A 59,138-nucleotide genomic window follows, 5' to 3' on the forward strand; every position below is an offset into this window, starting at 1 on the left:
AGCTGCTTGAGAGTGAGTGCCAGTCAGCACTCAGCAGGGCGGCGTTGACTGATTTTCTTTTAGAAAATCTCTTGGCCTACCATACAACGAAAAATGCCAAATAAATTGTTTCAACTCGATTATATTAGTTTGGAGATCGTTTGACCCAAAAATCAAGATCACTATTGAAATTCAAATAATTGCACAGCCCTAACATGAATATGGAATTAGAAATAAGAGTCCCCACTAAAAGTCAAGGGTTGTTAGCTTATATCTTTTTAATTAAGAAAAGCATGAAGTTCCTTTTTTCTCATGTGACTAAATCAACACGAAAAGGTTCATTAATATCTGTGACGGTGCTAAAGACAGGTGACACAGAATGACTCAGTAACATAAAATACATTTTGAGCTGCTGACATAAATCCTACAACTTTTTCCAGACAGAGAAAAGTCCATCAGAGCAGCAGGGAGGGCAAAATGTGAAAACTAAAGTGCATGAAGTGCTTGACACCTTAACTCAGACATGGGCAAAGTACGGACCGCGGGCCGTATACGGTCCGTTGGGCTTTAAAATCCGGCCTGCCGAACTTGTCCAAATTAAAAAAAAAATTGGAAACTAACAATTAAGTAGCACTTAAATGGCACCTACTTATAGCACTTTATAGTTTTGCTTTATTTTTGAAGAAATCGTACTTTCTTGATTCTTGTTGTTCTGGGTTTGAACCCTCGGGGTTGAATGCACTTATTGTAAGTCGCTTTGGATAAAAGCGTCAGCTACATTAAATTTGCCCGGGAGTGTGGTGTATAGGGCTCAAAAGGGCACATGATCTCCCTTCACTTTTTCCCTTTGCCCTGTGAGCCCTTCTGTAAAATGAGAGGATCAAGGAAACGAAAAGTGGACAAGGCTTGCCGAGTGTTTAACACGGAGTCGACAACAAAATACTTTTTCACTGAAGTCCAATCGAAGGCTGTATGCCTGAAATGCCGAAAAACTGTTGCAGTTTTCATGGAGTACAACATCAGCCGTCACTTTGCTACGAAGCATGCTAACTACGCTAGCAAGCAGTCAACGCAAGAACGGGTGGCTGCAGCTCAGAGGTTGGCGACTAATTTACAGACTCTACAACATTTTTTTTCACAGACAACAGACAAACTGCGATTAAAGAGTCCTCTACCAAGGCATGTTTTTTGGAGGGCATTCTAAATAGCAAAGGCTAGCAAGCCTTTCTCTGAAGGCAAGTTTTTGTTAAATGGCCTTGCAAATAAGTGCTTTGCTACTTGGTAAAGGCAAAATCCTTTCATGTAATGATTTTTCCATGTCACTTATATTAGTTCACAAAAACACTACATCCATCTGTTCCTGGCCCGGCCCCTCTGTCAAATTTAGAACCCATTGTGGCCCGCGAGTCAAAAAGTTTGCCCACCCCTGCCTTAACTGGTGTCTCTGGCTCTACTGGAGGTGCTTGCACTGGCTGAGCTGGCTTAACACGCTCGCACCCTGAGACTCAACTCAGTAAGTAAATGGCTCTAAATCGTTGTCTTGCTGCCTTAAGGCCGGCGCATGCTTCTGCAACGGCGTCTGCGGCTTTTCACGCAGCTGTGTCGACGGACTCGTTTTAATTTATGGTTCCCCAAGGGTTGCGCTTGATGCAAAGCAATTCACGCCAGACCACTAGACGTAAGGAGTAAGGAGACCACTAGGAGTAATGTTTTTTGTCGGAGTCGGCCCTTCTTTGTGTGTGGCAGTCGTCGTCGACCCTTATTTACATCGCCACTGCGGCTCCTCATAGCCTTTTTCTGGCGGACAAATCCGCCAGTCAGTGACGGGTTATAGTAGTGGTCATAGTTTCGGATCTCTTCTGCCAAACGCTCTTCTATTTGGTCCATATTCGTTATTCTAAATCTTCCGTGGTTTCTGTCGGTATTATGGGGCATTAAACCAGAAATAAGACTCCGGAAAGGATGTAGTTGGCAGACCAATCACAGCTTTGCGGGCTGCGTTAGGCTTGCGGAGCTTTTCCGTATAGGGCTCTTGCGCTTGCGGGCCACTGAAAACGCAGAAGCATGCGCCGGCCTTTACATGTGAGGTTGGACTCAAGGTGCAACTCTACCGGCAACTGCTCGCATTTACTACTCTTGTCCCTTATAGCACTGACTTTTCACTTGACACTGCTGCTCAGATGCAAACTATGCACGCTGAACCCCAGCTTGTATTACAACAAGCGCTGTTTCGTCGATGGGTGATGAAGATATCGAGGTAAGGCAGATAAATACAAAGCTCCTGGCCGGTAGCCACATTGTTGCAGAGGTATTATGCAGTCTTTCTTGGCAAATATTAGGCAGGGGGGACAGACTGACTGATGAGGCTGCAATCTAATGGTAACGATCAAAGTTCAAGCTACAAATACTGAGCTGACACCCTGTCTTAAAGTGTCTGACGGCTCAGGCTTTATTTAATGTCTAACGCTGTTGGTGTTTCAAGTTTATTATCGATTGGAAAGAGCATCATTGAGTCTCATGGGCAATAATTAATCATCTTATGTTCTATTCCTAGGTTTAAATTCAAGGCTCTGGAGCTAAACAGGAAAGTACTGGAAGGTGCAGAGCATTTGAAGAAGCCAGCCGTGAAGGAACCCACAGTACCTGAAGGCTTCGAGCTGCAGATTGATAAAAGGCTCCAGGAGAGACAGATTTCTAAGAATTCTGAGAAAGAAGAGAGGCCACACACCTTTAAATGCCAGCCTCTGCCCAAAAGGATCCTGGAAGGAGTCGTGGTGAGTTTGAAACCTGCTGCTGACACTTCAATGTCGGCTACTGGCTTCACATTAAACTAGCTGGGGTTTTGTACTGACAACATGGAGCTTTTAAGGTTCTTTCCATAAATAAACGTAGTAAAATCGATTTCCTCCTGTCAACAGGGAGTGCCAGAAAGGAAAGTTCTGCATCCAACTGTTCCAGAGTCTCCAGCTTTTTCTCTGAAGAAGAGGGTTCGTGTGGATCGCAAGGTCGAGGAAGTAAGGACACATTTCTTTGTCTTGTATGGAAAGCAACTTTAACATTTATTGGCTTTACTGGATATTCACAAAGAATATTTCACATATCCACAACAAATAACCAGGACAAATATCGTGCATGTGTGTTGGTCATGACATTATTCAGCATGCATGTGTCTACTATTCCAGGGCTATCCACAATGATATAAGTGCAGTTGGGAGAAGTGGTCTGAGGGATGGTAATTCTAGTTCAGATGTCTATAAAATGTAGTTTAGCTCAAGTAACCAGACAGAGTTTCTGCAGGTCATGAAAAAGTCTCAAATTAAAATGACGGACAATATTAAATAACATTTTATTGATAGTCCCAAATCATCATGTACATTATCTCAATGCACTTTACATAGTAAGGTTGATGCCTAGAAAAAGTATACAGAAACCCAAAAGTTCCCACAATGAGCAGCATCTTGGCAACAGGAAAGAAAAAAACCTCATTAACTGGAAGAAATCTCTAGAACCAGACTCTATGTGGACGGCCATCTGCCTCGACTGGTTGGGGTGAGCAGAGAAAAGGGACAGGTGTAAGAGGGAGAGGGGTACAGAGGTGGATGGTTGAGGCTCCAATGTTTCGGTCACAGACTCCACCTGGCCATAGGTGAGTAGCAATTATTCTAATGTGAAAAATGCCATGAGGGTTAGATTAGTGATGATACCCAGCTCAGTGAACCAGATAACGCTGGGTTTACACCGGGCGCTGAAGCGCAGCGCCATTTGTAAAGCATGCACCCGTCTGGCTGTTCACACCGGACCCGCATTTCTACGCGCCGTCAGCCCGCGGTTCTCTACTTGTTTTTGACATTTTTTAAGGGGAAATGTATCAGTTACAAAGTGTTTTTTTGGAGAGAAATACTGCATAATCGTGATTTCAATATACTCCAACATAATCGTGATTATGATCCAATATTTCTCTGTAGGTATTTAATTTGAAGATGAAGTGTTTCAACACCCGTTGGGAAAGAATCATGGCAAATCATTTTTATTAAGTGTCACTTAAGTGTGACTTGATGTGATGCGTCAGATAATGAGGTCATATATTGCATTCACTCTTGCAATCAATACTATTTAGGGATTGAATCTACACCTGATTTGGATTAACCAATCATTCATCATGACCTCTTTGGTCGCTGACACAATAAGGAGCACTTACCCTAAAGCATGGCATCAAACTGTAATCTTCAGGTCTGCAGATAATATGCTGCATATAGTAGTTCCCAGCACTTGGCAAGTACCTTGGAGATGTTTGAATCTGTTTAGGTTCAGAAATGTCAAAGTATGAATTTAAAGTGGTTAAACAAAAGGCCATCACCTTTTGCTCTCAGTAATTTAAAACATATTTTCAGTGTTTTCTGTTCTTAAAAGATACAAATTAAAATCGAAAACTGAACAGAGTAATTGATATTAACCAATGCTTGCAGCACCAACTGTAACAAACTCCTCTGCCTGCGCAGAACCTAAACCTGCTTTTGTCCCTTGTAGGTAAAACAGCCGTCACCAATCAAGCCCCCCCCAGTGCCACACTTTGGCCTCCCCTTCCAGCCGCGGCTCCCAGAGCACCACCATGTGGAGGTCTGTCCTTTCTCCTTTGACGAGAGGGAGCGAGAGAGGATGGCAATGAAAGAAAAGAGGCTGGAAGAGAAGAGGAATGAAGAGGTGAGTCTCACTTCCTCAGCCGCTGTGTCTTTATGCTGGATGTCTTGGAGCAAGTTTTCAATCACTGTCCTCTGAATGTTTCAGGTCCCCCAGTTCAAGGCCCAGCCGCTGCCAGACTTTGAGTCTGTGCATCTCCCTGAAAAGAAGAAGCTGGAGGCCACAAAGCCGGAGCCCTTCAGACTTCTCCTGGATGAACGTGGTTCTGTGAAGAACAGTCGCTGGGAGCTGATGGTATGATGGATCTGCCTCTGAACGCACACAAGCACCTTTTATTCTTCACAACATTCACACACAATCTCTGTGCCTTGCAGGTGAAAGAAGAGCAGAAGCAACAGGAGGAAGCGGCAATATTCAAAGCCAGACCCAACACCGTCACTCATAAAGAAGCTTTCCAGCCCAAGAAGACAGAGCGAGCTGCAGCAGGTAGGACTAACATTTCATTTTCTCCTCTTCACCAAGAGCCTGATGGAGCTACATGTAGAGTTTCCACTGGACTCTGTTCCTATCAGGTGGAGTGATGATCTCACAGGAGCTGAGTCAGTTCTTTACTGAAGACACAACCTCTTCAGTCCTAACTCTTCATCACAATCAAATTTTTTTTTTACTCCAACTGATCTCTGTGAGTTTTGTTATCTGATCAGTGGAAACATTATAGTTCAAACGAAATTGGAAGTTTCTAACAGTTTGTATTAGTATTGGAAAATATTGTTGTTGATCGCAGCGTCATGCTTAAGGCCTGATTATAATTTGATCACATGATCAGGTATTGAACATTGTCTGTGACGGTGAAGCAGCTGCAGCCTCCTGCTCCGAGCCCCCTTCACTATTGTGAACTCACTGTGCTCATGTCATCTTGACGATATCGGTCACTGTTCCTTTAAGTCCCTCACTCTTCCACAGCTGTGGAGAAATTTGAGCTGTCGACAGAGCGACGCGCTCGGGAGCGCCAGGAGTACGAGCGACTGGTCAGCGAGAAGGAGGCTCTCAGGGAGCTCATGGAGGAGGAGCAGAGACGAGAGGAGGAGCAGCGAGAAAATGAGGAGATCACCAGGCTGCGGCAAGAACAGGTCACTTTCAAACACGACACCATTCATTGAGAGGAGATGAGGGAAAATAGTACGAGACAACAGTGTAGCTGTATATTGTTATCCTACCATTGTGTGACTAATTTGTTAATAGATTCAACATGTTTTAAAAATCAGATGCATGGACGAGCCTCTGCATTAAAACCAATTAGCAGTTTGAATGTTGTGTTTTTACTCAATGACTTCTATGCTGCTGTATCAGATGGTCTGTGTCTGTGTGTGTGTGTGTGACCCTCTTTCCTTCTCCTCTGCAGGTTCACAAGGCTCAGCCCGTCAAACACTTCAAACCTGTTCTGGTTAAGAAGAGTGACGTTCCTCTCACAGTCCCACAAAGTCCAAACTTCTCTGATCGCTTCCGCCTGTGATCCAGTGTCTCTGTGCTTGTACATAGATTGTATATTGGAAACAATTAAAGCTTGATGTAGTTTCTTGAGCTTTATATTTCAATGAAGTGTTTACATTTTAATGCTGTGTTTTACACTTTCCTTCCTCTTAATAAAGTTGTTGAATCAATCATGATTATGGACATTTAATTAGAATTTCTGATGTAACCTGTAATGTTATTGCTCGTCAATCTAAATATTTTGCTGATTTGCTTTTACATGCAACATCTATTGAACTTCAGTCCATCCTGAGAGGGGGGATCCCTCCCTTGTAACTCCTGAAGTCTGTTTGCATTTCAACTATTGTTAAGGGGTTGTCCAATTTGGATTTTACTGTCTCAGGATAATTATCAAATCCATTTCAGAGATTCTGAAATGATCAGACATGCTTTTTGTTACCTCACGCCCTGAGGTAATACGTGATTGCAGTCTATACAAAAGTAAGCTTTTTTTCTCTTCAGACTTCGTGGCCTGGTCCAAGCTGCATCTCAGATTTTATTTTTATTATTCTCTATTAACCTTTGCACAGCTTGTGATCTTCAGGCCAGGTTCTACTGTGACTTCCTCAATCTGGACTGAAAACTAAAGAGGCAGTGTTATACATCAGGGCCTCAAGGCTCTGGACTGAATTGTCAGACATCTCGGACATTACTTTTCTCAGTAAGCTTCTTAATGAATTACTTGGTGCCGGCTAGTATTAGTCTTATCTATTTATGTACTTCAGTATTTTACTGTTCCATTTGTATCTGTAAGTTCTTTATAAATGAAGTTGTCATTAAAAGGTCAATGTGTACATTTTAATGGCATCTATTGGTGAAGTTGCATGTTGCAGCTGAATACCCCTCACCCTTCCCTTTCTAAACATGAAGGAGAACCTGTAAAAACATGGCGATCTCTGCAGAGAGAACCCGCTCTTGATAAAGTATTATATATAAAGGTCCTATTCTACGATAAAGAAAACAACTGTTTGTGCAATTTAGGTGAAACACACTAATGAAAACATCACTAAGATTATTTTATATTCAATTTCTGCTAATACATATCATACACACTGAACTTTTTAAGGGAACAATGTCAGATAGCAACTGGATGTGAAGCAGTTTAACATTAAATTGAAATCATCTACAGTGTTTTCTGGGTCACAGCAAACACTGACCTCAGTGCGTGAAAATGACCTCAGTGTGCATGAAGCCACTCTTTTGAAAAGTTTTTAAAGTGAACCATCACATTTGAGTTGATCCCTATAACGGATACATGATGCTCTTACATCACCTGCTGCCTGTGTATCTACTGTTTGAAGTCAGAAACATCTGCCTCGACCAGTTGGACTGAGAGGAGTTACCTGCAGAGAGAGGAAGAGACTATACGAGGGGAAAAACACAAAGTTAGTGACATATAGTTCAATAAATAAATGTGGGGCAGAGACAGAAAGAAGGGGAGAAGTGCTCAGTGCATGATGGGAGTTCCCACATCAGTCTAGACCTATAGCAGCATATCTAAGGGGTGGTTCAAGACTCACCTTCATAAAAGGGAACGTTTTAAATCTAACCTCAACCCTAGAACACTAATGTTCAATTATTAACACCATCACTAACAGTCTCCCTGCATCATTTACAATTTATATCATATTCAACAAATATTTTACCCTCTATCACTAACGTTGGGTGAAAATCACCCGAACACGTGCCAACCAATTATCAATCAATCAAATTGTATTTTTAGCCCATATTCACAAGTCACAATTTGTCTCATAGGGCTTTAACAATGTGTGACATCCTCTGCCCTTAACCCTCAACAAGAGTAAGGAAAAACTAACAAAAGAAAAACACATGTGTGGGATCCCTCTCCCAGGACGGACAGAAGTGCAATAGATGCCACGTGTAATGGAGAACATCAGAAAGATAAGTGTATTTGCAGAATTGATTAGAATAAACAATTTGTAGCATAATGGAAGGTCAATGAATTGATGGATTATTGTCAGTAACGTATCTGAGGAGACATATTGTATATCACGCAGGCTTGTTGTAATCATAGTCCCTGGTCAACAGCCACCACGATCAGGATCCACCATCATGATCGGATGCCACCATAGTCCACAATCATGATCCACTGCCGCCATCAGCTGCCAAGTTGATCGTGGTCCACCACCATTATCAGATGCCAACACGATACAGGATCCACCATTACGATCACGATCTCTGATTCCCGATCCACCATCATAATCCACGATGTGGACGATAAGGCAAAGGAACTCCAGGGAAGAAGTCAAGTCAGTAACATGTGTTGATGAGATATTCATTTATTTAATGTGATAAGGAGGGAGAAGAGGAAGGAGAAGCTGTGAAGAGAAGCTCTGTGTGTCATGTGCCCCCCTCACCTGATTGGACAATAAAACCCTGTAAACCTGCTCCTGTGTTTGTTGTGTTGAACTTTTAGATTACATTAGATTAGATTTCTTTATTTATCCACACAACGGGGAAATTCACTTGTTACAGCAAAAAAGAGAAAAACAGAATTTAAATAACAGTGCCGAAGCAACAATAAAAAAGAAAGATCAAAATATATACACTACTAAACTACACATAATGAGAGTAAAAATATACAGAAAACAAAAACAAAAAACAACCTGCAAAACAGACACTGTGCAAAAGCAGGTACTGGGGAGAAAGTGGAGTGATGTAAGTGTTATTGTAATGAAAACAAAAGTATTATAAGTAATATTGCAACAGTAGTGACCATGATACAGAAAAAATAATTAAAAAGTAAGTGACCATAATATAAATAATACTACAAGATAGTATAAAGGAAAATATAAATATTGCAATGTAACCATTATAAGTGACCATGATATAAATATAGATGTAAAGTGTTGAATATTATTGTGCATAGTAGTGATCTGAGTAAAAAAATAAAAAATAAATAAGAAAAATAAAAATACAAATACAGCTATGGTGAGAGGTTGAGTGGAGATAAATAATAGACAGGGACTACAACATTATCAGGTGGTGCTGGTGTTGTAGAGCCTGACTGCAGCCGGGATGAAGGACCTGCGGAACCTCTCCTTCTTACACCGTGGGTGTAACAGTCTGCTGCTGAAGGAGCTGCTCAGGGACCCCACATTGTCATGTAGGGGGTGAGAGGTGTTGCCCATGATGGACGCCAGCTTGGCTAACATCCTTCTGTCCCCCACTTCCTCAATGGAGTCCAGAGGACAGTCCAGGACAGAGCTCGCTCTTCTTATCAGTCTGTTGAGCCTGCTCCTGTCTCTGTCCGTGCTACCCCCCCTCCAGCAGACCACAGCGTAGAAGATTGCTGAAGCCACCACAGAGTCATAAAAAGTCCTGAGGAGAGCCCTGCACACTCCGAAGGACCTCAGCCTCCTCAGCAGGTGGAGGCGGCTCTGGCCCTTCTTATAGAGGGCATGTGAGTTATCAGACCAGTCCAGTTTGTTGTTGAGGTGAACACCCAGGAATTTGTAGTTCTCCACCACCTCTATGTCCAATCCCTGGATGTTCACTGGTGTTAAGTTGGATGCTTTTTTCCGGAAGTTCACGATCATCTCCTTCGTCTTGCTGGTGTTCAGCTGAAGCTGGTTGAGCTCACTCCAGCTGACGAAGTCTGTGATGACCGCCCTGTACTCCAGGTCATTCCCCTCAGGAACACATCCAACGATGGCTGTGTCATCTGAGAACTTCTGGATGTGGCAGTGGGTGGTGTTGTGGGTGAAGTCGGAGGTGTAGAGGGTGAAGAGGAAAGGGGAGAGCACCGTACCCTGAGGGGCACCTGTGCTGCAGAGCACCACGTCAGACACACAGTGATGGAGCCTCACATACTGTGGTCTCTTGGTGAGGTAATCCGTTGTCCATGCAGCCAGGTGTTGGTCCACTCCCACGTTCTCCATCTTCACTTTGAGCAGTGAAGGCTGGATGGTGTTGAATGCACTTGAGAAGTCAAAAAACATGACCCTCACAGTGTTCCTGCTGTCCTCCAGGTGTAGCAGGGATCTGTGCAGCAGGTAGGTAACTGAGTCATCCACCCCAATCCCAGGCTGGTAAGCAAACTGCAGGGGGTCCAGCTGTGTGCCCACCAGCAGTCGTAGGTGTCTCAGGATAATCCTCTCCATCGTCTTCATCAGGTGAGAAGTCAGGGCAACTGGCCTGAAGTGGTTAGGCTCCTTGGGGCGCGGCGTCTTCGGCACCGGGACCACACAGGAGGTCTTCCACAGGGCTGGGACTTTCTCCAGGCTCAAGCTTAGGTTGAACAAATGCCTGATCACACCACAGAGCTGGTCAGCACAGTCCTTGAGCAGTCTTGGGCTGATACCATCCGGGCCCGGGGCCTTCCTTGCCTTGATCTTCTTGAGTTGGCTTCTCACCTGATCATCTGTTATAGAGAGGGGGGTGGAGGATGACTGTGGTGGGGGTGTGGGGGTGAGGAGTGGTGAGAGTCTCAAGGGGGGATGATGATCTGGAGATGGGGTGGGGGTTGGCTGGTGGGGGTCAGGTGTCGAAGGTGGCAGGCTGAGGAGGGGAGGGGGAGGGGGGGCTGGCCAGGAGAGGTGTGAAGAGGGGGCAGGGGGGGGGGAATCAAATTTGGGTCCAGTTCCAGTGGAATCTTCACATTTTCTGCTCTGATAATCATTTTACATCACTTTTTGTAATGTGATCTAATCTAAATACCTGTAACCTTCACATTGACCTTCGTCATCTCTTCGTTTGACCCTTTAGAACTGCATCTGTTTCCTGTTTGATATGACTGTCTGTTGGGTGACTCCAATTGTGTGTGGCTTAAAACTTTATTTTAAATCCCTGTTTATTTGTCAACATCATGTCAATGTAAATCCTAGGGGCCTTGTGGGAACATGTGGATGGAGCCAGCATCTGATGCAAATATGCATTGTAACACTAGAGGTCACCCTGGGTTGTCTCTGCATTGCACACACAGGACACTGAGTTTTGATCACAGCTTTTTATTGCTGCACCAAAACACAGCGCCACCACCACTCTGGCACATAGATCTTTACATAAGTCCTGACTGAGTGAAATGACCTGTAAATATTTCAGTGGCTGTCATAATAATAATTGAATGGATTGAAGGAGTTTTAATGCTTCGTAACATATTTTTTATGGATAAGCATCATTCATTGAGGTTTGGCTGAAAAGGGTGTATTTCACAGATGTCTGGTAGAGGTGATGAATGCAGCAGATGATAATAGGTCAGACGACTGCGTCACAATTTGCTGACTAAAAAATGTTTAGATGTCCAGATGATCCACCCTCTGTCGGTCCTCTTAAGTGAGGGTGCGTTTACATCCTTTCTAATCTTAGCAGTGTACCCACACACTTATCACAAGAAAAAGTACACTTGTTTTATCATGCTAACACCAAGAGCAAAACAACAAACAACAAAAGTAGACAATGAACAGCCTGATAAGTAAAAATGTGTGCCTGCTTCACTGCATTTTATTAACGTGGCCCACACCCTCACTGAATTGTTTAAAAGCTTTGTTATTAGTGCCTGTGTCATGAACATCTCTAATACTCATACTATACCATACAGTATATATGCGTTTAAGAAAAAACTGTTGAAATACCAACAAACGGTTTTGTCTATTTCGTTCACTGTTGTTGTCGACACTGTACAGTACAGTGTTGGGTATGTGTCTAACTAATGCCAAAAGGGATCTTGGCCCACATGATAAAAATGATGCAGATTGACAGCAATGATTTTAGGTAATAAGGCAGGATCAGTCTCAGTATTGTACTTGCACTCATGGTTGTGTTCTGTATGCATGTTAGTTATTCTAGTTTCTTTTATTGACTTTCTGACAAACTGATCTGCTGTAAGTGATGCTGGCTCCATCACTGCAGGGGTCATGTACGAACAGAGAAAATCAGAAGGCCGATGAGAAAAAGGTTGATTTGGGTTTATTTCAAATGTAACTACTATTTTGTTATGTTTTGTAACAAAATGGCTGATAGATTCTATATTTAGATTTTTGGCTAGAGTTTAGTGAATGTCTGAAAGCAGCTTTTGATGACTGAGACCAATTCAATTTAGTTTTATTGGCTCCTCCATAGACATACTTGTAACAATTCATGATTGAGAATTAAATAAATATAGCATATTCTTTAACCCCCCTCTTGAACTATTTATATTTTATTCTATTTAAGTCATAGCCACATAGTTTCTCAAGTACCTTTTTAACTTGTTGTGGATTCTTTTGTTTTCTAGAAATACCCAAAACAGAAATGCTGAGAATAATTGAATATACATTAGGTATACAACCACACAGAGACAGTAAGTCATTGGAAAACAACAACAGCGCCACAGTATAAATTAGGCCTACCTATATCTGTAAGGAAATACCTGCTCAGTGCAGGAGTAAAGCGGCCCACAGCATGTGTTATTGGTCCAGATTAAGTGCTGGCTGTAACTTGTCATTGTGTTGTGGGTTTGCAGCTGCTGTGCTGCAGATGTGACCCTGCTGATATGACAGCAGGAAAAGGAGCATCCAGACCCCTCAGTAGCCTTGACAGAGAGACAGTCGCACTGAACTGTACAGGTGGACCTGTTCAAAGTCTAGGCGTCTGTGTTTGTGCACAAAGCAGAGCACTCTGGTGTTTTGTACATATACTGCAAAATAACAAAAACAAAAAATACATTTCTCAATGTCTCTTACATCAAAATACAGAATATTACAAGAGCTGATATTGTACTTACCATGACAAAAGACCCTGGGTTTGTCCCTACCAATCATCATCCAACTCCCACCCCCATCCCCCGACAGTCTATATATATATATATATATATATATATATATATATATATATATATATATATATATATATATATATATATATATATATATATATATATACATATATAGCAATATAGATATATAGAAAGCCACAACACACAAACTAGCTTGTTATGTGACATGACGTCACAACTGCCTTGGAGCGTAGCATCTACATGCACCTTAACCAGAGGCAAACCTAGCCTATGTAATAGCACAGAGCTAGCCACGTATTTAAAGATGAATGCAATAACAGCTCCCAGAGTGAAGTGAAATCATGTTGATGTAACAAGACAAAGTACACATCAAACGATTTAAGTGTGGTTTTAATAAGTTATTTGATGCTATAATAATGTGGTGAAATTGTCATCCCACAACCATAGTTTTTAAGCTGTAGGTGAGTACAGCATTTTTCATTAATAGCATTGACCTGAAAGCAAAGGTGCATTATTTCTTATAATAGACTTGCTCAATGTAGGTGAAGTCTGCATGAAATGTTCATCCATACTTCTCTGTGTGAGACTTGCTGGAAATAGTCGTATTAGAGAAACCAAGGCGAGCTCTGACGACTTCTGACGACAGAAGATAGAAATGTTGCTGAGCTCACTGTAAATCAGCTGCTCCTAACCATGGATGCAACTAAAAATATTATTTAGCAAAATGTTGCCAGTCTAACATTTAACCCTTTGGATTGACAACAACAGCATGGCCATGAGAATCAGATGTGACTGTTATTGTTGGAGCAGCCCCGCATGGGAAGAAATGGGAGTGAATAATATTATCCGACTGTGACGCAAGCAGCCACAAGGAGAGCACTCTCTCCACTGCCTTATCAAGGTGACCGCAAACAGCTGTTACTATGTTGTGGGTCAAAAGGCCAGAAACACCTTTCTGCCTGATTACAATTTTATTTTTCACTAGTTTGAAGCAAATTGTACTCTGCGAGGAAAACTGAATTCAGTGGGTTTGGCTGGCAGCAAAATAAAATATTCTACATGGCTAGTTACCATGTTGAAGTGACCATTAGCAAGATATTGAACCCCCTACTCATCCTAGTGCTGCATCATCAGGTTTTGAATATTGACAAACAGAGGTGTAAATCTCTTTGGATAAAATCAGTCAAATTTGTTCATATAAATATAAAACATCTTGATTTGATCAGTTATTCTAGAATTAGAAATGTAAGAATTAATTATCAATTTATTTATTTTGCAGAATATTACATTAAGTTTCAAGTAATAGGCATAATACTTACATTAGCCATAGCTTTGCATTGTTTTACCAATCAATCGATCAAATTTAATTTGTATAGCCCATATTTACAAAACACAATTTGTCTCATGGGGCTTTAACATGGTGTGACATCCTCTGCCCTTAACTCTCAGCAAGAGTAAGGAAAAACTACTAAAAAAACTTTTAACACGGTAAAAAGAACGTAGAAACCTCAGAGAGAGCCACATGTGAGGGATCACTCTCCCAGGAAGGACAGAAGTTCAATAGATGACACTTGTAAAGGAGAACATCAGAAAGATAAGGGTATGATTGTGTCTGTCTCCCAAACTGAAAGTGGGAGATGATTCCACAGGAGAGGAGCTTGATAGCTGAAAGCTCTGGCTCCTGCTCTACTTTTAAAGACTTTAGGGACGACAAGTAAACCTGAATTCTGGGAGCCCAGTGCTCTAGTGGGTTGATAAGGTACTAACAGCTCTTGAAGGTATAATGGTGACATATTTTTAAGGGCCTTGAAGGTGAGGAGGAGGATTTTTAATTTAACGCAGGTGGAAGAAGGCGGTCCTAGAAATTTGTTTTAAGTGAGAATTAAGGGACAAATCGGGATCGAAGATCACTCCCAAGTTCCGGATTGTTTCATTGGAAGCAAGGGCAATGTCGTCTAGCGCAGCTATATCATTAGATAATGTTTCTCCAAGGTGTTTAGGGCCAAGTATTAGAACCTCCGTTTTATCTGAGTTTAATAAGAGAACATTGGGTGGCATCCATGCCAGTCTCAGTTTAGTTACTTGATTACACTCTTCTGTTTTTATTGACAAGTATAAGTGGGTGTCATCCGCATAGCAGTGGAAATTTACCGAGTGTGTCCTGACAATGTTTCCTAGTGGAAGCATATATTGTGCAAATAAACTTGGGCTGAGCACAGAACCCTGTGGTACACCGGTTAATTTTGGTGCGCACAGATGACTCATCATTAATTAGCACAAATTGGAATCGACCTGAAAAATAGGATTTAAACCAGTTTAGAGCGGTTCCTTTCATGTTAATTAACTGTTCTAGTCTTTGTAATAAAATGTCATGGTCAATTGTGTTGAATGCTGCACTAAGATCTAACAGAACGAGGAAAGACACAACATATCTAAAGCTATTAGAAGGTCATTAGTCACTTTTGCCAAGGCTGTCTCTGTACTGTGATTAGCTCTAAACCCCAACTGAAAGTCTTCATATACATTACTTTCCTGGAGAAACTCACACAGCTGATTGGCTACAACCTTTTCCAGGATTTTAGAGAGGAAGGGGAGGTTGGATATTGGTCTGTAGTTGGCTTAAACCTTTGGGTCTAGGGTGTTTTTTTTGAGAAGGGGTTTGATTACAGCTAGTTTAAAGGAGCTTGTTTGTTTTCAGTAAAGTACTACCAATTAGGGGCAGAATGTCCTGGCTACGTGCTGAAGAGAAACCTGGGGTTGTTTTTATTTTCTTTAATTAGTTTCAAGTAGTAGGCAGCTCTTGCTTTGTAGAAGGCCTTCTTATATGCTTTAACACTATTTTTCCAGGCTAGGAGATTTTCAACACGGTTGTATGAGCGCCACTTCCTTTCTAGTTTTCTTGACTCCACGGAGCTAATTTACTATGTTTTGCACGTTTCTTTTTTAGAGGTGCTATTGAGTCTAATGTTAATCGTAATGACTTTACAGAGATATCGACGAGATGGTCAATCTCAGTGGAGATTGACCATCTCAGAAGAGAAGAATTTGTTGGTTATATCGATGGATAATAAGGCTTTAAATGTAATTGGAATTATTTCCTTAAATTTAGCTACAGCACTATCAGGTAGACATCTAGAAAATGAATTTTGTATTAGTGGCATATATTGTGATAATGAAAAATTGAAGGGTATTAAATTATGGTCTGATAGAATCGGATTAATATGGCTGTATGTGATCCTACTCTTCCATCTCTTCAGGGAATAGAAACAATTTAACAGCACTTACTCACAGGGAGAAACAACCCCAGAGATTTGATTGAAAATGAAAACAAAAATAACAGAACTGAAAGGTTGAAATAATATAATAACATGATCAATTTAAAGGAGGATATAGTTGATCCATTTAAATAATAACTGAATACAAATGAGCAAGGGGCCAGAGCAAATAATATTCAGACAGTTTTCTGATATAGTGCTTTTGACCTTCTTAAATTTTTTTGCACATTTCACAATAGGGGGATTGAAATTACTTTTATATTTGTTATGATTTCTTATGATTTTTGAAATTCATATTTGTATTTAGTTGTGATTTGTATATTCATATTTGTATTTCATTATGATTTTATATTCATATTAGTATTTAGCTGTGATTATGATACTGGACAGATGTGACAGAGAAGAAATAAGGAGGATTCACATCTTTTCTCGGTCGTGTCACAAGAACAAAAGAGATGTTTGTTTTTTTTATATTTACGTGTGTCTGTCCTGTGCAACTTTGAATTATGGGATAAGATTTCCTCCTCCCCCTTCATAAGATATGTGACAGTGTTTCCTCTGCTAAAGGAAATTAGATAAAAAGCATTGAAACTCCTTCCGTTATCATTTGGAGATTTCTTCTTTTCAAGGCAATAATGTATATTTCACTTTATACACACATTACAGTGGTCTTTCAAGGACTCAGTGGTGGGCTGCACATCTGGAGCACCAGGACATTTCCCTGTGGCCTGATGGTCGCTCTGGTCTGCCTAGAACAGTCTACTTGACCAGCGATAATATAGCATGCAGGAACTAGTTGAAAGACCTCTCAAATAAATTTATCAGGCAAAGGACATCACCACCTCTCTCGGCGAGATACAAAGCAGCTCTGCGCTCTAAAATCTTTGTAGCTATCGCATGACGTTATCTACATGATGGCAGAGAGCAGTGAGTTTCTGCTATTCTCACTGGTATGCTTTATGGACACCAGTGAGTGAACATTGTAATCTTAAACTTTTTAGTTACTATTGGTGTAGCTTATGTTAAATATCAGTTGGTCAGTCCCAGATTTATTTATTTTGTAATTAAGTTAACTTTCCTCCCAGATGAACATAGTGGCCAAATTTATAACTGGTCCGGGAACCGTAACAAATTAATTTGGACTGCAAAATTAGAGGTCTGGTGCTCTGCATGAAAAGGGTTGGCCTGGAATGGAGTCAACTTCCCTAATTAATGAGAGTAATTTTACAATAATGAAAAGAGCTGAAATATCTCAAGTGCCTTGCGATAATGTATATTATGATTTGGCGCTTTACAAATAAAATTAGGACACGTCCCCCAACCAGTAAACTGAATTGTAAACTGGACGAATAATAATAATAAAACTGTAATGCTATGAAGACAAGCAAAAACGATGACTTGAGAGGAGAGGTGAAAAGTGACCAGTAATCTGGTAGAATCTAAAGATATTTATGTGTATTCTATATAACTTAAAAAATGTATAGTTATATTAAATACACATAAACATATATATATATATATATATTACCAAACATACATTAGACTTACAATACAGCATTAAACATTGTTTTAAGTAATAAAATACATAAAAATTCATCTTGTGTGTTAATAATAGCGTGATAGCGTGACAAGTAAAATAATGTCTCATAACACAACTTATGACCCCCAAGCATGCTATAAAACCAACGCTGGATGGTTCCTGTACTGTTCTTCTGCACAAGTGCACCGTCAGTGCAGTCAGTGAGTAAGTAAAGAATACTAATGTAAGAAAGAAGAGGTATTTCCTTTTACTACACAATAAATACTTCTACAAAACGTGTTGGCACAATGAAAAAGAGTTGCTGTTCTTTACATTTATTTTACAGCTTGTATTTACCTACAACGTTCGATAATTTACACTTTCTTTTTTAACCGACAGACTGTAGGTTATGTTTTCAACTCCTCCGACTGCATACGTATGTCCAGATACTGTGTCTGCTTAGAAACAGAGGCAACGACTTCCTCTCCAACAAGAGATACCTCTGGATAAAGACTGAGAATGTGAATGTACTCACTAATCTCATAGTGATGCAGATGAAGCATAAAGAGTCATTCGATTTATCAGGCTGCTCCACACAGGGCTGAGATAGCCCTCACAACTTGGAGAGATGATAACCTCAGCCATGTCAAAGTGAAATGAGTCAGCTGTTTATGATCCAACTGTAGCTGAACGCCAAAACAAAAAGACAAGTTGTGTTGAGCCTGATAATGTTATAAAATGTTTCAAGATAGAATGATAGATAGAAACCTGAACTGGTTTTTCTCTTTTTTAATTTATTACAGTCACAGTGGAATAAATAATGAATGCAGATTTTTTTTTTCACAAAAAACCTGTTCATACTCACAATATGACAGATACAAAACATACAAGATCATTTCCGACAGAGGAAACCACTGGAGTAGAAATAACAAGTTCAATCCGAACCATTTAATAAATATTTAATATATACATTCTGCCCTTCTAATTACTTCATCCAAAACACACAGTCACTCCGTCTAAGTATTATGACAAAGTACAAAAGGACTAATGCATGTGAACAGATGTAGTAACTGTATTCAACTGATGGGATTGTCTGCTCAGACTCCCAAATTATTCACTGCCTGCATGATTGCAGGCAGTGAATAATTTAAATACGATAGGGATTCCAAAACTAAGAATGAACTTTTCACACGGAGGAGAAAATGATTCAGTGACAAGATACACCACGAATATGACTGAGAAATACATTACAACACATTCACTATGTAAAACATGATTTGGAGAATCTGACATAACAACTAAATAACGTGACATGAGACATGAGCAAGTATCCACGGCTGATGAACAGAAACTGCAGTTATAGAGACGCAGAGGGGCGTAGAAAAGTTTGACCAGGTTCATGACAAGCTAACATCATCACTCATACCACAGACAGCGCTCATTAAAGATTCTCTATAAATATTCTCATAACCCTAGCCTGTGTGCAGTGACAATCAGGGCGAGCGAGAACAGATCACAACGAGGCTGCTCAGAGATGTACCTTAAAAATCTCTTTATTACATCTTACACAAGAGAGATTGATTTGCAGGCAGTCTTGCATGCCATGGACATTTTCAAAAGGGCAGCCGCATCAGGCCCATGGGCCACTATTTGAAAAGGCCTGCTGAAGTCTCTTGCTCCTTATTTCTCCTAAGAAGAAACGGGTCAGAATGTAGCAGAGGTGTTATAAGTACAGACATTCTTTACTTAAGTAGAGGAAGAGATATTTGAGTTGAAAATTACTCAAGTAAAACTATAACCTTTTTTACACAAGTAAAGGTATAGGTTCTGAAATGTGCTCAAAGTATAAAAGTAAAACATTTTCCACCGGCTGTGCAAATCAAACTGAGAATCGTGTCAACTGAATATAGAACACAGACTGTTTAACTTAGGAAACTCTACTCCAAATGAAATAAAAAATGACAATTTATAATTATAAAAAATATCCAGAAGGAAATGTGTAGGCTGTATTGAGTGAAGTTTTATAAATTTACATGAGGCCAGTCATGTGGAATGGTGTGTTGCTCTGCTTTGTCGTAAACATTATCAACGTTATTATTAATGTCGCTGGATTCTTTAATTTCTTCCATGTTGTTACTCCTCGGCACAGATATCTCTGCTGCGCCTCTTGGTTGCAGCAGAGATATCTGCTGCAACCAAGAGGCGCATCTCCCTCTCCTGTCTGTTTCGTTTTTGATTCTTCTTTAAAGCTGTGTTGTGAATGATATACGCTGATAATAGGAATAACCTTATCTGTGTTACTGTCCCTTTAGGTTGAAATCTGTCTTAATGTTGGGAAGGTGGCGCTCGTTGATGCAAAATATAAAAAATTGCGAATAATTCCCATCGAATGCGTTAAAATGAAAGTAATGGTGTTTGAAAATGTAAGAAGCCGAAACTACGGATATTTGTGTGGAACTGTAGGAAGTAGAAGTAAAGTTTGTCAGGTAAAGGACAGATACCTGAAAGAGTACAGTAACAATGTTTTTGTAATGTATTATTTCCCACCTCTGGAATTTAGTCATGTTGCTATAAGATATAATTTGTCATGAGACAAACAAAAGGCAATTGTGAGCAGCAAAATATCCCTCTGATTCCAATCCAGTTACTATAGATATGTTTATTTCCATGAGGTCAAGGGTCAAGGGTTAAATCTCATCGCTCTTTCAGAGTAAGAGGGAGGCCTGTTGGAAATGCTGGTTTAATCCTCCTTTTTGATGAGGGCACTTTGGCTTTCCTTTGGATTGAAGGCTGTTTTTTATTTTTTCTATAAGCTTCCCTCTTTGGACTGTTGGGAGCACCCAGGTGCTCCAAAAGTTTCTTGTGAAATACTGCTTCGAACTGCTGTGCCTGCAAAACAAAGACAGGACAAAAAAGAGTTGATTCAAGGACATGGAGCTCAGAGGTAGCAGGGAAACCTTGGCCCTCTGTGGGACCTGAACTGTTCCACAAGAGTTTATCAGGGATATCAGTTACTTACAGGGTGTTCTTTGGTTTTGTGTGTGGTATAAAAACTAATTATTTTTATGTTGAATTTGTTTGCACCTTTAGCTGTATTTGTTGTGGTGTGTGTGGGACAATTTCTCTGTGTCCTTCTCAGATTTTGGGTATTGGGGTTTTTGTGGTGGTCGTGGTTGTGAGTACATCGAACACGTAAGTTAGGAAGGACTGTACCCCTGCACTCGTTTAAGCGGTCTTTGATTGGTCTGTTTGTAAATCTATACAGTGCTTTTGACAGCTGTGTATAAAGTTAGTAAGTAAACATTTAGTGAAGATGACTTTTTATTAAATAGTTCTTACCATATCTACCTGTGTCGTGGTGTGTGCTGTTGTGGTTGTGACTGGCCAAGCGGTGGTCTGCTCCCGGCTCTTTGGTTTGGCACAGTACTTCTCCAGATGCTGAAGGTCACAGCCACCTGTTCGGCAGCACTGATCTACTATCCCCTTCCCTCTGGGCCGAGGACCGTAACCAGACCACGTTCCTTTCCCTGAAGAGGTAAACCAGGCAACTCATGTCAGGCTGCAGTATCTTCCTGACTTAAAAAAACGGAGACGAATTAAACCTTTTTAAGTCTGTATGCAATGTTTCTGAAAAAAACCTCTCCTGATTCGTCACACTGCCGTTCACATATACTGGATTAAACAGTCAGACTAATGAGTTAGCAGTTGTGAAAGGTGGTTGTTGTTCTGATAGAGACAGTTTTGGGGTATATGGGGAACATGAATATCCAGACTGTTGTCGTCTTTAAATTCCCTTGCACATGGCCATTGTTTGGCTTTGTTTTTGTTCTGCTTTAGCATTTTATCTAGTGCCACCAGCAGGTCAGTTTTCAATGAACTAGTGAAACATCTACTAGACAGACAGGAACCAAAACCTGATGACATCTTGTTTAAAGTGTGTTTGAAATGGGGGTAAACCATCCTGGAGAACACAACACAATCATATGTGAAGTATATGGACCTACTCTGAATTGTTGTGTGCTCTTCTTCGTTGTAAGTGTGAAAGCTGGACCCATCTCAGATAACAAGTGTTTTAACAATAAAGCTATCACACACCGAGGCACGGTGTTCTGGTTAGCACGCTACCAGTTTTGGTGGACTGCCACCAGTCTGATAGCAGATGGAGAGGGTGGCCTTGGTCAGAACAGGGGGAAGGTAATCAGGTGAAAGGGCTTCTTGGTAATTCTATTGGTTCTGTGGGAGAAATTATAATCTCATAATAATGAACTATTCAAGATTCTTAACTTCATCAAATCTGCTCTGAAGTGTTTGGCCCCTGTTACTCCAACAGCCAGCTGATCCAATGCCATGCATTTCTATCGCTGATAGTACAGTCAATCAGAATATATTAGTTTACTGCTGAGGCCTAGGTTTATTTTAATATAAATACATAAACAGGGCATGATTTGTTGTCGTGGAGCTGATAAGGTGCTCAGAATAACTACAATGTTTAACTGTGGACACCATGACCATGACCATACCTGTGTTATTGCACACCTCTGCTTGAGAAAGTGTTGCACAAAGGGTGGAATAACCCTGATAACATTTGATCTCATTGGTGATTTTTATATTGATTAAAATCTACATTATATAGAGTCATACAAGAATAGTATTGTATTGAGTCCAATACTGTCATGAATGATTAATTGACAACATATGAACTGTAAATGTTTTATTGCTTACATGCTGGATGGTGCAGAATGAAGTTAGAAAACTTGTGTTCATCATACCTGGTCTATCTGCAGTGAAGATTTTATAGACAATGTTTGTTTTTTTAAATGAAACTGAATTTGCTTTGTGTCATCCTTATATCTCCAAAATATACATTACATTTACAGTTTTCATTTGGCTGACGCTTTTATCCAAATCAAATTACAAGTGCATTCAACCATGAGGGTACAAACCCAGAACAAAAAGTAAAATTTCTTCAAAAAAGCCTACAAAAAACTACAAAGTGCTATAAGTAAGTGCCATTTAAGTGCAACTAAATTGTTAGTTTAAATGTTTTATTCAAGGTATAGGTATGTTTCTCTTTACCAATTTTATACAATATATTACATCAAATTAGACCAAATATGCTTGATTAATGTTCAAATGTGTGTTTTATATCTAAGTTTGAATGATTTATTCAACTGATGTTATTTTCCATACATTAAATGTCAGCCATCAACACAATCTTCAAACACAACTTATGACATGAGATCTGCACCTGTGACACCCAGAATAGTCTGTCCAACATGGTGAAATAAAAATATTTAAATGATCAAATTATCTTGATGATCAAAATAGCTACGTATTATTGCTTGTGTTGTTCTCGGTAACTCGGTACATAGACTGCCTGATAAGAGACGCTGCTTAACTGACAATAGATCTACTGACAGATCAGACGTGATTCTGCAACAGGATAGAAATAAATACCTGGACGTTGTGTGTGGTGGACAGACGTTTTTAGGCAAAGGTGAGTGAAGCATCTTCTGTGACATTTTTCAGATTAACTACATCTCTGCACTGCTATTAAAGACTTTTTAATGCTGAGGTACAAGTGTCCTCTCCAGAGCAACTGTCCTGCAACAGATCCACACTGGCATCCTCTCTTATAAAATAGTATAGTCCACTTATGAAATATGAGTATTTAATGTTTTCTGAATACACATCTGAAAACATCTTTGCAGTTTTACTGCAGGCTTCAATCGTTAAATGATTAAGAAAAAAATTATTTGATTCGAATTTAGTAATAACTTGATTTGAAATGTGGTGCAGAAATTCATACATGTCTCCATTAAAAGTCTGATACTGTTTACACCTGCACCTCAGTGAAGAAATGACAAGGACAGACTTTGACACTGTTAAACGTCCTGCATTGATAATCACAAACAGGGATATGAATGATGTTGTTTTTGTATGTTTCACATCAAATGTTGATTATGGTTCTGATAATAGTTGGTGATGTTGATTACATGACATGACCAGAGCCTGAATGAGGTTAGATACTACAGGAAGATTATTTATAAACTGTCCAAAAGACACCTGACCTTGCCACTCTCAGCACAACTGACAACTATCACCTTGTCTACTAGAAAAGCTTATTTTGGTGACATTAGATAGATAGTGGATAATATGAAGATAGACTTACCTAAATATATCCCGCGATCACCGCACACAAATATGAGGTCACTGAGGAGATCCGAACCACAGCGGAGTCTGGCTGCCTCTGAGGAGAGGGGCCAGCCTGCCAGACACATGAGCTGCACACACAACACCTGAAGATGAGAATAGAAACTTCAATACAAAAAATATCTGTGAAGATTCTCAGTCATCCTGCTCCTGGTATCTTTGGACTTGTTTTCAGAGCGAACTCTTCAATACAAAATCTGCAACATACCATATTGAATTCATGTATTCAGGCTAAGCTAAGCAGTTTGAGGTGTCAACCATATGCCTTAACTTTCCTGGTTGGATTCAGCTAGGACCTTTATTTACATTATCACCCCCTCTTATCGGCTGTTTACATCAAAACCCAAAAAATGCCTCTACAATGGAATCTACAGATTAATGTATTCATTATGATTTTCCATAAGCTTCTTCTCTTTGACCTTAAATTTTATAAAAAATCCTGGCCCTGCCCCATGAAATCATGGTCAGTGGTCACTTTTTCATTTTTTAAATTTCTTATTTAATTACATTGTATCAGAGTTGATATACAATAAATACTGCAAGATTCCTGTTTCATTCAAACAGGAGTCAAAGATGGTCATGATCGCATCCCCACATGTAACTGATGTCAAGTTGTGCTTTTCACTGAGCATGGAGAGCGTGAGCTCTCAGTGGACTCAATACATAGACATTTCAATACATTTAGGATAGCGAGGTGTGGTTCAAGGTATGAATCCAGTTTCTGTCCTGTTCCGAAATGTAAATTATTTGATTAAAATTTGACTAAAATTATAATAATAATAATATAAGTTTGAATAAATAGAGGAATACGACAAATTGCTCTAATTTATTTTCTAATAAAATATGTGAATGATTAATTCAACAAAAGTGATATTTTAAATATTAATACGAATTGAATAAACAAACGACCAGCACTCTGTAGCAGTATCTGCCTTCAGTCTGTGGACAGAGTTGACCATGTCTTCTTCTACGTCCTCTGATAATCTATAGCAACTGGCAGCACTTGAGCAATAATACTCGACCCACCTGATCATTTTGATTATCTGATTATTCTATTTTACAATGTCAGACTGACACAGACATTTACGGGTGTCCCCAGTGCAGATCTCTGTCATAGTAGTATCATTCATAGAATCACTTCAAAGTAAAATAAAATCTTCACTGCAGATAGACCAGGTAGGATGAACACAAGTTTTCTTTCTTCACTCTGCACCAGACTATTTATAAAAAGTTCTGCGCACAACATCCAGCACACAAACAATAACAGGTGACAGTTTAAGGAGGAATAATTCTGAAGTAGCTCCAGAGTATTTACACAGGACAAAAACATTTTAAACAGGCAGGTTTAGAACAGACACTGCACTTGTCAAGAGACAGCACAATTGTGCAAGTTCAGCTGTTCTGCTTTGCAGTAGAAAAAATCATACGAGTAAACCAAATTAACTTTTCTCTAAATTTCCTATAATTAAATCCAACTGACAACCACTGAAAGTAAAGTTACAAATCAGTCGGTTCTTGGGGCATTAGAGGAAAAAAACAATGGTCCCATGACATAAAGTTTCACAAGTGTGGACACAGAGAAGAGAAGGTTTAGAATCTCAAATTAATGTCAGCACTACAGAGAAAGAAAAGTTCTCTGTGCTACAACATGGCATCATTAACTTCCTGCCAGTCCTGATCTAGAGTTACAAGCGGAGTGAAAGCAGGTCTTACTGTGAGTGTCGATGGTCTGGCAGAGGAGCAGTATGTGGAGTGCATCCTGTCTGTGGGGACGTACCTCAGCCGACCTGCAGGCTTATACTCATGCAGCTGAGGGGAGGACCACAGTACTGAGGTTTCCTCCCCCTCACTCATATCTAATCCACAACTCATATGACACCATTTAACATACTGTCACTTCGGCTGAACTTGTTCTGCTCTGTTCCTACTGTGAATGTGACAGGGTATCGACACACTCACAAACATGATATCCCATGATGTCTCATTCATGTTCTGGTTGTATTAAAACTGATTTAGATCCGTTGATTCAATTTTGAGGTTTTTCTATTATTTTGTGTTGGACAACACAACTCAACAACACTGATTGCACCCTCCAAAAGGATCATGAACCTTTCTAAGACAAAGTCCCCCTGAAAACAGTGCAGCACTAAGTTCCCTCCTGTTGATTATTGGACAGTGAATTGAAAGAAGTGGCCCTGAGAGCACAGCACTGCAGAAAGACAAAACAATAGCACATGAAAACAAGCTCTTCATCAGTTTGATAACACATAAACATTAAAAAGTATAACAGGTCAATTCACTTAGAATTTAGCGAGTCGGTTTCTCCTATTAGATATTCGTTTTTTAAAAATCATTTCATTGTTAATTCATTATTAGCATATACATTTTTGTGTCTGGGGTGGAGTGGGCTTTAAAAGAAATTTCTTCCCACTGTTCATGATATATTGCACTAACAAGAATGGTACATGTGTGACCTGAGAACATCTAGAGCCATAGGAATAAAATAATTATACTGAAATGTAAATAGTCTCTAATGTGATGTGCAGCACTATCTCTTACTATTACACAGCTATCAGGGGCAATTTGGGGTTCAGTATCTTGCCCAAGGACACTTCAGAATGAAGAATAGGGGAGACTGGGCTTGAACACCCAACCCAATCTGGTTAGAGGGCGGCCTGCACTACCTTCTGAGCCACAGTCACCAATGTGTTGTGGTAAAACTGTCGACAGACGTAACACTTCTGTTAAACTGTCCAACAATCATTGATTTATTATGTATTCAGCCCCATTTTCTCTAGATCTCAACTCTGAGGCCAAACTAAAATAAATTTCATCCCATATCAAAACAGTAGAAAACAGAGCCTGTTGTTCTGTCGTAGGAGGGCTTACAAGATAATTCTTCTCCTTGGATGCAGGCGTTCATTGGCTGGAGAAGACCATGGACTTCACAAAGATGGATGATCTTACTGTCCAGTAGCGATCAGGGGATGGAAGGACGAGATCGAGGTGCAATTGATAAACAAAATTGGTCAATCGCAAGTCAGTCTCAGCTGTCAATCACAACATTTCACACTGTTTTATAGCATCAAATAAATTAAAAAAAATTGAACATACTTCAATGTGCTGTTAACTACCTAAAAATACAAGAACCATCTGTGAGAGAAAAAATGATATGTACTTTCACCCTTCAGTTTGGTCCATGTCCCATCCATTAACCAAAAGGAGACTGGGTTAAAGTCATATACTGCCGCCAGCCGCTAGGGGGTGATCGAGATGCTTTGGCTTTGACGGGCAGACATCATGTTGTCCATCCCTCCCTCCTTTTATGTAGTCTATGGTGAGGACCTCTCTTTTTCAGCTAATTTGCCAACAGGCAGTATTTGAATAAACCAATCAAAAACTGAAATAGTTCCTATCTCATCTGGAAAATATCAAAACCTATTGAAGTGATAATGGAGTGCTATCCAGTCTGTGGATAGCCCTGTGACTTCCTCCCACAGTCAGGTTCATTAGAGACTCCAACTGACCGTAATAGTAAATGTGATCATGAATGGTTATTTGTCTCTGTGTCAGCACTGTAATGGACTGGTGACCTTTCCAGGCAGTACCCTGCCTCTCACCCAAAGTCTGCTGGGGTGGGCTCCTGCCCCTGCAGATAAACAGTACGGCTAATGAATGAAGAAAATGCTGTAAAATTCTGTGGAAATCTGTTGCCAGCTATGTGGCAGTTAATGACTGAAAAACAGTGCAGAGGTCACTTCTGTGTGAATGTGATGAAAATTGGCTTCAGATCCAAACAAATTCTGATCACTATAACCGTGTTGCCAGCTGGGTTTATTTCAGGTTCGTTACAGGCCAATTTCTTCAGATAGCAAAAAAATGTTAGCAGACTATAGAAGTGATCCAAAAATAATGCTTTTTCTCAGTTAGAACTACATCACAATAGTAAACCTTGTGTCAGCAGTGACATGACAGTAAACAAACAGAAACAGTCAGTGTATCATTATAATTCTATCGCTCTGTTGGAGTTTTCAGTCTTTCAAGGCCACAGGGCAACTATAAGACGAAAAGTCCCACTTTTGACCCTTGAAGGAGGTTCATGCAATTACACTTTAAAGGTAAGATATAAGGTCAAAGGGAATAATTTGCAGAAATTGAACATAAAGTCCTGTGTTGTATTTTTTTAATTTAAATTGTACAAATTGTTGTTTACCATAGAATGAGCCCTTTATATCTACATCAGGCGCAGGTCCTCTACGGAGGCCGGCATGTTTTGTTTTTACAGTAGCCCAGACTTGACAAGCCAAACACTTTTGAGTTTTTATAACACCTGAAGGCTGCCACAGGTTCTCTTTCATATTTGGAAAGGGAGGCTGAGATGAGATGCAAATGTCACTAAATCCTACACACTGAACATTTGATGAATAACAAAGTGAGACATGATTCAAGAGGAGATACAATTTTTAGAACCTCAACAGCAGTATGTAAATGTAAATTTGTTAAGTTGGCTTGATGGCTGTGCAAATCAGGTTTCAGGAAAAATATAAATCCTAATCTAGAGCAAATGTCAAGGGAATGTGATAACTGTTAAACTAGCAGGTTATTAACATGGTTACATGTAACATGGCACACTGGTTTCTGATTTTCAGATTATTCTGTGCTTCAAATTTATATTGAATACAAGTCACATTGTCATTCATAAACCACACATATTCATGTGTGCTTAAAACCAACTGATTCTTAAAAAACAACAAACATATCGAAATCCCATTAACAGTCCAGGAGATATTCCTGTTCCCGTACATTCACAGGGGTCTCTCCTAGGAAACCAAGTGGTAAACACAAAAGCAAAGAAGTAGGTGTCTAATCTATCAAAGTTGTAATATAAATTGGGATTTTTTTTGTGAAACTGACACATCATTACTACTGAGTGTGACTAAGCAGTTACTGTGAAGAATGAAAACTGTTGAGTGCAGCTTCATTCAGTCGGAGTTTGGCCTTCATTTGAGCGATCTTCTCTTCCCGTACCAGTTCATCAAAGTCACACTCCCTCACCAGCGAGTTGGCGCCCAGAGACTCCCTCCCTGTGCAGCTTTGATTGCTTTTGAGTGTCACTGCACCACGTTCCATGTGCACATCACCAACCCCCTCATCTTTTTGACTAGTGCGCTCGGCTTCATCACTGGCCAGGTCCTGCATCTCACAGTCACCACTGTCCTCATTGGCTCCCACCTCCTGGCCCCCCTCAGGATGAAACCAGGCTGGCTCTGGGGCTGCTGCTGCAGCCTTGGATGAGGACACATTCTTATTTGTGGTGCGCATCTTCCTGGGCCTTTTGTCATTGTGCAGCTCCTGGAGGACAACATAAGGTAGTATCATATAAGACTTTTGGAAAATGGTAAACCGAAAATTCTGTCCACAGACTTACAACAAGTACATTCTATTGTCTTTACTTTGAAAATATAGCATCTACAGTGAAATAAATTCAACTCCAGTCAAGGTTGATACATCTCATCATGATCATTTCCTTATAATCAGCTTTTTTTTGTATTCTACTGCCTTTTTATATTTCTTCATTCTCTTGTCTACCTCATAATGACGTGCCTGCTGCTCCAACACCTGAATTTCCCCGGTGTATGGATCATTAAAGCTGTATCGTTTCTTAACTTAAATCAGCACCACTGAGGCACATTACTCTGCTTCTGTGTCCTCTGATGTTTTCTAATTATCTCACTTAAAACTGATCTATATAAAAACCTGCAGAATTCATATTTATGTTCCTGGATAAACGGGGCGTCGCTTCTTCTGCAACACTGTTCTGCGTCATAAGCTGCAAGAAGAAACTTCTATCTGCAGGAGTGTGTGTGTTTGTGTATGTGTCTGCTCGTCTCTGTCCCAACTCACACATGAACTGATAATCACATCGGATATTCACCATTTAGTTGTATATTCTAAAATAGTTATTAATCTATGGTGTCGGATTATGACTCCGGATCGTTCTGGTCCCTTGAACCCTGATGTCCTCCTGTCTGTGCACATCACATTACGTCTCGTGTAGCAGGTTTAAACATGTCAAAAATGTCAAAAACACAAAGTAAACGTCGGTCCTGTACGTGCCCTAATAACTTGGGATCGGTGACACTGACAGAGACTCCTGCACAGCATGACCCGACCTTTAATGTCCTGGTCCTGGAGCAGCGCTGGTTATAATTATTCAGTGGTCAAAAAACGCTGGAACAATAAATATAGCTGAAAACATGATTCGATTATGTTTTGGCACTGAATCTTTGCAGAGTTGTCCTCCTATGCGGGAGCTGCATCATTAGAACATGTGCTGCTGCTCCGAAACTCAGTGCTGTGTGCATCCACCTAACCTGGCCTCGCTGTAACTCTATTCCAGTCACATGATTGCTTCAGCGCGGCGCTATTCTCATGGTGGTTCGTGTTGTCTGTCAAAACACATGTCTTAAAGTTTTGTCATGATAATTATCACTATCGTTTTATCGCCCAGCCCTAATACATTTTAAAGATTATCACGAGCAATTGGAGAAATCCAAGAGAACATTTTCAAAGCAACGTGTCTGGATATAGCTCACCTGGTGGAGCTGCCGCACCAACAAGGCGATTCCGACCCACGGCCATTTCTGCATGTCCTCCCACACTCTCTCTCTATGCCCCTTTCACAGCTTACTCTCTCTCCTATCCATTACAGCGATCAAAAACAATCACTAAAAATATTTTTTTTCCTTTTTAAAAGCAACGTATCTGAATACTAATGTCAGTGTGCACTAAACTCTCGAGATCCTCCGGACATCCTTTCTCCGGCCAATTCCATAGTGTAAAGTCACCATAAAGTCCGTAGGAGCCAATGCTAGAACACAGCAGCAGAACCTCTGCAGGATTCACCACAGGTGAGTGGGTGTGTTCATAGTTTTTCTAATAGGCGACAGATGCAATACAAATTTAAAAAGGATCAAAAAGCAGTGTTACACACCGGGAAGAAACAGACGAAGAGAGTTTGTGGTGATAAGAGCCGACGCCGATGTTTATGTGCTGTAAACCCCAATTCTCCGGAGTTCATTCGCAGGACATTGCTGAAAAAGAGTCTTGATTCACTTCCAATGCTAAAGCTACGTCCACTCCACACCAAACAAGTTTTGGTTTCAAACTGTTTCAAAATTAGTCCTACACTTCTCCTGAGTCTTCAAACCCATGAAACAGACTTTTTGAAACGTTGACACACTCATGTTGTCTTCCCGAGTCATCATTACAAACACTTGGTGTAACTAACAATTTATCTGCGTTGTTGCTGCGAGAAAACAAAAATCGATGTTCTTACTTTTCATCATCACCGTGATTCCTTCCTAGCAGTATTTATGCAGCCAAGCAACCAACTGCAGATTGTATAATCTGCTTCCTTTAAACCCGAACATGCAGTGTGAATGTGAAATATCGTATCATGTGTTTTCTGGTGTGTTAGTTCAAAATGAAAAGGATTGGATTTTGAAATGAGAATGTATTTGTGTGAATGTAAAGCTATACATGTCAAATGAATTGTCATGTTTTCCCATGCTGGTACTTCCCCAAGTGAAATGTCAAGTTACCTTCTTCTGGCTTTCAGATGACAATGAGTGAGTAGAGGGAGTGTCTTTCCGACCCTTGCTTGGATTGTTCTTACTGATGCACAGGTAAATGCATCCATGGTAGATGACAATAGCAGAGAAGCCCGTCTGTGGTGGCGAGCCACGGGGACACAAGGAGGTGGGAGACTTGCATGTGTTGAGCGTATTCCCTTGGTTCATATCCTTCAGCATGTTGGAAATGGCACGGTTGCTAGAGGAAATAGGCATTTTGAAAGGACCCGTCAGAGTCCGGAACCTTCTGCCCAGCAATGAGGACGCGATTTCTGGTGCATCCTTTCCTGTGTTGGACAGTAGTTTCTGCCCCTTCCTCCTTAAGACTGCTGGACTAATCCATATTGCCAGTTTCTTGGAGTCTTTTGAGTCATGCAGGGGGAGGCCCATTCTTTTGAGCAATGCGGCTGGTAAACTACACAGATCGATGGTTTTTGCCTTAGCCTCACCTGGGATGAAGATTTCAAGTCTGTTGATGGAATCCATGCTCTGTGTATTTCCCTGTGTAAACACAAAACACACTGACTTTTATTATAGAGCCGGAGTGAGTCGCCCTTCATGTCTTGCCTGTTAAATATTGAAGTTTAGAAATGGGGTTGGGCTTAAATGGCATATTATAATATATGCAATGAATACAATGAAATCGGGTTAAAGGTTACACATCAATTTGTTTGAAATGACACCACAATATCAACAACGATCACCACATTATCATCAACACTTTTGTCAAATGAGTAAAATCTTTCTTCATAGTTGCTTGTATTCACATGCATATCTGTGATCACTATATCCAGTTCCCACTGAATTCTTCTTTGTTATATAGTAGACACTGATATTATAGCTTATACGTGGCAGGCTGCTCTGTCAGTGTTGAACAGGTTCACTAAACATCATGATGGCTCTCAGCCCAATCCTATTTGGAAATGAAATTAAGGGATGAGACTAAACCTTAATTTCTCATAAGCTTGCTAAATTTTACATTTCTAAATAAATAAATCACAAGTAAAATTTCAGAGCTAGAGTTCTAGTTCGGTGTTGTCGCCTTCTGATGTTAACAGTAATTTACTCAGTGTGAGAATACAGCTTACTCTTCAGGATATCAAATTCAAATGGTTTTATTAGCGATACACAAGGTAGATTAACAAATACTCTCCACTATTGCCAAAGTCTTTACGTGTTGGTACAAAAGTTTCTTATTTTTTCTGCTCATCAGGTTCTTAGGAGAATGAAGCAGCTTCAGGGGTCTCATTCACAGTGCTTGGGATTCATACTAAAAGCGTATGTGCGCACACAAGCCGGAAATGGCGTAGGCAAGAGAAAATTCTGATTTATAAAACCATAAATGACAGTCCACCTGGAAACGTTCGTACTTGGATTAGCCTCATACTCCGCCCTCTACATGCCCCCTTCAACCATAAATGGTCAATGCAAACCATGAGTACGATAGAAATAAACGGAGCCTGAAATAAAAAAAAGATTCATGTGGAGGCCAAAAAAACAACCTCTCAGAATTTTAGGGAACGTGTTGTTTTGTCTGTTAGTATTTTAATCATCCAAAACTGCAGGACTACTAAATTCAGAGACAGCTGTGATGTTCTCAATATGTAGAATTTAACCGAATTATTATTAAAGGCTCGTGTTTGTACACGGACTGTTTGGTTCCGTCGGTCAATCTGTGTGATACTGGATTCAGTTCAGAACAAAAATCACAGATCTATAGGATCTACATTCGATGATCAAACACCGCTGAAGTTCTCGCTTCCTCCTCATCCTTACATTCACGTTCATCCATCACACAGAATCACGCACTAGTGTCAGGGCAGTATTTATATATTTATGTATTTATCACGCTGGGATATTATTTGGAAAGTGAATCGTTTTTATTAATTTCTTGTAAGTAATCTGCAGTGATTTGATGCTACATGCACAGTGTTAGAAGATATTGTTAAAAACTGTTAATGACTCGGCTCTGTTACTCCGCTGTTTAATTTGCTGTAAGTTGTTTTACATATTTTTCGATTAAAAGGTTTGTATGGAACATATATCTTGTAACTAAAACTGTTGGTTTTAATTTAAATGATGAAGTGGATCAATAATCTGGCTTCAGTTCACCTCCTCACGTCTGCATCGCCACTTTCCCATATCCCACATTTTCCCTTCAAGTTGTTTTTTATAAATCCAAACGGTTATAAATGAGACGCCAGATCCTGATAACTAGTGATGAGTGTGTATTATTCTATTGAGAGCAGAGTGGAGGAGGACACAGAAACTCCAGCTCGGTACAAACCAACTGCAGCTTGTGCTCTGACCACTGAGCAGCTGAGACCAGAGAAACTCTGTGTTTCACTGCTCTTCTACAAAGTCACTGACCGACCGGGTGTCGCTGTGAGCGAGTGGGTGGGTATGGGTACATGGAGCAGTTCATTCTGAGCATGAATTAACGCGTAAATTCCCCAAATGAATCATCCCGCGGTAATCCACGTTAATTTTGACAGCCCTAATATATACATATACTGACACGACCCAGTGGCCCAGCTGAACAGGATCGTAACAGTATAACTTGGACTAGTTTAAACATTTTCGCTGGTCATAAAGCGCAGGCTTTGGCGGAATGATATATGTCTGTTCTGAATGAGGCAGCTATTTCACCTCAGCTTACCTCTGAGCTGAAGGTGTTTAAATACTGTTGTTCACAATAATGTTGCTCTTACCTTCTTCATTCACCACGACTTCTCTGTTTCTTGTTTCTTTTTCTTCGTCTTCTTCTGTTTCTGTTTCCTCGTCTTCTTCTTCTTCTGTTTCTGTTTCTTCTTCTCTATCTTCGTCTTCTTCGTCTTTTTCTTCAATGACGGGTGGCAAACAACTTTCAGGCGAATTGCCGCCACCTTCTGGGAAGTTTCGATCAGAAGAGTTGATATTTTCCTTATTTCTCGTGCTTTCTAAAACCTTTTAAATATGACTTTGTTCCCTGCATTATTCTTATTAAATTCTGTGCTTTTAAAAAAAACTTTTTTGAATGTGCGTGTGGATAAGATTAAATAGAAATACAATTCAAAGTCAGAGTGTTTTTCTTTCCTTGGTGACTTAACAGGTGATTCATCATATGAGTGTATTGTGTGCTCTTCAGTTTTGGGCTGGTGCTAACCTGTTTCATGTAACGTTGAATCCTGTTCCGCCTTTTCTCATTTTCTTCCTTTTGTTTACAGAACTACCACCAACACGTTTCTGTGTTGCTGTCTTTTAACGATGGTATTATCTTCCACCTGCTGTACTGGAGCTTGAACAGTTAATTGGCTGGAAAACATATCCCTGTTACTCTAGTTATTAATTAGAAAACTACCATACATTTCATGGTGTCTTTCCCAGCAGATTCTCCACAGTATTGTTGTCCTTTTCCAACCCTTTAGTGCTGATACCTGTTGCAATCTCTCAGTACATGTTTAATTATTTCTGGTCTATCACAGTATGTACAGAATGCAGTGTTGGATGTAAACCTGTATGTCCTGTTCTCAGCCAGGTAATAACCAAATCTTTCTCACGGCTCCCTCTCCATGTTCTACCAACGCCCTCATGTTTTAAATACTGTGTTACACCAAATATGTTCGCCTTTTTCTTTACGCAGATGATCCTTTATGACGGTTTCAACCTGTGCTTTACTTTCAATATTTAAAAAAAATGTAAACTTTCTCATTTTTTCTCTTTAGCTTTTTAAAAGGACATTTTAGTTGAGTGGCTTCTTATTGTAAATTAATTGACCAGATTTGACTGTATCTTCACATTTTTTTTTAAATAACAGAACAAATCCAGCAGGTATTCGTGAATGGAGAAATGTCCACTTTCACCATTTCAAATGCAGGCATCCCACAGGGCAGTGTCCTCTCCTCCCTGCTTTTTATTATGTAAAAGTCAAGTTCTCCAATGAACCCTCTTCTACAGGTCCAAACATCTACCTTCATCAAATGGTGCGATCACTATAGATTTCAGGAAGTGCAGTGTCAAACCTAAAGCCAGCAGAAGAGGTGCAAATTGTAGAGACATAAGTAGCTACCTTTGAGCAGGAACCCAAAGGAAGGAGATATCCAACCCTCTTCTGTAGTCTATATAACACATGAGCCATTTCTTCAACATTCTCCACAACAATTTACTTTCTTTGAGCCACTGTTATGCTGGCAGTAGTAGATCAGCTGTTTCCCACAGTGGGGGATCAGCATCTGTGGCCCAGACTCCAGTTCTTTTGCAACACCTGTAAATATGAACATCTCATGTCAGCATTTTGTATCTTGATCCACTTTGGTGCCATTGTAGGTTTTCTATAACCATTTGCTGAGGTCCTGTGGTAATGGACGGCATAATGACTTACTGAAAAGAGCAAGTCATAGAGCTATTGCTGAGAATTGGACACAGGGGTTGTTTGTAATAATAAACTTTATTTATAAAGCACCTTTCAAAACGTCAAGTGAACCACATCACCATTCTTAGGCTGAGTTGCTAAAAACACAAGCCGTTTTCAGACATAAAGGAAGTCCAGATAATTGCGTGCAGGCTTTCTAAGGAGTTTGTCTGTCACACATGAACAACAGAGCACGAGATTCTCCACTCAGGCGTGCTAACAACAGGATTCAGATGAAGGATGTTACGTAGAAATTCTGTTGCAGAGATCAAGTTTTTGTTTGAAGCAAATCTTTACTCAGACAAATATTAGTATATAAAATATAAATCTGTTATCACATTTCTAGTAATTAATTACCATACCTTTGTTGACCTTGGCAGACAAAGACATGGCGTCATCTTCACAATATGTCTTGTTCTATTTGCGATAATAATGCTGCCATTTGTCATGTAGTCCTGCTGAATATTATCACATCTCCTGCGGCTTCTGTTCCATTTTAGATGATTGTTTGCATTTTTATATAGATCACCGAATGAACTTGACTGAAATAAAACATTAATATGCAGCAGATGTTTCTTCTCACATTTCTGACATGACCTGGAAATAATTTTTTGCATGAGCGCGGTTTTTCATGGACGAGATACATAAACAAAACAAAATGACCAAAGAGGAAAACAAAGTGTGAATGCTGGAACCTCTGTTCCAACAGTCACTGTGTCCACCGCAGCATGTGTGTGTGTGTGTGTGTGGAAGAGCAGCAGCGGTGGCGTATAGGAAGCAGTGAATAAAGTGTGTCACATTGTAAATGAGATTTGAATCAATGTTAAATATGATGGTTTCACAACTGTTTCTCTTCTCTCTCCTCCAATTTTCTCTCCTCAACCCAACCAGTTGAGGAAGATGGTCGCCCACATTAAGTCTGGTTCTAGAGGTTCTTCCAGATAAGGAAGGAGTTTTTTCTCCATAATCGTCAGTGTTGCTACTTTGTGCGAACTGTTGGGTTTCTCTTTAATTTTTAAGGTCTCGACCTTACTATTTAATTGCTTGACATAATGTTTGTTATTTTGAGCTATACAAAACAAATTTTATTGACTCAAAACAGGGGTAGAAAAGCACATGTTTCTAAACCAACAACTGCCAATTAAAACTCAAGACTCAAAAGATTTAGTAACTGACAACTATGAACCAAATGTGTGTTAGCCAATAGAAATCAATGTATTGAGGCGTCTGCGCAACTACAGCTGTTTTCAGGCTCCGGTCTCTTGAGGATTGGGTCCAGACTTTGTCAGGAGTTTGCGTTTGACACATACACAACACAGCAGGAGATTCTGCACTCAGACATGTTCACACCAACACAGAAGGGGTGGTGTGGCAGGCGGAAACAAGACGGGACATGTCAATTCTGCTCCAGGGTTCATGTGCTTTTGTTAACTGCACATCAACACAGGCGTCAACCTTTATGACCAAATGCTGTATGGCGGAGCTTTTTTATCTCGAGATATCATAAAAAAAAAATTGGCATCTGTCGCTTGTTAGAACCGTCAACACATCCACTCACTCACGCTTAATCCTGCGAAGGATCACCTCATGTGTTGTCACATCGTGTCAATCAGACATTATGCAACTTCTACAAGGACCTGGCCAGGGAAAGCCCCCAGAAACTCTGGAGGCTCTCACTCTGACATTCGTGTGCATGTCTGAAAGCAGTGAAGGTGAGCTAGCGAACGCCCTTCAAACGGAAGTTTAATGCGTCCTGCAGCGATTGCTTTTTTGGTTCAGACCTGGCCCTGTGTTGCATGTCTGTGAAACAAAAGGCCTGTGTATTCTGACTCATGGTCCTAGAGTTGGTTCACAAAGAACAAATAAAACAAATGATATTCTAAAAACTGTTTAAAACACGTTAGCATATTTGTTAGAATATTAGTTTGGAAGGTGATACTTGTCTCAGCCCATGCTGTTCCATATTCCATCAGTTCTAAAGCCGCCTCCCTCTCTTTCAGAAGCTCTTTGAGTCGTTAGATCTGTCTGTCTCTATGCAGTTCATCTGTGTCCATGGATGTTGAGGACAAACTGTCCCCGGCTGGAACCTCATGAGTCTTAGATTTCTGATTGTTTCTGACTGTGAGACAGCTGTTTCCAGATGTTATCACACCTTTTCTAGCAGCTTTTGTTCGTATCCCTTTTTTACTGATCTGTTCTGTTCTGCATGCCCATTTCTCCTGCTCCTCTGACTTGAATTTCACTGAAGGCTCCGGAGTACCAGGGACGCAACATGGACACATGGTGCGTTTCCTCGTCCTTCCTATTCTGCTGGTGTTTGTATTCAGGTCCACACAAGTCTGAGTCTGTCGCTTGGTTATTACATCCTGCAACTCTGCGATTTCGTTTGATTTGAGGAAGTCCTCATCAATCGGTTCCACATAACCGATCAATGTTGTGTTTTCAACATCACATGACACCCCCTTGGGTGAACTTTGACCCAACTCAGAGAGAGGTTTTGTGTTCAGCTTGAAAACGGCACATTCAAGAGACATGACAGCTGTGTGAGCAGTTACAGTGGCTGCATCTGCTGGCTGTTCCCATTCAGTTACTACTTCCTCTCTCTTCCCATCATCGTTCTGGTTTTCACAGGACCTGTAGAAGTCCTGCCGAAAGAGTTCCTTCTCTTTCATCCTATTTGCTGGTTCATGCTGATCCTCTGCTGAGTTTACAAACTCACTACTCCGAGCCTCTGCAAGTCCAGCTGAGGCCTCATCAATCCTCTGCAGGCAAATCTTCACATCACCTGTAATCCCAAACATCTTGCTCAGCTGACGGTCAGCCATTTTACAGGGTGGAGGTGCCGGTGAAGATGTCTGACAACCTGGAAGGGCCTGCAAATATAAAAACAGAAAATACAGAAAACTCTTAAAAATGAGAAACAGCGATTCTTTTTAGATACTGATCGTGAAGTGGAAATGTTGGGAGGGCAAACCTAAGGCTATTTTTACATGAAACAATTCATACTCTTGGTTTAGTTTCTTGGATGTATCATCATAAAATATATTTTAGTTCATTGCCCAGCAAATTATTGCATCAGGAGGTTAGCATATGGTGTCATAAGACTTTAAAAGCAAACCTTTCATATTTGTAATTATTTTTCAATGTGTTCAAAATTGTGAGTGAAAAGTGTTGTTGTTACTTAGGAGGAGAGTGTTTCACCATCCCATCATATCACTGGTCTACTGCCATCAGTTTCTTCATGGATCATCCCTAACAGCAACACATTACAGGAGCAAGGGGACCATGTGACAAACAGGTACTTTAAACGTGGAGTGGGTCTCAACTCAGGGCCTGCATCCTTCGTAGGACAAGGTTGACGCGGCAAACAAAGGCCGTCTTCTTTTTGGAATGCATAGACCCCAAAGGCCGATCTGAAATAAGACAGTCCGGTCTTCAGGTGATCTGCATCACCAGCTTGACCCAAACTTATTGCTGTTGCCTAATAAAGAGCTAAGGTTGGACATGTTGAGTAAGTTTTATTAACCCTTGGTATTTTTCAAGTGTTGTTAGCTGTTTGGTTTATTTCAAGCCTGATACTCAAGCATCGGGCATCTCGTAATTTGCCGGCACCTATACCTCTAAATGGTTTGTCAATGACGCGCAGTGAATCCTAATTGCTGTCCCTATGTCGAGCCGGAAAGGATCCAACTATTAAGAGCCTTCATTTTACAGTGATGGAAGGGCGCATTTGGCAGCCGCATTTGAAGGAGCCTTAGTAATGGGATGGGCCTAGTAGCGTCACTGAGATGCAATCTGTCTATGAAAGCAGCTTCCGAAGGATGTAACACTGGAATTAAGACACACCTGTGGTCAGAAAAGCTGAACAGAGGGCAAAGGCTTGTAAGAGATCAAATGACTGAATTCGAGTTCAGTTGGTACCAATCTTTTGTTTTGCAATAGAATGCTTTGGCTCAGAAGCTTGATGACTGCATCTGCTCTACAGAAATAGTTCAAAGATATCAGCCTTAAATCTGTGAAACTGGAATATACCATTTCTCTAATTAATGATGTTGTGTGAATTTAATTATTGAGTTAATCCTAATTAGAAAATGTTGATATCACATTGTTAATGCTTTTAACTATTTCTGTTAAAATCACTAGTTTTCCTTATTAATGAAACAATAAAAGTGGCTTCACCTCCTCCTGTTTGTGAGAATATGCTGCACTGCTGCCATCTGCTGGAGTTTCTGGATCAACATCACCTCCCATGCTCCCCTCCTGTTGGGTGGAAGTGCTCTGCTTACTGTTCATGTTTGAGCCCTCATCATCATTCACACTCGTCCCGGCAGAAGCACAAACATGTGTGACATTTTCAACTGTGCCTGATCTTCTTCCAGTAAGATCATCCCTTCCATCAGCGTCAGCTCTACCACCTGAGCTCTTCTCCTGTGTCAAACTGTCCGAGCAGCTTGTGCTCAGCAGGTCAATGTCCTTTTCTATTGTTGTTTGTGTCTCAACTGTTAAATTATGTGTCGACTCAGCCTCAGATTTTGGTGGAATATATGACACAAATATTACGTTGTCATCATCCTGATGAGAGACTGCTGACGTGCTAACTGATGGCGCTTGTTGCGAGTCATCTTGAATTTCGTCATCACATAGATCGATTACTTCATCTGGCTCATCTGAAATAATTATGCTGATGTCCTGCTGTGTTTGAGGTACAGCTGGCTCAACAGGGTGTTGGAATAAAGGTTCTGTGGTTTCCTTAACTTCAGAACTTGTTGTTGCTGCTGTGGGCGAGTCGTTTTCTCCTTGTTGAAATAGTAAACTGCTTTTTTTGGCCACAAAAAATACCTTCCCGTTGCACATGATTAAGGCATTATCCTGTTCTTGTCCATTTTTGTCCAACTTAGACTCAGAAACATTATAGTGCTGGCCCATTTTCTCTCTCATTGCCACTGTTCGAATAATCTGAGAAGTAACAGAATGAGAATCCACATATGAAGCAGTTGAGGTGTCCTCTTCTTCAATTACCCATCTTGTAGGGCCGTTAGGCCCTGGTGAAGCCTTTGAAATCAATTTCAAGAGTGGCTTTGATATTTTAGCTGTTTTTTCTGTCTGAGAAGGCAGCCTGGGTGACTGAGATCCAGAATCCCATGGAGGAGCAGCAAATTGACTCACGGTGGTGACCGGTGACACAAAAACTACCCTGGGTACGTCTGAAACAGGAGTGGAATCGGCTGATGAATTAAAAATCTGCTTCTTGATACCTGGAGGAAGTTTAGATGCTGGCAATGTTCGCACATGTGCATTAGGGGGAATCTGAAGAAGCTGTCCTTTGGGGAGTGCTGGAGATTTCACCATCACTGGCAGCTGATATGGAAGTCTTATAGAGTTCACACAGTTTTTTGCAGGCATTATCGGCACTTTGGACATTAAACTTTCAGTCTGTTGCTGTTGAGGATGATTGTTCCGTGAATTACCAGGATCCAATCCACCTCGATTAGGCAAGAGATTTGACACATTAGTGACAATCTTTTTTATCGGAAGTGTTGCTGGGGAAATATTTACAGCTTTCTGTGTGGTAGAATCCACACTGGGTTTATGTATTTCATATTGGATAAACTGTCCATTAACCAGTTTTACAGGAATCAGTGTCATGATTTTCTTTCCATCGGCTCCAACCGCAGGCATCGCCTGGTAGAAGACACCGGCCCCACTGAGAGAAAAAACAACATAGCACAAAAACATGTTCATAAATTGCAAATACTAATAGGAAAACAAAGTTTTTAAGTTTATTAATTTTAAGCAGTAAAATGTTGTTTATGTGCTGAATTGCCAAAGAGTACACATTTAGCTCTTCTCACTGCTGCAGTAAAGCTATTTTGAGAATGTGACTGTTTAGAAGTGTAAATAATGGAATGAATGAAGATCCCTTTGCTGCTTCAAATTCAGAGTCCTGGAGTTGTTCATTCACTGCTGTACTGTCGTGGCTTAATGGAAATACAGAGCTGGAATCGGAAAATGGTTATCAAAGCTTAGCACAAATACTAAGAGCAGAGGGAAACGGCTAGGCTGATAAACTAGGTTAACAATGGCTTGACTCCAACTAGAATAAGTTTAAGAATGTATCTAACCTTGTCAATTCAAGTGGGACCTGCTACTTTAACTGATGTTAAAGCTGCTTTGCGTCTGTTACAGTCGTGTGTTGCACGTCAACTTCACCTCTTAACCCAAATGTATGTTTAGTTAGGAGGGTCGGGCTAAATCCTGTCCAGGTCCAGACCATCATGCAACATATCCATGCTGACATCCATTTCTTATTTATTTCTTTAACTTTAAAATGTAATTTTAACATGTTCTTGTGTTTCTTATAGTCTGTCATCTGGTTTCAATGACATTTTAACTTGATTTGATCTATATTGGTTAGGACAAACTGAGCAGCATTTATTGTATGAAAGGTGCTATACAAATAAAGTTGATCACCGTCTTTCTCTAGCAGTAGCTACTTGACTGTTCTCACTGTGAAGCTGCATAGCTAATTAAAAGAGCTATTGGTTTGGGTTTCATATTCCATGTTGGGTTGAATACTCCTGTAGGCTAATAATGATTAGATTGTAGATCATGTTAGAATCACCCAGGGATATTAATAAACAGAATGGGCTTTTTATCACATGATTGTGATCAAAACCTCAAACGGATCTGGTTGTAAAAGAAGCAAACTAATATACACAGAATGCTAATGACATGTTATAGACCTGAAGTTGAACAAACGTAGATGTTAAACTGTGAAATATTGAAATATTTGGAATACATGGGAAGGATCATCAGAACGGTACCTGGGAACTGCATCCTTGTGCTTACGAGTAGGAAACATGACTCCTGACAATCCCTGAAACTGGACTCGTGATGTTCCCAAGTGAGCAGCTTCAATCAAACTGGAGAGTGATCCGTAAACTGTGTTTACTTGAATCTCCGCGTTGTTTGCGTCCCCACGACAGAAGACGGAGTCGCGTGCATTTTCCCCGAGTCCATTTCCTTCGATCTAATAATTCCCACTTTACACTTCGGTCACTGCACCTCTCGGCTTCCGTTTGTTTTTCGTGTTTGCCACATCCGACTTCCTGTTTGTGACGTGGGTTGTGTGGACAACGTCGCAAACATTTGCACGTTAGATGTTCTGGTCATCCATCAATGTTTATATGTTAACAACAGACTCCCAGAGATGGTCTTTATTCTGTCAGTGTCCATCCCAATGTAATGACACCGCATAATAACAGTGATCGTGTTAACAAACGATAGAGCCTCTCTGAACTGAAAATACTTCCGGTTTGATCACTTCCGGTTTTTAAAACATCCGCTCAGACATTCTGCTTCCGCTCTGAAATGTGTCCCGGGCTATGGTCGAAATGTAATAAAGCTCAAGTACCAAATCGTTTTTACAATGACCCGGAGGCACGTAAAAGGCTGCCATAATAGGAGCTACGAAAGGAAACTTGAATGTCTCCTATCTCATCTCCTCCAGCGTATGATACCATGGACCAAACTCAATAAAATGTTTGTGCCTTGAATTAAGATAAGTGTTATTCCTACTTGAGTAGTAGGCTACACACATTTTATGGTAGGATTTCCGTTGGTTATTGTTAGCTGGAAGCACGTTTGTGGCCTGTTTGTGTTTTCCAGGACAATATTACATTTCATTTATCTGACGCTTTTATCCAAAGCAACTTACAATAAGTGCATTAACAATGAGGGTACAAACCCAGAACAACAAGAATCAATAAAGTACAATTTTCTTCAAGAAAGCCAAACTACAAAGTGCTCTAAGTAAGTGCCATTTAAGTGCTATTAAAACATTACATTTTTTTTATTCAAGGTATAGTCGGAAGAGATGTGATTTGAGTTTGCGGCTCCCCAATGACATCTGCTGTCCTGATGTCATTGGGGAGCTCGCTCCACCATTTATGAGCCAGGACAGCAAACAGCTGTGATTTTGTTGAGTGTTTAGCTCGCAGTGAGGGAGCAACAAGCCGATTGGCAGATTCAGAACAGAGTGAACGGGCTGGGGTGTAAGGTTTGACCATGTCCTGGATGTAGACTGGACCCGATCCCTTTGTAGGACGGTACGCAAGTACTAATGTTTTGAAACGGATGCGGTCAGCCACTGGTAACCAGTGAAGCTGAGGAGCGGAGTAGTGTGAGTGAATTTAGGTTAAAGACCAGTCGAGCTGCTGCACTCTGGATGAGATGCAGAGGTCGGATGGCACTAGCAGGAACACCTGCCAGGAGGGAGTTACAATATTCTAGAAGAGGGGCGTTTCGAAAATGAGGATTAAATTGCAACTGCAGAAATAGAGGCAGAGAAAGAGGAGAGAAGAGATTGATAAGTGAGCAGGTCGGGAAGGACTTGCGGACCTGTCGTGATGTAAGAGGACAGAGTAGAAAGGCGAGTAGGCCTATTCTTGACAGAGTTGGGATGCATGAGTGAGAAAGAGTCAGTTGAAGGGAGGGCTGATAAAACAGAGGAGGCCAGAGAGGAGGGAGAGAGGGAGCGTATTGTAGGAGTTACATCATCATGACGTCACTATGAAGCAGGAAAATCCATCATTTCATGCAGTCCTACATTAACTTTTGCTACCAATAAGATTAGAGAAACAATCTACAGTATCACTGACATTATGACATCATGATCCAAAACAAACCAAATTGGACACTGCACTGACCCTTAAGGATACACATGAAGCCAATAAGATGAATGTTTTCCATTTTATGTGAGGCACAGACAGACAGATTCCTGGAATTAGTAGATGGATGTGGGCTCACATGCATACCTGTATATGTTTGTTTAAGTATGTATGTTTTTATATGCACGTCTTTCATTATTTGCATTGAAATCTTTCAATGCCCATTTTCCACATTTTCCAAATTTTTACTTTGCCTAACTTGTCCCAGGGCTTTCATCAGATCAACTTCAAATTCTGTGAATGTCATCTCAATAAGATGGAGATATTATGAAACTCAAATATTTTGTTTTCATCATATGGTGTGACAGTGGCGTGTCGTCAAATTTAGTTACACGCCATGAAAACACAAGGTTGTGTATCTTGGACATTCATGGTCTACCTCAAACTGGACATAGGAGTCCCGGCCTGATGACATCTACACAGAAATCATGGCTTAAAATCACAGCACCCCCTGGTGGCAACAGGGAAATGTTGTTTTTTTTGCATGTCATACTCTCCCATCCAGTGACCACAACCATGTCAAACTGTCAAAAGGGTCTCAAGACATTAATGAAGTCGGCATTAAATTACCGTGAGTTTTCGTCAAACACCATATTAATGGCGTGGCATCAAAGTTCATCAACTCGCCGTGACACACGGAATTGCTGTAGTTTCAGTGTTCATGGTTCAATCTCCCTCAAACTACATTTACAGTTCCATCTATTTTATTTGTATTCTTTTTTCTGCAAACTTTCATACAGATTTATAATTTCTTATATGCTTTCGAATTTGAAATAGTTTTCGTTTAATTTTGTATTTGAGATTTTCTTTTGTGTCCCTGTACAGCACCTTCAATCTACCTGTGTATGACAGGTGCTTTATATATAAAATTGCCATACCTTAAATATTGTATGTTGCATTTAAACCTTTGTAAGCAATTTGTTCTTATTTGCTTGAAGAGTGTTTTAAAAATAAAGTTATTATACTTATATATTTATTTATATTCTTTTTATTATTTATCCGACATACCTGGAACTTGAGTGTGACAAACTGAGAAATGACAAATAAATGAAATGGGTACATAAGGTTTCACATTTATTTGTCAGCTGTAATATTTCAAAACACAATTCATTGACTTGGCTGTGAATGTACTAATGCCAAGAACTAGCAGTCAAACACTAGATTTCTTTACTTCTGTAACATTCATTGTGGTTCACCAGTTAGTTAGAATATATGAATTGGTATGCTGGAAAACTGTATTCAGATATGTGTTCTTTAAAATGTGTTTAAAACTGGCTCCAAAGCTCAGTGACCATGTAGAATTAAGGCCTTAACTGACACGTTCTTTGAGTTCATGTTTTAGTATGTGTGATGAAGAAGGGACAGTGCGTATCTGGTTGACAGTGTTGACCCTGGGATGGAACTTGATAATGGAAAAAGGCATGTTGTGGGCCAACTGACACAGTAAAATGCATTTGGTGTAGATGTAAAGTGTGAGTGTCAATGTCCATGAACTAAGACAGACAGTAGGATATCCTCTTTAGTATCTTACAGGGGAAAAAATAAGACAGGTGGGCACAAAGTAAGAAAAAACATTAGTCCGTCCAAGAAAGTAAATCTTAGCTTAACACAAATTTCCTCTTGGTGCCATAATATCATATACCAACAAATTTAATGAGTCGGTCAGTAACAAAACATTTTTAATGAGATGAAACTAGTAAATCAACAGAAATGCAAATTTCGAATCGAATTTTTCGTTATAACTTGATTATGATGATTTGACTTCATGAACAGAATCACAAATCAGCTTCAGTCCAATTATTGTAAAATCAATGTCAGAGTGCTCAGTCCTTGTTGGCCAGCAGATCATCAAGAATCCGCTCACACATGTACAGGCAACGGGGAACATGGAAGAACCCTGAAAAAGAGATGAGAAACACAATTATCTTACAGACTTTCACCGGGGCATCAGCTGTGCTATAAAACATCCGGGGCCCAGTGGCTGGGGTGGGAGGCACCAAACAACCCTATTTTGTTCCCTAGTTAAGATAACATCCAATTCATCCAGGCCATAACTCAAGACAAATCAAAGAGAGAAAGAAGCTCTCACAATATATAAAATAGTTTAGATTTATTTTACTGTAGCTTCACTTGGTGCTTACACATCTGCTTCAGTATTAATGATCGAATGGTGTCATAGAGCTTAACCAAATAACATAATAATTGGTAAAACAAGTTTTTTTACTTTAATACTTTGACTAGTTAACTCGCCTATATTTGACAGTGTCAGATGAACTGAAATTTTAATATTTCAGCCCAGAAACCGCAGCAAAATGGTGCAAAAAACTTTTGGGTAAAGTGCCCCTGATTCCCTGAAGGTGTTCTCTAGAAATAGCATTCACAAAGCAAAATATGTGTTATGTGAAGTCACGATGAACCTGACCTTTGACCACCAAAATCGAATCTGTTGGGTGTCGCTGGCAAGGAAGTTGGTCATGTAAGCACCAAAAACCACCGTCAGATAGAATTGTATGTCTTTCAGTGCATCATTGCTGACAACATAAAGGACCTGCCATCTTTCCCTTAGTCAGAAAGAATCACTAGGGGACTCCACTTTCTGGCATTCAGTCTATTCTTCATCTAAATGACGATCTCACCTTTAAACGGGCCTCCTTTGAAATCCAGTGCCACCTCCCCTTCTTGTGTCAAATAGCCAAACCACTCTCCGCTCTTAGCATCAGGAAACTGCAGAGAAAACAAAAATCAGGCACATATTTTACAGTGTATTCAAATATACAGATGTACAGAAAGACCTTATACAAATGTGACATGTGTTTTCAGCTGTGATAATATGGACAGAGATAATTTCTGATAGATCGCTTCCATCTTAAATGAAAATAAGTTAGTGAGGTTGTCGTCACAGAAATGAGATTAATCAGAAACATCTCCCTCACATTAATGAGAAAAAGAATTTTCCAAAATGCTGAATATCTGAAAACTAGTCATAAAAAAGTGTGCAGTTGTCCTACTCTGCCTCATTGGCACTGTAGTGTACACTCACATGACTGAAGGTATATTCGTAAACTTGAGAGAATCTGTCCAGCAGCTCGTGCTTCTTGGTTTGACTGTAGGCCATCAGGAAGGCAATGAGGGCCTCACAGTGAGGCCACCAGAGCTTCATGCTCCACTCCAACTGGTCAGACACACAAGCAAACTTAGATACCTATTTAATCTATGATTATAAGCAAAATGCAAAAGCATCACTTGTCTAAAAAATCCTATCATGCGTTTACTTGAAATGATTGAATCACCTGTGTGGGACAGTAACCATCCACATCCAGGAAATAAAAGAGACCACTGTGCTCTTTATCCCATCCATACTGGTAAGGCAGCTCCACAAACTTGTTAATGGCGGTCTTCTGGAGTTCTTTGTCCGCCCACTCTGCACTGTACTGAAGCAGGAACCAGCCTGCTTCCAGGGCATGGCCTGAGTCAGCACGGGTTAGCATAAGGGGATGAACAAAAGGGAAACTGTTGAGTTAGGCAAATAAGAACAGCTGTCTCGAGCACGCTCTGTGCTCTTATCTGGCTGACTGGTCAGCAGTCCAGTGTTTACCTGGGTTCTGAAGTCGGCCCTGGCAACCTGGCAGTTCTGCTGCATCCACTGACACATTCTCTAAAATAGCTGTGCCGTCTCTCTGTACCAAGAAAAGACATTACAGCATATCTTCTGCTACAAAGTCAAAGTGAAACCGTAACCAAATCACCCGAACATTAATAATAATACAAAGTACCAAAGCCCTAGAACATAACCTTGCTCAGTGTGTCCTTTGTTTGACTAACATGGGTGTTTACTTACAACCTGTTAAGAGATCGCTGAAGTTATTTGAGTAAAGTACGGCCAGTGCAACGAAAATAACATTTTAATTAAGGTGTCATTTTCTTTTAAGAAAATTACCACACTCGACCCTGACATGATACGAGTGGATTCAGGTGAAAACTTGCTTAACTGTAGTCTCCACAGCAGAGCTAAATGCAGTAATTCAATGTTGTGCTTACAACTGCTGAAACCCCTGAAGTTCATTCACATTTCATTGCTGAGAAGTAATGATATTTGCAATACACTGAGAGTACGGCACAGTGGTTACACTGTCACCTCACAGCAAGAAAGTTCCCACTTTGAATAGTCACTACGCTGAGTACCACCTATTCTGCAAGAATGTGCAAAATCAATCAATAAAATTATATTTATTAAAAAAACATTCTAAGCTTTATGTGAATGTAAACCATAAAGTAACTGACCTGAAACTGGTTTGTTCATAAATCAGTCACCAAATGCCCTGGTTGTAAATACATAATTCTGACAAGTCATTTTGACCAGACAGCATCAAGTCATGTCCTATGCGTCCATACCTGTATGTGCTGTAGAATCTGCTGTACACACCAGCTGCCCAGTTCTTTGTACTTCTGAACCACTGCCTGACCCCGGCCTTCCGTGAGCTGTTGCACAAGGCACAAGAGCATCATGGGGATGGCCATGCTGTTGGTAGGAACATCTCCAGGAAGCTGGGGCCTGCCCAAGCCTGAGGAGTCCACTCGAACCCAGTAGATCAACTGTTCCATCATCTGTTCAGCCTCCAGCTAGGAACACAGCAGAGGATATGACATGAAAGTGCATTTAACTGTTATTTTCTTATCCAACTTTTAACTTGAATGCCTGGTTTCTACAGAGCAGAGCTAAGTACAGTTTCTTGCAGCTCTCTAACTCTGAAGAAGTGTGGACGCCAGTTGATCTGTAGTAGATTTGATGCGTTTTCAAACGAAAACATAGTTTTAGGTATTCAGGTAGCCTTAGTAACTACTGAATGGATTACCTTGAACTTTGGTATAGGCCGTCATGTTTCCAAGAGGATGGCCACTTCATTAAATTCCTCACTTTCCATCAAGCACAACCAACAGCTCATAAATGACACATCTCAACTAATACTATGAGGTTTAGCAAAGAAATGAGACACAGATATTTATGGTGCCAAGCAGTTAACCTTCATAAATTGTGATTACCCGAGTTTTATATTGCCTAATACTTTGGTTTATGACCATGACTGCAAAGCCAATGGCATTCCCATCAGATTCAGCTGCACTTTCAGTTTTAATAATCTCTATAGTTTACAGCCTACAGGTCCACAGACTCACTAGAAAGGCTTCAGACTCTTTATCATGCAGTACGGTCACTTTCTAAACTGAAGCCAGTTATGTCCTACATGTACATTTCATTTTTATTGTGAATACATGCAAAAACAACTGACAGGCTTTCTGCATAATTACAGCATTATTAGTTCAAATTAATGATAAATTATGCTGAATCTGTGAAAATGCTTTCAGAATTGTTTCAACTTATTCACTGCGTATGCAAATAGGGCATTGCTTATTTCTTTCAGTTTTTGGTCCATTGCTATTTTAAGACTGAAGAGGTATGACCATTTAATTGGTCACATACTGAAAATAGCTTGTTATGTAGAGGGGAAAATACATCAATCAATCAATCAATCAAGTTTTATTTGTATAGCCCACATTCACAAATAACAATTCGTCTCATGGGGCTTTAACATTGTGTGACATCCTCTGTCCTTAACCCTCAACAAGAGTAAGGAAAAACTACTAAAAACCCTTTTAACAGGTAAAAATATGTAGAAACCTCAGAGAAACATCTTTCTATATAAGACGTAAGATAAGATTAAACAGTGGCATGATCAAACATATGATACACATACATATAAAAAACCACATATACGTATAAATAAATATTAAGTATTTTGTATTCATACCTGCATGTCCTTGTCACCAGTGACTCTGCTCAGTTCATCCATGGCCATGATGTAGAAACACTCACTGAATATAGTCCTCTGAATTTTGATCACTTTACCATCTCTTGTTAAGCAGAAGGCACATTTCCATTGACCACGGCTGCTGGACACACGAGCAAACCTCCTGAGGAACACTCCTCCTAAGATGCAAACACAACAATGTAACGTTAGCTGATGACTTCTTCTACCTTAAAAACAAAATAATAACAATGATGTTACTTTCTGAGGGCTATCTCAATCAAAAAAGTTTAATGATGTTGTGAATTATCCGAAAGTGAAAAACCACACAGGTATGCACAACGAGAATATGACAGCATTGACAGGCGACCAAATGAAACTGACCCAGTCACCTGGATTTAAATTAAGAAAATAGGTCCAGACATTTTAATGCGCATATCTTTTTTGTGCTTTTCTGAATCAGATTTTCACCTGCTCTGACTAAATAGGTTCAATTAGCAGAACTAGCCTTAACATTTCTACTCACCAGCTTTGGCTGCTTCAAGGATTTCAGGCTTGCGGAAGCGATCCATGGTTCGGTACAGGCGGCAGTACATCCACACCTATGAAATAAACCAGCCACTTCAATGACAGAACTGACCACAATCCATAGAGAGGATTGTTTGTTGTACACTGCAAGTATCCAAACTTACCTGTCTACCCTGCAGCCAGACATACTTAAGCTCATCATAAACCTTTCCATCGCGTCCAATGCAAGTGAAGAAGCCCCTAAAACAGAAATTGGAGAACTAGTTTCACCACGAGGATACAGACTGTAAACTGTTGTATATTACTGCTTGGTATTCAGGTTTATTGCACTTTAGAAAGATATGAGCAGGCAATATGTTAATTTCTACAGTACCCATGTACAGTGTCATGAGAGTATTTGAGCCAGAAGTCCACGACAGTATCAAGTTCTGTACGAATCCGCTGTCGACTCTCCTCCAGCTTCAGGGCAGACATTGTTCCTTTCAGCAAAAAGCAGGGGAATCAGTTTGTGGTGAACATTATCGTATGTGAGATTGCATGGTTTACTTTTGCCTTAGTTCGAAGAATACTCAGCATTTTATGGAAAAAGAACAGAGACTGGGAATCAAATGGTAAATTTAGCATATTATTCTCAAACAGAGTTCCCTTGTAAGTAAATGCAAAAACAACAGCTCAAAGACAGTTGCCTGTCATAATATAGGGTATCTCAAATTATATTAAAATATCAAATTTTACCCTCATAAGTCTATCCTCTGTGCCCCATAGTGGCAGTGATTGGAAAGTGTTGTTAGATGTTACATTGACAACTGTATGCAGATCCTTACTCTATCCTCCTGACATCACAGCAAAAGTACCCACTTCAAAATAAAATTGTAAAGGTAGGACTCTGTAGATTTGCATTAAGGTTGGCCAATTATTAGCATATTTAGGGTTTATTATACTAAACATCTAGACCCTCAGCTCATGAGGGACAGGTTTGCTCAGTTTTCCCAGAATCAACACTGAGGTAAAGTCAAGCAGATTTTAGTTTCTCTGCTCCCTGTGGATCCAACTTCAGTTATTTTACAAAACACCATTAAACACTATCGTTGGCCACAGATCCCAATACATCACAAGCTCTTTTATATCTGAGCATTTACTTTATCTGTTTTACTTGAGTCTTTTATTCTAGAACATTTTCATATAGTTCTTTCAAAACGTTTTAATTATTATGTTCCTCTGTAGAGCACTTTGAATGATGCAAATTGAAATTGCAAATTGAATGAAGGCAAACTTGCCTTCACACATACTAACCCCGAACCCTAACCGTGAATCACGTCTGACCCCTAACCTTAAAGGGGACATATTATGAAATTCCACTTTTGTTGTGCTTCTACACGTTAATTTGGGTATCTGGTATGTCTACCGTCCCAAAAACTCTGGAAAAAAACAACTCCCGCGATTTGTTGTGGTTCCTCTATGTCAGAAACGATACGCTGGATGGCGTCAAATGGGATTACGACCAAAAAATACGTCATAGTCTCGCTGCACGGCCCGCCGGTCAGCTCGTCTCTCCCCAGAGCCAGGCTCTGGTTCAAATTAAGACCCCAATGAACCATATCAACTGCGGAAAAATGGGCTTTATATGTGTCCTTTAATAACTTCATCCCTGAAAACTTCATACCTAATCTTAATTTAAACCATGACCACTTCATACCTAACCATAACCACAACCATGACAACTTCATACCTAATCCTAATCATTACCACTTCATACCTAATCCTAACCCTAACCTAACCACGACTCACACCAGTCCAAGGTCAGTGTTTATGATGGAAAAGGTCCTAAAGAGGGAACAAATCTAAACAACAAAAGAAGTGTTCCACTTTTAAGGAGTGGTATCTTCGATTCTCTATTTGGAGCTGGATGATACAAATGCCCTTATGTTCATCATTATAAAAACAATAATAATATACAAACACATATGGGGATATATTTGAGTCTTATATTCACAAAAGTTCTTGTAGTTTCCAGTCACGTGGTTCCAAACGCAAAGGCTACGATTTACAATAAAAGCTAAAGGTTGATAGTCTACTTTCTTGAAAAACAAGTACACGTACACGTACACAAACACACGCGCACGCACGCACGCACGCACACCTCTGACAGTTCACTTAAACCCTTGTTCACCACATATTCCAAATAAATCAAAAGAAGCCTCAACTTAACTTTAAATAACGTATTTTATTGTTTTTAATTGAGAAACACATTTTTGCGTTTTAATCGTTCTTCTTTATTCTGTTTTGAAAATGGCGCTACATCAACGCGCACAAACAGGAACACCGAGTCTCGTGCTTGCCCTAAAATCCTGTAGTTCAATGTTGGCAAATTCGCCATGTTCTCTTTTTGACATTAATCCGAGAGAGGACGAAAAATTTCTCGTCTTCTTGTTCTGGTTAAAGAGCGACAACACACCGCTTGTTGTGTTGTCGGCAGCAGTTCCGTGTTTCCCCAGTGTTCACAGTCTGCAGCAGTAACACAGTTTAAACAACCTCACCATTCAAGTGCTCTTACCTCCAGATCCCTGTAGACCTCAGTGTCTTCACGCGAAGTGTCTCTCCAGACACAGTGTCAAAACACACACACACACGCCCATCAGCACACGCACACACAGACACAGACACAGACACGCACACAGACACGCGCACGCGCGCGCACACACACACACACACACACACACACACACACACACACACACACACACACACACACACACACACACACACACACACACACACACAGAGAGCGTCTCAGTCCGTCGGCTCAGTTTTGGTCACATGACCAGTGAGCTCCGGCTATAGTAGGAGGAAGTGAATCCCAGATTCACGCTGTTCTTCTACTTTATTTACAGTCAATGGTTCCTACTCAACTAAATCCATCTGTAGACAGGCACAGGGCTTAGCTCGTTATTTAATATACCAGGAAATGTGAGAGGACAAACATTTATTATTCTCACTTAAAAAAAAGAAAACGTGATAGGCCTAAGTCTATTACACAAACAGATAAGTCAACCAGGGCCCTGTGCTACGAATCTGCGGTCAAGCAAGCCGACACTCCGATTTGCGCGTATGGGGGTAACTTCAGAGTAAATACAGGGTTTCCGGTCCGACGAAACCCGTTCACATCTTATCAGGGTAAATCACCATGGTAACTTATGCTGTACTCTAACCTGCTCCGGAGCAGGTTAAGTTACAGAACAGAGATCAAGCTGTATAAAAGCTCCGCCCACTGACCAATCAATTCCTTTGAAACCTGACATCAGCATTCTTAGAGGATCCCGTGGAGCTGGTGTGGAGAGGAGAGTCTTTGAGGAGGACAAGGGTCCGCAGTCCTCCTCAGAGACTCTCCTCCTTTGACCTACTCTGATAAGTGTCTCAGCGAAAGATATAGATTCTCATCAGAGGGGATGATTCACATGTGTCAACTGCTGGTACCGAACATAACCAACCGGACACTGTTCTTTACTTAAATTACTGATATTGATGCACTGGATGTAGTTCAGTAAAGTTGGCAAGATATTCAACTGTGCACAGTCATGGCACATGAAAATAGGTCCATAGGTTTGTATTGACTAGTAATTGCAAACATTTCCACCACAGTGTGTCCTCAGAGTCAGTGCAGACAGTGTTTGTTAAACTATAGCTCATTAGACGACTTCATGTGATTCAGTGAAACCTTTCATCTCTCGTCCAAGAGGCTTCTTCAATTCTGCAGGTCTTGTTAGTAAAGAACAGATTCATATCTCATGGTCCCAAGTTATTTATCTTGTTCGCACACGTTGTTATGTCCTGGTCACGTAATATTCTTTCCCAAATGTCACCTTACACATTCACAACTTTATTTTACCAGCTGTCCTTCCTGCATTTAACAGCTGTAACTGTGTTACTTTTAGGCTGGATAATGTGTTTGTTCTCCTCAAATTTTTCTAATGTAAAAGTTCGATCATCGTTCTTAAATACGAGGCTCTACTGCCAGTTCACTTTTCCATGTCTTTAATTGGTCATATGTAGTAAACACCGCCCATTTTTTGTGCACATGCTTAGATTTTGATGAGGAAAACCTGGGTTGACTTATTAAGTTGATAACCAGCTTAATGTGATCGCTTAGACTGACTGCTATTGCTAGGTTAAGTTAAGATATCCTGGGTATGTTGAACCTGCTTCGCAGTACAGACCTCAGATCTTAATATAGAGAAATCCAAAAATGAAAACTAAATCAGTAAACAAGATTAAAAGCTTAAATATACAAGTAGAGCTGAACCATTGTAAACCTTCCTGTTTGGAATGGGCTCAAAGGTTAAAATGATGAGATAGAAAGTCATAATTATGACCAAAGGTCATACGTTTTCCAGCTTGGTTCTCAGAGAAATGCATTTCGGTGCTGGCCCCTCCAGGGCACTGAACATTTTGGCGCTGTTCCGCTTCATCTCTGTCTCCTTTTCTCAACTTTTCTTTCAAATTCATTGACTGACAACAAACTACAACAGATAAATATCCTGAAGGAATTTACACGTGTGAGTTGTTTTATTCAACAAAGATAAGCTACTGTTTTAGGACCAGATAAATGATGGGCAGATATGTGTGTCACAGTGTCTTATTTTTTTCTTAAATTTTTTATATTGAATGACATCAATCTCTGCTTTTCTGTTATTGTATCTGTAGCTTATATTACTGGCATTATAATAAAAGCTTTTTGTAATTTTTCATTCCGTGGCACACTTCCAACATTTTGATTCATGTATGATTTTTGATGATATACAGGATATAAGATTGATCTTCACAGGAACCCACATCCTTTATTGTACAGTCTATAAGAAGAATAAAAAGTGTCAAGTAAAGTGTTGTGACATTTCTCTTTTCTCTTTTTTTCATCATCCTTATTCTCTCAACAGGTCCTTCTGTTGTTCCCACATCGACACTCAGACCAGCCCCTTGTACACCTGAGCCAGCACACAGTACAATGTTTCCATAACTCTTATTTTAACGTAAATGTTTACCCCAAAATGTTTTAATTTATTATACAATCTACATGTCTAAACAACTACATTTCACCAATTATGATTTTGTTTTCTTCATCCTTATTCCCTCAGCTAAGCCTACTGCTGGTGTGTCCCCACCAGCTCAGACACCAGATCAGGATATCAAAAGTTGGACCTGTTCTTCTCATCAGAAAGTGTGAATAAGGACACTATAGGGCCATTTTTTTGTTCCTACATCAAGTCTGAGGTGGCCACTCCAGCCAGAGCTTTTTCCTGCTTAAATTCCTCCCAAGTGTGCGTTTGCTCAGGACAGTCCCATGTGAATCAGCAAGCAAATTAGGTATTTCATCTGTTGTAAAGCCACGTTTAAAGTAGTCTATATACTCACAGTCCATTTTTGTGTTCAAAATTATGACTTGATATTTTTTTTGTTTTGTATTTATTATTATCAAGGTTGAGTTTCCTCTTTTTTTTTTAAAACAGCATCACCCTTGGCAAGTATTTTTTTTACATCCATCAGAGATGGAGATTTGTCTTTAACCTCTCTTGGTTGATTTATTATTATTTTTTTTATATTGCAAATCAGTTCTTTATTTATGTGACAGTACAACCCACACGTTAGTCAGCATATACAAGGACCTGTTAATTATGCTAATTTGTTATCCTCATGAATGTTTGCTCAAATAGAAACTGGGGTTATTCATAATGTTTACATACTGTAGAGGGAAAAAATAAGAGCAGTTTTACAATGATGGTTCCTTTACAGCAAACCTGCACACCTCCCATGAAACTCAAACTTGTTCAGTCTGATAGCAGAGGCTGTACTTTGACATCAACTGGCAAGAGCTTCCTGTAGGTCCTACAAGAAGATATTTTAGGATAGTTGGAGACTTTTTCAAGCATCTTGCCATCTTCTCTTGGGTTGAACTTGCTAGGACGGCCTCACCTGGTCATGTTGACAGTTGTTTTGAATGTTCTCTATTGGTAAATTATTTTTCACAAACTTTTGAGGTCTTTTTATATCTAGACTCATATACATCTATAATCGTCTTTCTAGACGTCTGAAAGAGCTCTTTTCGATTCCACCATGGTAAAACCAGCCACTTCAACAATGAAGAATGTCCATATGTTTAGCTATGTTAAATAAACAGGTTTTTATGGTGTGTCCTCATTTTGCACATGACTGTAGGTCACTTACCCACTTTTCTGAAGTTAGAAGTGTAAGGGAGAGAGACTTCCGGTGGCGCTGAACCTGATGGCTGCTTGAAAATCTCGCTCCCACCCGGTGTGATATAATCCCCTTAGAAAAACCCTACTGATAAGTACTGATATTAACCATGGAAGGGGAGAAGCAAAGAAAGACTAAACTTAAACCAAGCTCAAAACGTGATAAATCGGCGACATCCGACGAAACATATGAAGACGAAGACGGCAATGAGGACAATGGCGGCGCTGATAAAGAAGTAGCTAACCCCAACATGCAGGCTATCTACAACGAGATTCGGGCACTCAGGTCAGATCTAAAAAGTGAAATGAGTGAATTCCGACGCTCTCTTCGCAATGACATGAAGAAGGAACTGAACGAGTTTAAAGGAGAAATCAACCAGAAACTTGAAGAAGCTACTAGCGAGCTAAATGCTACTGTAGCCAAAGTTGCGGAGGTAGAACAACGTATATCTGATATCGAAGACAGGGATGAAGCTGCGAGGGAGGCTCTCATCCAGGCATTAGAGACCCAAGAGACTTTGCAGGCTAAATTAACCGAATTAGAAGCATGCTCACGCCGAAACAACCTCCGTATACACGGAATACCGGAAGAGTCTGAGGGGCCCGATCTGTCGGCGTTTGTGACCAAGCTAATAAAATCAGAAGTCGGCATGCCGGTAGCGGACATGGACCTCGGCATACAGCGCTGCCACCAGGCACTGGCTCCAAAACCTCCCCAAGGCGCTCCGCCAAGATCACTGGTGATTTGCTTCCTCGAGTTCAGAGTGAAAGAGCAAGTGCTGCACACAGCATGGAAGAAAAAAGTCGTTCGATATGAGGGGAAAAGGATCTATTTCGACCAAGATTACCCTCCCGAGATCTTGAAAAAGAGAAAGGCATACGCGGGAATGCTGAGAGAGCTCAAAGCCAAGGGTATCCGCTTCCAGACGCCACATCCAGCTAAATTGAAGGTGTTTTTTGACAGCGGCACCCGGATCTACGAGAGCGCGGCGAAGGCTGCAAAGGACCTGAAGAAGAGAGGAATCACTCTGGAAAATGAGATAGAGCCAGACCCTACCGGGGAGAAACAACGGAGATTATCGACGTGGGAGAAAGCGGGTGCAAATCGATCCGGACGGGCGATGGATCGCGGACGGATAAGGGAGAAACTACGGAGCTTTCAGCGCGCCACTCCGGGAACATCTGACGCTGCAGAGTGAAGCGTCTGTGGGTGAGCTACTAAGACACTGACTATCGTTTCTCACAGAGCTGGACAGGTTTGAACTTTTTACCGATTGTTGGGAGCTGTTTTAAATGTTATCGGTGCAGAGTACCATCTCTGACACAGAGAGGCCCTCGATGGACGCGAGGATTTCCTCTCATTTTGAAGCTTTATTGGAACTTCGGACTTGGAAGTCTTTTTTTTCTGTTTTTCTAGTTCATTGTTCACTGTTCGTTGTTCTTGTTATCATGGGTAATGTCACACAAATTAACACAGTTTGGAAAAAGATATGCATCGTCCGGAGTATAAAGTAGTCACACTGAACGTCAATGGGCTGCATAATCCGATAAAAAGGAGTAAAATTATTGCAAAAATGAAGCGAGAAAAGCAGCAGATAATATATTGGAAGGAGACACATCTCTCTTCTTCTGAACATGAAAAATTTAAAAAGCTTGGGTTTCAAAATACCTATTATTCATTTCATAAATCAGGCCGGAGGAGAGGTGTGGCCATACTGATCCCCAATGCAGTAAATTTTGAATTTATTTCTCAGGTGAAAGATAATGAAGGGAGATTTGTCTTAGTAAAAGGCAAATTAGATAATGAAGCAGTAACTTTATTTAATGTGTATGCTCCCCCAGGGAGTAACAAATCTTTTTTTAAGAAAATATTCGAATTGATGGTAAAGGAAACACAGGGAACCCTGATTCTTGGTGGTGA

The 59,138-nt window shown here is 40.3% G+C and overlaps 5 protein-coding genes across 5 annotated transcripts in view; 1 reads left to right on the forward strand and 4 right to left on the reverse strand.

The window, feature by feature from the left end:
* LOC133005306 (targeting protein for Xklp2-B-like) overlaps positions 1-6,287 on the forward strand; it is a 14,885-nt gene extending 8,598 nt beyond the window's left edge. Inside the window, exons 10-16 of the mRNA XM_061074952.1 lie at positions 2,534-2,753; positions 2,898-2,993; positions 4,507-4,680; positions 4,765-4,911; positions 4,992-5,103; positions 5,581-5,747; positions 6,020-6,287. Of these exons, the coding sequence (XP_060930935.1) occupies positions 2,534-2,753; positions 2,898-2,993; positions 4,507-4,680; positions 4,765-4,911; positions 4,992-5,103; positions 5,581-5,747; positions 6,020-6,130 (1,027 nt within the window). The 3' untranslated portion in view covers positions 6,131-6,287. The remainder of the gene's footprint in view (positions 1-2,533; positions 2,754-2,897; positions 2,994-4,506; positions 4,681-4,764; positions 4,912-4,991; positions 5,104-5,580; positions 5,748-6,019) is intronic.
* Positions 6,288-20,371: 14,084 nt separating this feature from the next.
* Positions 20,372-25,744, reverse strand: LOC133005106 (insulin-like growth factor I). The gene is made up of 4 exons (XM_061074687.1): positions 25,604-25,744; positions 23,850-23,976; positions 21,017-21,204; positions 20,372-20,566 (listed from the first exon to the last, which is right to left on the reverse strand). The coding sequence occupies exons 1-4, from the start codon at positions 25,742-25,744 to the stop codon at positions 20,372-20,374; spliced, it is 651 nt and encodes a 216-aa protein (XP_060930670.1).
* A 1,963-nt stretch (positions 25,745-27,707) lies between these two features.
* Positions 27,708-34,348, reverse strand: LOC133004884 (uncharacterized). Its single transcript, XM_061074434.1, has 3 exons — positions 34,236-34,348; positions 31,495-32,025; positions 27,708-29,242 (listed from the first exon to the last, which is right to left on the reverse strand). The coding sequence occupies exons 1-3, from the start codon at positions 34,242-34,244 to the stop codon at positions 28,835-28,837; spliced, it is 948 nt and encodes a 315-aa protein (XP_060930417.1). The 5' UTR covers positions 34,245-34,348; the 3' UTR covers positions 27,708-28,834.
* Positions 34,349-35,931: 1,583 nt separating this feature from the next.
* lrif1 (ligand dependent nuclear receptor interacting factor 1) lies at positions 35,932-42,982 on the reverse strand. The gene is made up of 3 exons (XM_061074823.1): positions 42,739-42,982; positions 40,094-41,618; positions 35,932-38,787 (listed from the first exon to the last, which is right to left on the reverse strand). The coding sequence occupies exons 1-3, from the start codon at positions 42,774-42,776 to the stop codon at positions 37,930-37,932; spliced, it is 2,421 nt and encodes an 806-aa protein (XP_060930806.1). The 5' UTR covers positions 42,777-42,982; the 3' UTR covers positions 35,932-37,929.
* A 2,709-nt stretch (positions 42,983-45,691) lies between these two features.
* On the reverse strand, positions 45,692-53,625 carry renbp (renin binding protein). The gene is made up of 11 exons (XM_061075004.1): positions 53,527-53,625; positions 51,346-51,451; positions 51,137-51,212; positions 50,971-51,046; positions 50,448-50,626; positions 49,036-49,263; positions 48,239-48,320; positions 47,934-48,109; positions 47,684-47,815; positions 47,280-47,367; positions 45,692-46,540 (listed from the first exon to the last, which is right to left on the reverse strand). Exons 2-11 carry the CDS (start codon positions 51,444-51,446, stop codon positions 46,467-46,469), a joined length of 1,212 nt encoding a protein of 403 aa, XP_060930987.1. The 5' UTR covers positions 51,447-51,451; positions 53,527-53,625; the 3' UTR covers positions 45,692-46,466.
* Positions 53,626-59,138: the final 5,513 nt, after the last annotated feature.

The sequence above is a fragment of the Limanda limanda genome, chromosome 7, assembly GCF_963576545.1.
Source record: "Limanda limanda chromosome 7, fLimLim1.1, whole genome shotgun sequence".
In the NCBI taxonomy this organism is placed as follows: Eukaryota; Metazoa; Chordata; class Actinopteri; order Pleuronectiformes; family Pleuronectidae; genus Limanda; species Limanda limanda.

Excerpts from the sequence above, each read along its gene's own strand:
- LOC133005106 (XM_061074687.1), bottom strand. The coding sequence starts at position 25,744 with ATGAGTGAGGGGGAGGAAACCTCAGTACTGTGGTCCTCCCCTCAGCTG. Across the intron at positions 23,977-25,603 it reads CCAGACCATCGACACTCACA|GTGTTGTGTGTGCAGCTCAT; the intron begins GTAAGACCTGCT and ends TCTCATCTTCAG. Across the intron at positions 20,567-21,016 it reads CCACGACACAGGTAGATATG|GCACAGCAGTTCGAAGCAGT; the intron begins GTAAGAACTATT and ends TTTGTTTTGCAG.
- LOC133004884 (XM_061074434.1), bottom strand. Across the intron at positions 29,243-31,494 it reads CATCTGAAAGCCAGAAGAAG|GAGCTGCACAATGACAAAAG; the intron begins GTAACTTGACAT and ends GTTGTCCTCCAG.
- lrif1 (XM_061074823.1), bottom strand. The coding sequence starts at position 42,776 with ATGTTTCCTACTCGTAAGCACAAGGATGCAGTTCCCAG. Across the intron at positions 41,619-42,738 it reads CACAAGGATGCAGTTCCCAG|TGGGGCCGGTGTCTTCTACC; the intron begins GTACCGTTCTGA and ends TTTTTCTCTCAG. Across the intron at positions 38,788-40,093 it reads ATTCTCACAAACAGGAGGAG|GCCCTTCCAGGTTGTCAGAC; the intron begins GTGAAGCCACTT and ends TTATATTTGCAG.
- renbp (XM_061075004.1), bottom strand. The coding sequence starts at position 51,446 with ATGTCTGCCCTGAAGCTGGAGGAGAGTCGACAGCGGATTCGTACAGAA. Across the intron at positions 49,264-50,447 it reads CTGGTGACAAGGACATGCAG|CTGGAGGCTGAACAGATGAT; the intron begins GTATGAATACAA and ends CTGTGTTCCTAG. Across the intron at positions 48,110-48,238 it reads GGGCCGACTTCAGAACCCAG|GCCATGCCCTGGAAGCAGGC; the intron begins GTAAACACTGGA and ends GTGCTGACTCAG.